Below are 72,089 nucleotides of genomic sequence, written 5' to 3'. Positions count from 1 at the left end.
TGTCCCTGACTATTTTTGGATTGTCCGCTGAAAATGGACATGTATCCAGTTGGACTATCCCGGTCAACAAATGTAATGTAAATAACTGTAAATTTGTCCCTGATTGAGTGACAGCTATGTGAAAGCTATCTGTAAGATTGCGAAAGGTAGTGTTACACATTTTAGAGAAGGAAGCTTGAGGGTTATGCAAACAATTGACCATTCGCTTGTATCCAATAACTGTTTTGTGCCATTGCCTGTACTGGGGGAAACTGTTGGGTATAAAGAGATAAATGAACAAGCGCGTTTCAGGACATGAGTTACTTCATTAAGAGAGTATGGTTTACGTATTTTCACAACCACACACTCTCAGCATTCTTGGCAGCACGTTATTTCACTGAGAATGGAATGTTGCAGAGAATGCCTTGAATGCTGACAATGTCTGGTTGCGATAATACGTAAGTACCGAAAAATCTTTATAACATAAATGCTTCCTAAGGTTACGACAATTCCTGTATGAAAAGCTAGGTTTTGAGCAAATCATGGCTTTAAGCTCTGCCATACTCTCAAGAATGTCTCAATTTTTTGATATGATGTTTTTCACTCTATTTGTCCTCCTACTGTAAGTTGTAGTATACCTTAAATAATTTTGGCCTCTTCTCTGTGATGAAACATTAGAATATATATTCCCCTCCACCAAAATAAGGTATAGCTGAATTGTTCCTGTCTCTCATAACTTTTAACTTTATCCCTTCAAAGAATTTGCTATCATAGCCTCTTTCTTTAAATTCTTTGATCATTTCATCCATCTGTTTAATGCATATCTCATCACTGGTATGCAGTCTACTTACACTTAGCAACTGACTATACCTCTATATGTATGGGGGGGGGGGGGCATGCATACTACATTGACATGTAGACCTATTCATTTGGATGTCCTTCTTATATATAGATGTACTGAGATTCTCATTTAATTAACTAATTTCATATCCAGAAAGAAAATCTCAGTGGCGGAAAAGAAATATTTAAATTTAAGAAAGGTAGTGGTACTATCCTTATAGTCTATAAAGCTAGTCATCTCACATTCAGAACCCCTCCAGATAAAAAAAAAAATCTTCCACAATTCACTTATAAAAGGTGACCTTGGATCTGAACTGTTGTGGTTCATCAAACACAAGCTGTTTTCCCACAGATGTAAAGTAAGGTTTGCATAGGTGTTCACAACTGATGTACCCATTGTTACACCACAGATTTGGAGGTATAACTGTTTGTTAAATATGAACAAATTGTTAGTCAATAATAGCTCTAGTAATTCACAAAGTGTTTCAACTTCTCTATTGGATAAGTCACTGCTATGATTTAAGAATGTACATATAGCATCTAAGCTATAGTCATTAGGGATTACTGTAAATAGAGAGTTGATGTCCAAAGTAACAATCAGGAAGACATCATTTTCTTCACAGATATGGCATTGATAGAATTTTGTTAAAAAATCTTTAGTATCTTGTATACAACTTTTTACTTTAACACAATATTTACTAGGCACAGACTGCAGGAAAGGAGATAGGGGTTCAGTAATCCATCCCCCACCAAAAACAATAGGGTGCATGGGGGGGGGGTCACACTCTTATGAATTTTAGGCAGACCACAGAGGACAAGAATTCCAGGACAGGGTGCAGTAAAAAATTGAATAAATCAATGGTTATATCATTCATAAGCTGTAAATCACAAATAGCCATGTTGATATTACTTATAAAAGTCACCACACTAGAAAATTCAATTGTCCCGGTCCCCTTCAATAAACACATTACACCGAATGACATTTGATGACCTTTATTAAAACTTCCATAACATAGTTTTGTTTACCAGCTTTATTATTTACAACTCAACATAATATCATTAATTCTAAACACAGCATAAACATCCTTGTGATGTTAATCAGAACAGCATACCTACTCACCCTTCCCCAGTAAGCAGCATTCATACCTCTGCTCACTTACTTTACATATAAAGTGCCAGCCTTGTAATGCTAAACAGGGCAGTGTACCTACTCACCCTTCCCCAGTAAGCAGCGTCCATACCTCTGCTCAGTTACTTTACATATAAAGTGCCAGCCTTGTAATGCTAAACAGGGCAGTGTACCTACTCACCCTGCCCCAGTAAGCAGCATCCATACCTCTGCTCACTTACTTTACATATAAAGTGCCAGCCTTGTAATGCTAAACAGGGCAGTGTACCTACTCACCCTGCCCCAGTAAGCAGCGTCCATACCTCTGCTCACTTACTTTACATATAAAGTGCCAGCCTTGTAATGCTAAACAGGGCAGTGTACCTACTCACCCTGCCCCAGTAAGCAGCATCTATACCTCTGCTCACTTACTTTACATATAAAGTGCCAGCCTTGTAATGCTAAACAGGGCAGTGTACCTACTCACCCTGCTCAGTAAGCAGGGTCCATATTGCTGCTCGTTTACTTTACTTATGAAGCAGCATCCCATCTCACTTCATACACCATTCATTGAATTACCTTCCACCAATTAAGCAGCAAACTTACCTCAGCTTACTTATCCATTCAGCAAACTTCCTCCAGCTGCTCATTTTCCTTTCCCCAGATCCTTGAAATGAACATCCAGACCCCAGAGGGGGAACAGAAGAGGGCAAGCCTATCCCTCTTCTCCACCTACCCCCACTGATAAACCCCATTCCCCCCAACCCCCCAACAAACAAGGGGAGGGTGGGAGCATAGCAAGTTCATGTCAAAATGTGATTGCTTACCCAACTACATTTATCTAAACCTCTTAAGCCCCTCCCTACCGTTATCTCATTTCCTCCCAATCCTCCCTGCCTCCACTTAACCCCTTCACTACCCCAACTCACCTAACACCCACTATCTATCTAACCCCTCATGAAGATGCCCCGGGGCAACTTGGTTTGTTGCCAAACTTCATTTGTCTTAAATGTTCTCTCATCTGCTAAGAACTCTTACATGAAAGATATATAGTCATTCTTATCAAGAATGACAACAGCAACCCCTTATTGGCCTGTTTAATGATGATGTTTGTGTTATTCTCTAACTTAATAAGAGCTTCATATTCATCATGTGTCAAGTTGTACAATCTGTTTTTGGAGCCTTGTTCATACAGTTCACGTAACTCTTTTTCAAACACATTGGAGAAAGCATTAATTGCTGGACAGTTTGTTGGTATAAAAGTACTTGATTTTTTACATCTTTGAGGATCCAGACCTGAGGAATCCCTAAAGATATACTTAAAACTTAAATTTCTCACAAATAGTCTTAAATCAGTAAGTGCTTCTACTATCATATCCACATATTCTTTAAGGAGAACTGCAATTTCCAATGTAGACAGTCTCTCATTGGACAAATTTATAACAGCATTATCTTCAAGTGTACTGAGCAGCTGTGAGTTTGTGGAGCGTTGTAATTTGGTCTTACTCAGCCACCCCCTCTCTTTTTCGATTGACCCCTCAGACTATCTTTGTTACCTGTCTCTATACATTCTGATAAATGAGATAGTAATTGTAGAGCTTATTGTCGAAAATTCTCTAAAGTGTTAGGATTTTCATTTGCTAGTAAGGCATGAGAGATTCGAATATTATTAAGTATTGGGGTCACATTGGAATCAGTGCAAGCAGAAGTTTGCATTACAGAAGTCCCAGCACTAAGCAATTGCACTGAAATATTTTTATCAGCCCTGTAGGATTCAGCAACAGTAAACGAGTCTAAGCCATAAACTGACTCCTTCTGCAAGGGGGTTTCTTTCTTATCCAGTGAAAGCTTGGGCCATGAAAAAAATGTTACCTGTTTTCAAATCATTAATGTCCCTAAGAAGCTTATGCTTCTTTGTTAGTTGCAAAGTTGTTCATAACTCACTAGTCTATGAACCATTAAGTTGTATACAGGTAAATGTTCTTTAAAATCTGGAAGTCCGGTAATTTCACATTCCAACTTCATAATTTCCTCCTGCAATTCATTCTCAACATTTGCAAAAATTGGTTCAGAAGAACCATATACTCAGTACTTACTTTTAAGTTCAGTTCCTGCAACTTCTTTAAAAGCTCAGGATAAATATTTCTAAAAGCAGCATTTTTAAGATCCTGAGATCAAGAGGAATGAATCCAATTCCTAAATAAACTATAAAGCTGAAATGTTGCCACTGGACTAATATTCCCCCAGAGTCAGGCAGATATTATGATTTTCTTAAACCAGAAATCTCTACTTCTACACCATTCCTATCTATTTTGTCTGTTTTGGAGGATGCATTAAAAGCTGCCAGCAATGCTCCTGATTCTCTCCCATCAGTTCCTAGAAAATCAGATTAATTGTAAAGAGTTTAATATGTAAATACATTTCTCTATTCTCATCTTACAGCCAATCCTGCTGCAATCATACCTACAGCTCAAGCAATGAAAAAGCACCTTGTCTCCTCCAACCCTATTCTGGGAGAGAACACGGGAGGTAGTTGGACATATAGGGCAAGACCCTTTTTTCTTTTGCCACATTAGCCTTCAGAATTCTGAGCTACCAGATCTACTTGTGCAAGTTCATTTTGAAGTGTGCTAAAAGCCTGGGAAAATGTTCTTCTTCCTTGACCCCTGAAGGAAGGTCTTGTTGAATCAGATTGTGTCTATCTTGTCTCAGATTTCTAAACATGCCTTAACTCATTCCGTTCAATGAGGCTCTGGAAGTTTGGACCATAGTTTCCAATGGGAGGAGCCCAAGCTTTTTGACAGAATCAAATTATATGTTCTTCTTATTGATCACTACTGTGGTAGCCATAGCTATATGGGATATATGCCAAGGATATAACAGAATGCCAGCTTCCAAAGCTACAGGGCACCTTCCATGCAGCACCCAAACTCTCAAGCAGCTCAAGATGAGCTAACTAAAAGACAAGTTTAGGTATGAAGCGCTTCAGAGCTTTCCTGCCAGCAGAGAGAGGGAGGCTGAACCCAGAAAGAACCATGCTAGAAATAACAAAAACTAAATGTCCACATCCTGCCACAAAAAGCACACCAAAAAAACAAGGGGGATGTCAGGAGGGAGTGCCTAAAGCAGCAGTGATCATTTGAACATGGATGGTTATTGTAAGTTCAGCTTAAACAACTGCATCATGCTCTTTGTATTTATCACTGCTGCAGTAGCCTTAGCTATATGGATAGACTACCATAGCTGACTATATTTGGGAAGAGGAAGGAGAAGGGTCCAGGAGTCCCTGCAGAATGGTCCTAGCAAGACTTGATTTATACCTAGAGAAGGAATCAAGCTTATAGTGCTTTGTAAAAGTATTTACAGAGGACCACGTAGCAGCTTCTGGAATATTTGCAGAATCCAACCCTTTCCAAAAAGCTATAGATGAAGCCATGTCCCTATAAGAGTGTGGGCCTTAACCCTGCCTGGAATATTCTTCTCATGGTGAATATAACAAAAAGTAATAGCCTTAGACAACTATTTGTAAATAGCCCATTTTGACACAGGTTGTCCCTTCTTACTTTCACAAGAAATGAACAATTGATCTGAAGATCAGAAATATTTGGTTCTGTCAAGATAATACCTGAGTTGTCTGTGAACATCTAAGTTATGAAGTATCCTTTCTCCCTCATCTTTAGGCTCAGGAAAGAAAATGGATACTTTGGCTTAAAGTAAACTTGGGTAACACATATAAAAGAGGGATTTGTTCTCAAATAAACCCTTCCCCTGTGGAAAATGAGGTAGAGTTTACTCACCATAAGAACTTGCAACTCAGATACCCTTCATGAAGAGGTCAGAGCAATCAGTAAAAATGTTTTGCATTTTAAGAACCTCAAGTCAGATAGATTAGCTGGTTCAAATGGAGCAAGTGTTAGCTTCTCTAACACAAAATTAAGATCCCAAGGAGGGGGCACATGTTTACTTGGAGGCCTCTTGTGCAAAACCCATTTCAAGAACATTTTGACATGGGACTGCAGAGGATCCATGGGCAGACATGATGAAATGGCCAATAGATGAACCTCAAAAGAGGAATAAAAAATGCCATAGGATAGTAACTCACACAAATATTGTAAAACAAATAAAACAATTCACCATGAATTAATGCTGGTTATGTTGTTGGCACCAACTAGAAAACATTTTTGGTTTGATAACATAGGATTTCTAGTAGCAGGCTTTCTTGCCTCACTTAGTTCCTGCTGCATATCCTCAGAAAGCAGGTGCCTAAAAGGAATTAAGACCCTATCATCCAGATAGTCAGCTGACAATGATTCATGTTGGGGCATATCAAACCCCCTGTTCTAGTGTAAGTTGTTCCAATTTCTGAGGAAACTTGTGGTAATTACCCCTGTCCATTTCCAAAAGAAGAGAGGACCATGGTTGCCCTGGCCATAAGGGAGTCACCCAATGATCTTGGGGGATTCCTACTAAATCTTCAGAAGTACCCAGTATGTGAATGGAAAAGGTTGAAAGGTATACAGGAACATTCCTCTCCAAAGAAAAGAAAAAGCATCTGTCTTCCAGGCTTTCTTGCTTGGAGTCGTGGAACAGTATTTTGCCAGTTGATTGTTCAGAGGAAGCATGAGGTGTGAGGAATTTCCCACAGTTGGATCAGATCTTGGAATACCCCTGATCTACTTTCCATTTGTGAGGGTCTGCCCTGATCCTGCTCAGCTTGTCTGACACACAATTTTTCTCTGACAGAATATAGGATAATTTGGAAAAGGAGGGCTGAATAATCTTAGAGATTCTTTGGGTCAGCTTGCCCTCTTCATCACACTTTTTTGATCACTTTGGCAGCACAGGAGCCAGACACTAAATCTCTACCTAAGGGAGAATTTAAAATCTAGTTTTTCCATCATCTGGAAGGTTCTGAGAATGCAGCCATAAAACAGTACAAGTGGCCATAGCTCTGAAAGAAGTGTCAACAGGGTCATACACACACACTGCAAACAATGAGTAGTGACTCGTGCAATAGAAGAAACAAAGTTATTTAAAGCATTTTTTTCTTCACAAGAAGAAAATATAGAACAAGCATTCCTCATACTTTCACAATATGTTAGAACAAACTTTAACATATGAAGCCTGACAATTTAAAATTCTGAAAATCAAAGTCGCAGAAGTATACACTTTCTTCCATAGGTATCAATATTTTTCCCATACTTATTACAAAGAATAGGATTGGAATTAAGTACTTAGCAGTAGTGGAGTCAAATAAGGCTGTAGCTGCTGGGTCAGGTTTATTAATAATGTATACAAATTTAATAGACTGAGGAACTTTATACATCCTATTTGCCTTTTTAGGGACAGCTGGCTGACTATCGGGAAAATTGCAGACAGTAAGACATGCATAATCAAAAGCAGACAGAACAGGAGGAATAGGTGCAGGTTCTGGAAAATCCTTCAATAACAACTCATAGTATTTTTCTGATGGACTGAGAAACCTCAGTGTTCTCCCACTAAAAACACTGGGACATTCCAGCAATAGTCTCAGAGAAAGAGAACTCCCACAGGATGAGTCAGAAACTGAGCTGTCCTCTGGATCTGATTCAGAAATCTGAGGACAAAACCGTACATTTGCCCCAGCATCTTCCTGTTCAGTTTCAGAATCCTGAATTTCTTCAGGAAAAGAGGCATCCCTATTCCCTTTACCAGAAACTACTCTACAAGAAGGATCAATAGCCTGAATCAAAGCCTGAGCCAATCCCAGTAAACTACTCCTTTCCAAAGAAATTTGAGGAGGTGTAGATACACCTTTGGTTTTCTGTTTCTTTTTGACAAGAAAAATTGGGCCAGCTATTACTAATGGCAGCCACTGCTTCCCCAGGGATGGGAATAGCATTTTGACACAACAGAGAAACCTTCCCTGTTCCCCCCTCCCAGAATTAACAAGAGTATCTCTCCCTTGCCCACTGAGGGAACTTTAACAGCCACAGAGGACGTGGCTAAATCTCAGTCCATAGCAGCTGTAGGTGCAACACTAGAGGGATTCAGGGAAAAGATGAGTGTTCTGAGGTACAACAAATGGTCATAGCAGACACCCACATGTGGCAAACAGACAAAGATGACCCCTAAAGAGCCAATTCATATCTGTAGTAATGAAAAGGTAAGTGTGGAACCTGTAAAGAAAAAATAAAGTTATGTAAATGATTAGTCTTATATGGAAATATGTATAGTCTGCTGAGCAGAGCTTTTGTCTGAGATGTACAGTTATATTAGTAACATCTCTTAAATCAGATTTTTGCTCTGTACGGTGATGTATTAGAACCAATAGTGTGCATCAAGCATTTCAGTTGACCACCATCTATAAAACATGGAATAGGTCAATTATACCCATATTTACACAATGATACCAAGATGCAAGACTGAAGTATCTAACGCTTCCACTGCTTTAATGACAATACTAACTGAAATACAGTGAAGTTCAACAATTATAGAACCAATCATTCACAAATCATTGGGAACAAGAAATCAAAACATTTTCTTCTGCAATGCATATTTATAAATGCAAGCATGTGACTATGTGAATAAGCAAGCATTAGCTATTCACTGTGTGCATCAGACATCTATGCAACCCTAAGTCACAAAGACATGTTCAAAGTGCAGGGCATAGTAAGCATGTTGCAGGGGGAGGGGCAAGGCTACACCAAAGAAGAGAATATGTGTAAGTAAGAAACACATGTATGTGTCAGAGTATACAGTATTTGGGCTAGTAAAAGCAGATGTACAGAACTCAACAGTACTGTTTAGGTAGCTTGAATGTGTGTGAATTGGTATGGGCAAGTGAGTTTTTTTCAATGTATATGTGTCTACATGAACACAATCAAACACTGTGCCAGCACTATATCTTGGCATCCTGGACAGATGTGGGCCATGCATGGTAGTGTAGTCAGTTCAGCGTCATTACTACTAACCACGAGAACCACCTCTGCCAGGAGTTGCACTGCTACTTCCATGGCCCTGGCTAGAAGTTGGGGTGCTACCTGAACATGAGCGATGTCCGGTGGATGAGTTCTTCTAATGACTATGTCCTGGACCATGACTCTGTGGCCTTCCATGTCTGGGTGTGGACACCACAACCCCTGATGAAGTAGTGGATGTAGTGTCACTATGGGAATGGGATCTTGCATGGCCATGTATGCTAACACCAGAAGATGTAGTGCTTTTCTAGCCAATGGATGCCCACCCTTCCCAAGCAGATGTTCCATCATAGACACTGCCTGATCCAGTGTGTCATTCATCCTGTCCAAGGATTTGCCCATGTGGTTTAGAGAGTCATGCATGTCAGAATGCACAATGTTTAGTAATCACAATAGCTCTTCTGAGGCCCTGGTGAATATGTGCCTGTGCCTCTGCTATGGAGCTACACATATGTTTGGTGGCACCTAATTACATGACACCATCAGTAGGAGGGTGGAAGGCAGACCTACTCTAAGCACTCCTACCAACCCTGCTGTGTGGCCCCTCCCCCTCTTGATGGCTATGGGGAGAAGCATCCAGCTCTGCAAACAGAATAACCACACTACTCTGATCAGTTGTGTCACCCTTGACCTGTCCGATATCAGAGATCTCCATGCCATGGGTATGCATATGCATACTGACTGTGTCCGAAATATGGGCAGGAAATGTGGGAGCCACAACCTCAGTGTCAGACTGACACTTTGTACCCCCAGACTGTGCCTGTTCACTACCACAACCATCATCATTAGAGGCTACCAATACTTTGATGTCAGGTGGCAGGAATTCCACAGTGACACTATCATGATGACTTATGATATCAAGTAATAAACACAAAAAACAGAGAAAAAAAAAGCTGAGTAAAATTGATCACATATTTTCCTTATATGAAAGATATGTTAAACTACATGTGAGGGCTAAAGCAACATACATTTTAATTTTATATATACCTGAATCTACCATCTAAACAGTAATAATGGCAATCCAATGTGTGTTCGTTATTTGTATAGGGCTGGCAGCCTGCAATCCAGATGTCCTTGTATGTGAAGGATGGAAAGGAAAGAATGCTGATAAGTACCACAATGCAAATGAAACAAAAAAAAAAACAAGAGGACAATTCTTCATATGTGCAGATAAAAATGTTCTCATACACAAATGTAGTGAATAGTTGGAGCTCCCCATCAAAAAACAGCCTCCTCTATTTCTCTATGACTATGTCATCTGATTCACACTTATTGCTGGCTTTATATATGTATTAGACATCAAAGATATATGCATATAAAGATATAACAATGGCACTTGCAGTTTGCATTCCTGAAGGTCTGCTTGTGACACTGGATCTGTCATCTACATCAGCACCATCAAGAAGCATCTGTGGGAATCTTCTGCCAAGCTATCTGAATCTCTGACAGTGAGCAGGAGCTCCTCTGTTTCTGCTAGTGGTGGTTCAATAGCAGGATCACCTTCCATAGCCACTTCTTCCCAGGCAGTTGCAGCGACCCTGTGGTGAGCAGAGATTGTCATACTACTTGGTCAGTGTTGTATCTGGGATTAAGTTCTCACATGCCCTCCGACAATATGACCACCTGTTGGCAGATTGGTCACCTATACCTCTCCCTAACAGAAAAGCTCCATGATGATGTAAGGCATGGATTATAACCTCATTTTCTCCATCAGTGTAAGGTTGCTTGCAGGGTACAGATTTCTTTTTTAGTGTCATATCCCTGTATGAGATGAAACAGAAAACAGACACACAATTAAGTATATAACACACAAGTAGGATGGCTGTGAACTCAGTTATGTGTGAATACATGCATACATCATACACACAACAATTTAAAGGTTATTGCTCCCTATGACTACTCACAAGTTAGGACAACCCCCAACCCCCCAAAAATATTCTTTATGAAATATAACCAACAATCTATAACAGTTCTGTAATGCAAATAACACAGGTTTAAATGTGTAATACATAGCAACATTAACAATAAAAATTTAAAATGTAATATTAGAAATGTAAGACAAGTATTAAAAGTTACATCTTCACTGCTGTGGAGGGCAGTCAGGTAGAAATCCACAAATGTAACACATGTTCTTTCTGTTAACACAAATAAACATGCTAGACTTTCCTACAAAGTTGTAATACACTCATCTTTAATAACTCACAAAATCAACCAGGTCTAGTGCCCAAAGAGTTCTTGAAGACTAAGCAACAAAATATCCAAGAAAAAACAGCAGGAGCTCAATGCCAAACACTACTTTAATGAGTAAAATAATAAAACACAGCAAAGCTTTTGAGTTACAAAACTTTCTCAGTGCAAATACACATCTCATTATCTTCACAGTGTTTAAATATTTACAACAGCCAATCATACATATTCTCACTATCACATGGGTTGTTGAATAGCTAAATGCAGTTAACATAAAACAGCATAGTAAAAGGAACACACATACATATATAAAAACAAGCCTAGGACCAAATAAAAATAAACTTGTAATAGTATCCAAATATAAATAAAGAATATATTATATATTATAAGTATTATTATACTAAATATTATGATGAAAATAAAAACAAATACTATTTATATACATATTGATGTCTATTTTTCAATATGGGCTTAATACTATTGGTACTATTCAATACTGCCATTTTATTAGCGCTAAAATAATTAATCCAATTATATTCAATCGTCTCTGTTTTATTCACTAGGTCACCTCCTCTTACATTGCGATAGAAAACTTGTAAATCCCTAAACTTAATTTATGATTATGATGGCCCACAGATAAAATGTGTTTGCTCAGTACATTTGTCTCAACTTTTCTTCAAATTTCTGAAACATGAGACCATAACCTTTCTTTTAATTTCTTATTAGTTTTACCAATGTGAAAGCACTCTTAGGAAGTACAGTTAGCAAGATAAGTCACATTATGAGTATTACATGTAGCAAAAACATGAAATACAACTTCCTTCACTGTGATGGGATGCTTAAAAGAAGAGTCAGTATCAATATTTATGCAATATCTACAATTGTGATAGGGAACTGTCCCTTTCTTATTCACTAACTGTCTTTCAGCTTTTATATTACTCAAATCTGCATAAAATAAATATTTTTGAAGATTTCTTTCTCTCTTATGAATAAACATAGGTTCTTTACTCACAACTTTTTTAACATCCTCATTTGATTGTAATATGGTCCAATTATTACGTATCATATTTTAATCATACTATGTCTATTATATTTCATAATATTCCCTAAATTATACCCAAAATTATTGCTAACCGAATGTTGTCTAATCAATTGTCTAAAAAAGTATGATGCACTTAAGTTACTCTGTTCATTTATCACAGCATCCTTCATATCTTCCAACAACGTAATATTATAGCCCCTAGAGCAAAAGTCATTAGCCATATAATCAATATCTTGCATAAAATGTTCAGTTCTAGTGTTAAGCCTACTAGCTCTAAGAAATTGACTTTGACTATTCCTTTATACATATGCCTAGGGTGCATACTTTTAGAGTAAACATACCTTAAAGATTGCACATCTTTCCTAAAAATGATAGTATTAAACTTGTTTTCATTATAATCTACTGTAATACCTAAAAATTATTTTTTTTATCTGGACCATTTAACATCAAATGAAAAAACTCAGCTGTATAATGTAAATTCAATACAAATGCACATAACCCATCAATATCGCCCATCCACAGCAAAAAAATATCATCCACAAAGTGCTTAATAAAGGACAAATCTTGATTTTTAAACAGTGCTAATTTGTTATTATTAAAAACATTAATCTCTTCCCACATTAATAAAGTAATATTAGCATAAGTATTTGCAACCAAGGTGCCCATAATCATCCCAAGTTGCTGATGATAAGCTTTATCATTAAACAGAAAAATATTATTCTCCAACACTATGTCCAATATTAAACATAACATTTCTATCTTAAAAGCTATAAACATGATATGTTCACATAAATACTCTCTAACACACTGTACTCCCCAGCCATTAGGTATCACAGTAAATAAGGACTTAACATCCATCATAACAAGTAAAATATCTATGCCTTCATTTTACATGGCCCAACAGCTGAGTGTAGAAAGAAAATCATTAGTGTCTTGAATAAAAATTTTACTGAAACTTAATAATGGGTGTAAGTGTTAGACAAGGGTGTGGTAATCCTGGAGCTCCCAAAGACTATAGGCCTAATGGGTGGTACTAATAATTTTTTATGGATTTTTTGCAATCCATAAATAAATAGAATAATATGATGCAAGGCATAAAGATAATTATATACTTAAGAATGTAATCAAATTTTCCATGAGTAAATCATATAAAAAGTTCTTAACTTGATGCATTATTTTATCAACAAGTTTTCTATCTACTTTTTAAAACTACCTAAATCAGATACAAAAGTCATGCATCCTGTTATTATAAAACTCCATGTGCATTGCAACAACCTTGTCCCCCTTATCAGCCTGTTTGATAAACACATTATGATTCATGCATAATTTACTAAATGGTTCTCTTTCTTAGGGTTTTAAGTTATAATATTTATCACAATGCTTTTTTTTTTAAAAATGATTCATAAATTTTTTGTTCAAACATTTCCTGGAATGCTTTCACTACTGGAGTATTGTTTGGTACAAAAGTGCTTGGTCACCTTAAACAATCATACCTTATACTATTACTTCCATACAATAGCTTTAAATCTATATTTCTAACGAATACCATGAGTTCAGTTAATAAGGTGTTAATATTAGCTTCTTTAGTAGGGACAAAAGTAAGTCCCTTATCTAAAAGCATTAGCTCAGCATCACTAAATAATCATTTAGATAAATTAACCACTGTAGGATTAACAAAAAATAAGTCTTTGCACATTTGCTCTTTACTGTTGGTCCTACCTTCATGAAAGCTTGTTTTCTTATCTGATGCTGGATGGTTGGTTCTATCCTGTCCTGACTCCTCTTCCTGCTCTTGCTTCTTCATCTGAGTGGTTCTTTGATTTGAATGAACAGCTGTAACAAAAAGTGATTTGAGGCTAAAAAAACTATCATCCCCTTTGCTCTTTTCTTTTACTCTTTCAGAATTACTAGTTACAGTTGCATTCTTGTCAATGGTACTCACAGAATGACTCAAAACAGCACAATTTTGTTGATCTGTTGTTTCAGGATTTCCATTCTCAGCTGTATTATTGAAATTCTTAATCTCAGACACAAAATTGCTTGCTGCAGTCTCTGTTTGAATCAGAGTGAAGCTATCTAAATTCATGACTGCTCCACTACATCTAGTAGCATCAACTTCAGTTTCACTAGTCATCTTTAGTAACTCTGCAAAAAAATTAAATACAATCTAAAAATATTGGTCATGTAGCATACTTTCTTTAATGCGGACATGGCTATGCCAAAAGAAAGGCATAACATCCCTCCCCCCATTAAGATAAACAAATTCTATTGAGAAGCCAGTGCAATTCCCTTTTTATCTTACACTAAAAGCATTATGTAAGAAATAGCAACATACCTTGACAATACAGCAGTGTAAAAAGTAAATAACTCTCTGAATGTTGTGTTCATGTAGCAGTATTAAACTCTCTGGATCTATACAGCCCCCCCTGTATGATACAAGGGCATTAGCTATATGATTACCTTTATACTGGGCAGAATTAGCCCTATGAGCACTGAGTATGTAAATGAGGTGTTAAATCATTAGCATTCCTAAAAAAAACACAATCTGCAGTAAGTGTGGGGAATGTAAACATGGTGTAAGGGATTACATGATTGCAGGTACATGCTCTAGCACTGTAAGGAAGAGCATTGAGCAGTGGTACCTACTAATGACTTGCAGGTATATATGATTACTGTCACTGCAGGAACAATCAGTCATTTCACTGTCTTCCACCTTTAATGTATACTTACTGAGGGTGATAGAAGAGATATCCCCAAAAGCCTGAAAGTAGAGTTTCTGATTTAGGAGAGCAACATTCCTAACATTCAAATTTTGGCTGTAATGAAAACAGTCATTGACCCTTAGTAAAAAATAATGTTCATATTCAAGGGAGTACTTTAAGCAGTAATACAAATAACATATGCAATAAAACAGAGTTAGAATTGCTATGAAGAAAGCATAGATAAGGAAATGAGGCACTATAAAGAAACAAAGGAATATGCCTGCAGTGTTTGCGGTCATTGTTTAATCTTGTGTGAATATGTAGGTAGCCTAACTGTTGGTAATATCACAGTCATCCAGATTTTTACTGTCAAATGACAAAGGACAACTTCTATAACTTGTTTCTGTTGTGCTTTCAATGTGATATGATACAATGTCACATTATCAGTACACCTAAACACTTTTTCTCCTTGCAGGTATATGTCATTGCTATTCGCAAATATGGGAAATATTCTTCAATGATTGTTATTTACCTTGTTTGGGGGTTCAAATCCACGCAGGTTCCTGTTGCAAGATAGAAAAGTTGATTAAACATCTGAAATGTATATTTAAAGTATTTGATTCCAATTTTTTTTTCCTTTATCCTTTGCGCACCATTTGGCATTGTGCTCCATTGATGGGCACTGGTCAGTAGCAGTGAATGGCATTTAACTGCCCAAGGTATAAACTGATAAACTATATTGTGACTGCCATCAATAGCACAATTAAGACTGGCACTGTTGCACTTTCCTTAGCAGTCTGGACAGTACTGAGTGAAGAAATTCAAGTTGTCACACTCTTATCTCTGTGGAATAATGTGTAAATATATTGACCTTAGAGAAATAGTGCAGGTGATGCAGGGTTTGAAACCTGCTCACAGATAATTTTACTGAGTGAGGTCATACTAGATCTTGACACTCATTCTGGTGTATGAATGTGTTGATGTAGAAAACTCAGGTAAGGTAATTTTTGACCAAAAGTGGCAGACAGATAAGTCATTTGAAAGTATGTCAATATTAATTGTGTGTGCTGTGTGTACAATGAAAGCATTTCTTCTGTTCCCTGTGCCCTTCTTCATTCCCATGGCATTAGCTGAAATCCTGATATTGTGAAACATACATGATATTACTGATGCATCAAGTAGATGGGACAAGGCTGAATGTATCAGTGTAATGTAGTAGTAACTCTGCTCATTGCTAGATATACGCTGTGATTCATTTCATGATTCTTCAAGTTGTTATTCCAAAATAATTGAGTGACTGCTTCTGATAAATACTGCCTTCTGCATCTGAGCACCACTTGGCACCAGGAAATGAACTTTCATAGCATCAGGGAAAAAAGTTATCCTACACAGATAGGCTAAAAGCCCTGTCCCACTACTCAGTCTCATACAGACTCCTCAGAGGTGACATCCGTCTGGCATACAAAATAATCTCAGACATCGTCTTGATGGGACTGCTGCATTTCTGCAAGTCTAGCTCCACTCAAGTAACCCGCACGCGTGACCTCAACCTGGACTATGACATCAATAGGACTTGTTGGCAGGACTGATTTGTGTCCCAGAGACTCCCCCTTTTATGGAATGGAGTCCCCTCCACATCAAAAGAGTACCTCATTATCCTTTTTTAAGTGCAACTTGGATAACTGGATGGGGAACAGAAAATACATCCCTGGGATTCCACCTGTTGGACAGGTGCATTAGGTGTTGACTTGTTGGAACATGAGCTAAATTCCTGGCTAGGCTTGTAAGAGACTCAGGGTCAATAGCCTAGTAACTTCCTATGATCTTATGAAAAATTTAGTTTAGGCTGCCTTATGTTGTGCAAACCAGCTCGGTGGTATGTGACTTTCAGCACCCCAGATAGTAGTCAGTGAATAAAGTACACGTTTCATCTAACTTTCTCTGTGGCATGAGGTGTAACTGAAGTGAATCGAGAGAAATAAAGCACATGATGCATTCTTCAAATTCTGTTTAGAGATCACATTGCAATTATTCAAAATATGTAATTTTTTTTTTTAATTTGCATTTGCTCTCCACTTGGCAGTGCAAAATACATGGTCCATACCTAAGGGAAAAAAGGGAAAATTTTAATTTAAGCTGCCTTATGTAACACAAACCAGCTTGGTGGCATTCCATGGTAGTTAGAACTCTGGACTGTACGCGATGAAGAAAATGCAATTGTCAGGTAACTTTCTCTGTGGCATAAGTTCTAAGTGAGTTGAGCTCTGAGAAAAAGGACAGTTGATGCATGATTTGATTACATTTAAATGATTTTTTACAGAGTGGTCTGAATACATATTTAATCACATTTTGTGATATCATTGTGTTGTTTAAAAATCAAATGAGCTGTTGTGTGTCCACTTTCACATTATTTGTTATTAACTACAAGTCTGATAATGTGTTCCACAAAGTGCATTTGTTATGTTGCAATGGGTTGTGAGAAGGATGAATGTTTCACTTGAATACACTTCCTGCTCTGTTCATTGCTACATATATCCATTGATTGTATGTAAATAACTGTCAGCTTTTCTCTCTATCATATATTTTCTTCTAATGCCTTTTCCATTTGCTCTCCACTCAGCAGCTTGCAAATACAGTTCGCTACCTGAGGAAAAAAGTGAAAAAATTAGTTTAGGCTGCCTTATATGCTGCTAATATGCCTGGCACTGGTGCACAGATGTCCATACCATGGATAATGCTTACTGCAAAGAAAGCTAGACAGTTGTCCAAGTCTATGGCACAATATATAAATTAAATGAATTATAGGAGGTATTGTTCAAGTCCTGCATTGAGATCACATTGCACTTATTCTCTATATGCAATTTATTCTTTAATTATTTTTAATCTGCATTTGCTCTCCACTTGGCAGAGCCCTAACACGGTTCACTTCCTAAGGAAAAAAGTGAAAAATTTAGTTTAGGCTGTCTTATGTAGCACAATCATGTCTGGCAATGGTGCACTTTCCTCAGCACTCTTGACAGTACTGAGTAATGAAATTCCACCTGTTCCATACCTTTCTCTGTGGCACAAGGTATGTGCAGTGAGCTTTGATAAAGAACACATCTGATTAAGGGTTCAAATCCAGCAAAAAGATCCTTTTGCAAAGGTGTAAGAATCTCATTTCTCACATTTTGATTGGGACTGTAACACTGAAGAAAAAAGGATAATGTTAAACATGTTTCTTGAAAGTAATTTATCGGTAATGCTTGCATAACAAAATTTTTCTATTTAGTGTATAGATTCATAGGTTCATAGCAGATTACTAGGCTAATGACTCAAGAGTCTTTATAAGTCTAGCAAACATAACCTGAATTTATCCAGTATATACCCCCTAGGGGCAGAAGGATGGCATGGGTTTGTGCCTATGCCTTAAGTATTTTGCATATTTTTACAGATTGCCCCTATCCATAAGGGACATAGGCACCATCCCAGGTGTGAATTTACAATTCCCCATCCACTGATCTAAATTGGTCTTGATGAGGGCCAGGGAAGAACTCTGCTTAATATGAACAAGAAAGCTTATTCAAAAGAATGGACAATCTCTGAGACACATATCTGTCTCTCCAGCATATTCTGTTTGATTCACTAAGTTTTGATGCCTAGAATGGGTGAGTCATACTGTTTGTATTGCAGATATGTAGTAGCTCCATCAGGGCTGGATTTGTGAGTGCCTTGTTGGTCAGGCATAGGTCTCCTCTTAATAGTCCATAGGAGAGAGTAAAGGGAAAGGGCTTTCAGTCTATCTGCATACGACATGTTGTTAACACCCTGCATTTTCTTACTGAGGAACCTTAAAGGTCTCTCCAGCTGTTGTAAGTGCCTCATCAAGTACATTCCAAATGGCACATTGTACTTAATTATTGGTCTAATGAGGGCTGTGTACAGAGCCTATATCATTAATGTTTCACGTATAACCTCAAGCTAATGTTTGTCCAAGTTCCTGTATATAACATTGATGATATATAATATAAAATTCACTTGTATATGCATGATGGGCATAATACTTTGTTATAATCATGATGACTCATCACATATCCCAGCTATGTGTTTAGGGAAGTTATTTCTTATATATATATATATATATATATATATATATATATATAGGTCCTAGTCTGAACATCGGAAGTATGTTTAAGCAAAATGTACTTGAGCTAATTCAGTTTAACGAAAGTGCATTTTATCAAAAATCCACTTTCGCAAAAAAAAAAATAAAATAAAATAAACATGCAGTGCATGTAGATTTAGTTGTACATCAACATGTAGTGTTGATTGTACAACTAAGCAAACTGTTGCTTAGATCATGGTACAGCGAGGATAAGGGAATATTCCCTTTTCCCCACTGTAGTGCTATCTTGGAGTGAGAATATTAAAGTAGGGGGGTGTTTTTGGCGTGTTTTCTTTTTCGAGAAAGTGCATTTTTGATAAAATGCACTTTCGCGAAAGTAAGTTCGCTCATGTACGTTTTGCTGAAACGTACTTTCGATGTTACAACATAGATCCATATATATCTATATCTATATATATATATATATATATATATATATATATATATATATGTATAAACGGTTCTACCTGACATAGTCGAAACCACACAACACCGACAACGACATCACCGACACCACATCATCGACAGTCCATAAACACGAAACCACACATAACCGACAACGAAATAACCGACGGTACACAAACACGAAACCCCATACACTGCACACACCACAATAACAACAATTAAAAACAAAACACATCCCCATTCCACAAACCACACACACAACACAAGCACACCAAAATCCTTACAAGCCCACACTAAACCTTACCCTAACCCTAAGGTCCGTCACTATCGCACACTTACCTACCCGCCTCCTAACCCTAACTCACTTAACCCGCCTTATCGCCCCTAACCCTAACTCACTTAACCCACCCCTATCGCTCCCTAACCCTAACTCACTTAACCCACCCCTATCGCCCCTAACCCTAACTCACTTAACCCACCCTATCGCCCTAACCCTAACTCACTTAACCCACCCTATCCCCACAGACCGTCAATCTCCACACTTACCTGCTCAAGCACCCTAACGTCGTCACTACCGCATACTCACACAGCCTTTTCCCATGTCGGCATCCTCGGCGTTGGTGTTGTCATCCGTCAGGTCGGTCTTCTGCATTGTCGATGTTCTGGCACTCGCGATTCAAGGCCGGTCTTCTTCATTGTCGATCTTCTGGAGCTCCGGATTCCGTTGTCGGTCTTCTGCGCTGTCGACGAAGTCAGGTAGAACCTTATAGACACACACACACACACACACACACACATATACATATATATGTATATATATATATATATATATATATATATGTATATATATATATATATATATATATATATATATATATATAAATATTTCTTTTCTTGTTTTAGTGTTACAGCTGCTGATGACCCAGCTGCAAACCATGAAGTACACCAGGAGAGATTAATTCACCCCAGAGAGGCATGAGATAAGTATGACTCAGGTACAAATTCAAACCAGAAATTTCTTTTCATTCTCTCAATCACTAGCATCTTGAGTAGGCATACCTCAATCTTCAACTCAAGCATGCATGTCTTCCCCAATAACTCTTGCCCTTTGCATTAGACAATGAGAACACCAGATTAACTGTGTGTGAGTTCAATACCCAATTCAGTTATGGTAATTGCAATATTACATTTGAATGCATATTGCCTATCCATCATAGGAAAATAAAGGTTGATCTTTGTTAGATTATAACAGTGAGATTTGTTTATTTTATGGCACATTGACATCTTTCCATTATATATGGATACAGCAAAAGTGTATACTAGTAAATTGTCATAATTTTTGATGTATTGCCAAACAATGTTTATTGAAAAATATTTATAATGGAAACCTCCCAACAATCCAATTCCCGACAAAAAGTAGATGCAAGTAAACCAATGTACCCAAGTAGAAAGGAGCCAAAACACCCACACTGAAAATGTTCATGCTTGCAATAAAGCGAAAATACTCTAATGAAGTACTGCCAGAGGCTTAAAAAGCTATAGCGTCAATACTCACAGAGTCGCATGCTAAGGAAACGTAAACACGACTCTAGTGTGACGAAAAAGTGAGCATCCACAGATATGCAATCTTCAAAATAGAATAATGTCCAAAACCATTAGGTCCTGGTAATAAATCCAAAGTTTATTGTAGCTTTCCACGGCATACACTCGCCTTCATCAGACAAACAGTTAATGACTGACAGCGAGGAGTTTAAATACAAAGTATCCTGCTCTCAGCCAATAATAATCAATTTAAAGAATAAAACGTGTTTCCTGTTAACCCTAAGAAGCCGCATTCTAGCTATAAACAACACTATCTTAATGAAACACTTTGACAAATATAATACTGTTGCTAAAGCTATGCATAAAAACGCATCTATTAAATTGATAGCCTGTGCATCTTAATAAAGACAAAAAACAAAAAACCTACTGAACTGATCCAAACTATTCTGTCCACTAACATGCGATACTTCCTACTTAAAAATACGAAACTGTTAACGATGTAAATACAAAAATAATAATAGTTAAATAACATGTTAATTAAAATACATGTATTTAATAAATTAAAAATATTAAAAATATTTTATATATTATATATTATGTATTAAAAACTGAGAGCTGATAAAGCGCACACATATGGAAGACTAAAAACCTTGCAAGTTACTACAAACCATTGCATGGAAATAAATATGCACATCTACATTGCTCTACATTTACTTGCTACAAAAATTTCTATCAATTGACACCTATAGCAGGTAGAAAGTGCATACGCTAAATGTACACAATGAAAAATTCTATGTGCTAACATTTGATATCTAAAGTTATTTACCCTAACGATGGATAATAATCCCTATTCAGTCTGCGTAATGGTCCCTAGTAAATGCATAAGTAAATATATCTTGACTATTGGAACTGGTTTGTAGATACCTAGATAACAACAATGACATGTGACGTACTAGTTCAATAAAACTTGCTAGAAATTAAACTGATCAACCGCAAGTACTAACAATAAAAGATGGAGGGAATGAACTAGATTACTAAGGGGCCTAAAAAGGAACAAAGAACGATAACCATGGCCCAGCTAACCAATTATATGATAATCATAAATAAGGACAAACTATTTGAGCCTTCTACCTTTAAGGTGAGGTTTGATGGATACAACCTCATTTAGTCCTTTACCTCTATGGGCAGCTAATCTACAAATCCAACCAAGTTCCGCTTGTTCTGTTAAAGTTGTAATATTGCCCCCTCTCAAACTTGTATCTAATACTTGTATGACCTGGTACATGAAGGTATGAGAATTCCCTGCATTGAGGGTATGTTTGGCCAACGCACTACAATCCTGTTGTCTTCTTAGACAATACTCATGATCACGTATACGTTCACGTAGGGTTCGGTTGTTTTCCCTACGTAAAAAGAAAAGCATTGTACACAGTGGGCTATATATACACCACATTTCTGGTTGCACAATCACAATCATAATTCAGGGTCCATAAATGGCCCGTGTCTGGATGACGAAAGTAGTGAGATTGATCAATGTGAATACATTGTGGACAGCTGCCACATTTATTGGTTCTTTCCAGACCAGTTCTTATTTTGGCAGGCCTTATCGAGGCCCCACAAAGATGTCGCTTAAGGTTGCACATGTTACTGTACGTAAAGGATGGAACATCGCCAATAAGGCTAGCCACCTTTGTATCCGCTATTAAAATATTCCAATTTCTCCTAATGATTTCCTGAACCATGGTTAATTTCTCACCAAAGGGTAAAACTATGCTAACTGGCCGGTCAGTTACATTATGAATAGAACTTGAATTGATTGAAAAAGATTGTGAAAAATAGGGCTTAGCCCTATTGGTTCTGAGTTCATCCATTCCCTTGTATACCCGATTTATTTCATAATGTGAGTAGCCTCTTATGGTTAACCCTTCACGTAAGGTTTCAAGCCCTATTGTGTAGTCTTCATGTAGAGTAGATAGACGTGAGACACGCATTGCTTGACCCTTTATTATATTCCTAAAGATGTGTGAACTATGCATGCTTTCACGATGGAGGAAAGCTGGCTTATAGCATGGTTTTCTGTGTATCTTAGTATTAATCTGATTGTGGACCCTGAAAACAGTAGTGTCCAAGAAATCTATACTTGTAGTGGAAAACTTCATTGTGAATTTCAGAAAATTGTTACAAGAGTTCACATAACTGAAAAACATCTCCAAATCACTTACTGACCCCCTCCAAAGAAAGAAGAGGTCATCCACGAACCTCTTATAGAAAACTATATGTGAATCATGGACAATGTGTTCTTCCTCGAAGGTCGCCATGACCAAATTGGCATAGCTGTTAGCACAGCTAGTGCCCATGGCGACCCCCTTAACCTGTTTATAACAGGTATCAGCATATAGAAAAACATTATTGTCTAGAACTAGCTCCATCAATGAAGCTATATAATCTATTCTAGATCTAGATAGATCCGAATGTTTATTCAAATACTTCTGTAAGTAACAGATCCCCTCAAAATTGGGTATACAAGTAAATAAGGAAGTCACATCCATGGTAACAAACATAAGGGTATCACTAATAGTGGTGGAATGAAGAGTCACATATACAAAGAGGTCCCTTAGAAAATGTTCAGAGTCCCGCAAAATGTAGGGTGATAGTGACACCAAGGATTTTAGCTCTTGATCTAAGAACATGGAAATGGGTTCAGTTAGCCAACCTGCACTGGCTACAATGGGTCTAAGTTCTGGTTGTAAAGGCTTCTTATGAATCTTGGGTAAACCTGAGATAGTCGGTATTATTGGATAGTCCACTGTCATATATCCAAGTGCTTCTCCAGACATAAGGCCTTCAGTTTCGCACTCCTTTAAAGTTCCATCAATGCTTTCTTTCATTGAATGAATAATGTCAATGGGAACTATCTTATAGGCTTCATCATTTAACAAACCCTTCATCTTGGCATGATAGTAGGTTACATCCAAGACTACTACAGGTCCTCCCTTATCAGCTGGCCGTATAACTATGCTGCTATTGTGTTTAAGATTAAAGAAGGCTTCAGTCTGGGCCTTGGTTAAATTGTAGTTTGGTGTAGGTCTATAAGATGTAAACTGGTTATACAGATCCTTCTCAACAGCTTGTATAAAAATTTCTACATTTGAATGCAGAGTTGGCACAAAACTGCTTCTTTTTCTAGCTAAAGGAATAACATCAGCTTTGCTGTCATTAAATAATAATTTTAAGCATAGGTTTCATGCAAACAATCTTACTGCTATTATAACTTGCCCCAAGTCCAAATTGGAGGTGGGAATAAAGGACATACCTTTGTTTAATAACTCAATCTCAGATTCAGTCAGAGGATGACTAGATAAATGAAACACAAGTGAGTTCAAGTCCAAAATTTTTGTAGGGTTTGTTGCTGCACGGGTTGCAGATCTTTCTTCTTGGCCCCCCGACTGCTGTCGCTTTCGATGGACCGTTTCCTGTTCAGCCGTATAGGAAAAGGGGCTTCGACAGGATTGTTTATTTCAATCCTATCAAGTTGGATTTTTCTTCGCACTGCTCCTGCCAAACTGATATTGGTAGTAGAAGGAACAGAGTTGACAATGTCAGTAATTGGCTGAATGCCCGCTCCTACATCAATTGGAGTAGTATAAACAGAGGGAGCGTTGTCATCTATGGGTGAAGTGACAGTATCGGATCTAATGTCCTTCACCCCTGGTTTGTTTTGTACGAGAACTGCTGACACTCCTGGGGTGGAATCATCCATTATAGGTGGTTGAAAACTGGAGGGTGGTCCACTGGTAACGGAACCTTCTTTGGTGCATGGTGGCAAACTAAAGGATGGTCCAGTCGTGAAACTCACCCTGTTGTTGGAATGATTTCCCCCTTGGTTCAAATTCCTACGTGTTTGATTATCTCTAGATTGAGAGAAGCGTCTCGAGCCCATGGGTCTCGTATTTCCACTGGCTAGAGAGTTCTTAGGCCAAACAAAAACATGCTGTTCAGAAAAATCTTTTATATCTCTGTTTATTTTTTTCTTCTTAATATTCAATAAATTATTCTCATATTGCCCGACTCGTTCTAATAAGTCATGCATAAAAAGTTCTGTTATAGCCTCTCCCTTGATGGTAGTTAACTTCTCCTGATTAGTGCAAATGTTTTCTTTACATTCCACTTCAATGGGAAGAAAAAAATCAATTAACAACTGGATATACGCTCGACTAGCATTTAAATTGATTTGTTGCCACTTCTGTAGTAAGGTCGGGTAGGTGTTCCCATACGTGGGCATGTTTAGGATGCGCAGGCTCCGCGGGACTATGCCCTTCACCAAACATGCTTCCATGTGATGCCTCTGAGCCTGCAGTCATTTAAATCTATAAAGTTCATTCTCAATGTCCCTTTGTAGGGACTTTACTATTGCTTCATTGACAGTGTTCTGTTCCGTGCTTTCATCAAGCGTTTCACCCTCGAAATTAATCAAGGGGTTCAGGTCACAATTAATTAACTCCTTAAGTCGTCTACTAAAGGAGTTAGAGTCATTGAGCACTATATTATTGGTCTCGGCTCCTTCCATGTTGATTATACAATGGAAACCTCCCAACAATCCAAGTTCCGACAAAAAGTAGATGCAAGTAAACCAGGTGCCCAAGTAAGAAGGAGCCAAAACACCCACACTGAAAATGTTCAAGCTTGCAATAAAGTGAAAATACTCTGATGAAGTACTTCCGGAGGCTTATAAAGCTGTAACGTCAATACTCACAGAGTCGCATGCTAAGGAAACGTAAAAACGACTCTAATGTGCCGAAAAAATAAGCATCCACAGTTATTCAATCTTCAAAATAGAATAATGTCCAAAAAACCATTCGGTCCTGGTAATAAATCCAAAATTTATTGTGAGCGCTTTCACGGCATATATTCGCCGCTTCATCAGACAAACAGCAAAAGACTGAGAGCAAGGAGTTTAAATACAAAGTATCTTGCTCTCAGCCAATAGTAATCATTTTAAAAAGAAGGCGTGTTTCCTGTTAACCCTAAGAAGCCGCATTCTAGCTATAAACAACACTATCTTAATGAAACACTTTGACAAATATAATACTGTTGCTAAAGCTATGCATAAAAACGCATCTATTAAATTGATAGCCTGTGCATCTTAATAAAGACAAAAAACAAAAAACCTACTGAACTGATCCAAACTATTCTGTCCACTAACATGCGATACTTCCTACTTAATTGATTATTATTGGCTGAGAGCAGGATACTTTGTATTTAAACTCCTTGCTCTCAGTCACTAACTGTTTGTCTGATGAAGCGGCGAGTGTATGCCGTGAAAGCGCTTACAATAAACTTTGGATTTATTACCAGGACCGAATGGTTTTTTGGACATTATTCTATTTTGAAGATTGAATAACTGTGGATGCTTATTTTTTCGGCACATTAGAGTCGTTTTTACGTTTCCTTAGCATGCAACTCTGTGAGTATTGACGTTACAGCTTTATAAGCCTCTGGAAGTACTTCATTAGAGTATTTTCACTTTATTGCAAGCGTGAACATTTTCAGTGTGGGTGTTTTGGCTCCTTCTTACTTGGGCACCTGGTTTACTTGATTCTACTTTTTGTCGGGACTTGGATTGCTGGGAGGTTTCTATTGCATAACGAATATGGAAGGAGCCGAGACCAACAATGCAGTGTTCAATGACTCTAACTCCTTTAGTAAACGACTTAAGGAGCTAATGAATCATGATCTGAACCCCTTGATTAATTTTGAGGGAGAAGTGCTCAATGATAGCACGGAACAGAACTCTGTTAATGAAGCATTAGTAAAGTCCCTACAAAGGGACATTGAGAACGAACTTTATAGATTTAAACGACTGCAGGCTCAGAGGCATCACATGGAAGCATGTTTGGTGAAAGGCATCGTTCCGCGTGGCCTGCGTATCCTAAACATGCCTACATATGGGAACACCTATCCGGCTCTGTTACAGAAGTGGCAACAAATTAATTTAAATGCCAGTCGAGCCTATATCCAGTTGTTAATTGATTTCTTTCTTCCTATTGAAGTGGAATGCAAAGAAAAGATTTGTACCAACCAGGAGAGGCTAATTACCATCAAAGGAGAGGCTACAACCGAACTCTTTATGCATGATTTATTAGAACGAGTTGGGCGATATGAGAATAATTTATTGAATATTAAGAAGAAAAAAATAAACAGAGATATAAAAGATTTTTCTGAACAGCATGTTTTTGTTTGGCCTAAGAACTCTCTAGCCAGTGGAAATACGAGACCCATGGGCTCGAGACGCTTCTCACAATCTAGAGATAATCAAACATGTAGGAATTTGAACCAAGGGGAAAATCATTCCAACAACAGGGTGAGTTTCACGAATGGACCATCCTTTAGTTTGCCACCATGCACCAAAGAAGGGTCCGTTACCAGTGGACCACCCTCCAGTTTTCAACCACCTATAATGGATGATTCCACCCCAGGAGTGTCAGCGGTTCTCGTACAAAACAAACCAGGGGTGAAGGACATTAGATCCGATACTGTCACTTCACCCATAGATGACAACGCTCCCTCTGTTTATACTACTCCAATTGATGTAGGAGCGGGCATTCAGCCAATTACTGACATTGTCAACTCTGTTCCTTCTACTACCAATATCGGTTTAGCAGGAGCAGTGCGAAGAAAAATCCAACTTGATAGGATTGAAATAAACAATCTTGTCGAAGCCCCTTTTCCTATATGGCTGAACAGGAAACGGTCCATCGAAAGCAACAGCAGTTGGGGGGCCAAGAAGAAAGATCTGCAACCCGTGCAGCAACAAACCCTACAAAAATTTTGGACTTGAACTCACTTGTGTTTAATTTATCTAGTCATCCTCTGACTGAATCTGAGATTGAGTTATTGAACAAAGGTATGTCCTTTATTCCCACCTCCAATTTGGACTTGGGACAAGTTATAATAGCAGTAAGATTGTTTGCATGAAACCTATGCTTAAAATTATTATTTAATGACAGCAAAGCTGATGTTATTCCTTTAGCTAGAAAAAGAAGCAGTTTTGTGCCAACTCTGCATTCAAATGTAGAAATTTTTATACAAGCTGTTGAGAAGGATCTGTATAACCAGTTTACATCTTATAGACCTACACCAAACTACAATTTAACCAAGGCCCAGACTGAAGCCTTCTTTAATCTTAAACACAATAGCAACATAGTTATATGGCCGGCTGATAAGGGAGGACCTGTAGTAGTCTTGGATGTAACCTACTATCATGCCAAGATGAAGGGTTTGTTAAATGATGAAGCCTATAAGATAGTTCCCATTGACATTATTCATTCAATGAAAGAAAGCATTGATAGAACTTTAAAGGAGTGCGAAACTGAAGGCCTTATGTCTGGAGAAGCACTTGGATATATGACAGTGGACTATCCAATAATACCGACTATCTCAGGTTTACCCAAGATTCATAAGAATCCTTTACAACCAGAACTTAGACCCATTGTAGCCAGTGCAGGTTGGCTAACTGAACCCCTTTCCATGTTCTTAGATCAAGAGCTAAAATCCTTGGTGTCACTATCACCCTACATTTTGCGGGACTCTGAACATTTTCTAAGGGACCTCTTTGCATATGTGACTCTTCATTCCACCACTATTAGTGATACCCTTATGTTTGTTACCATGGATGTGACTTCCTTATTTACTTGTATACCCAATTTTGAGGGGATCTGTTACTTACAGAAGTATTTGAATAAACATTCGGATTTATCTAGGTCTAGAATTGATTACATCGCTACATTGATGGAGCTAGTCCTGGAGAAAAACGTTTTCCTCTATGTTGATACTTGTTATAAACAAGTTAAGGGGGTCGCCATGGGCACTAGCTGTGCTAACAGCTATGCCAATTTAGTCATGGCGACCTTCGAGGAAGAACACATTGTCCATGATTCACATATAGTTTTCTATAAGAGGTTCGTGGATGACCTCTTCTTTCTTTGGAGGGGGTCAGTAAGTGATTTGGAGATGTTTTTCAGTTATGTGAACTCTTGTAACAATTTTCTGAAATTCACAATGAAGTTTTCCACTACAAGTATAGATTTCTTGGACACTTCTGTTTTCAGGGTCCACAATCAGATTAATACTAAGATACACAGAAAACCATGCTATAAGCCAGCTTTCCTCCATCGTGAAAGCATGCATAGTTCACACATCATTAGGAATATAATAAAGGGTCAAGCAATGCGTGTCTCACATCTATCTACTCTACATGAAGACTACACAATAGGGCTTGAAACCTTATGTGAAGGGTTAACCATAAGAGGCTACTCACATTATGAAATAAATCGGGTATACAAGGGAATGGATGAACTCAGAACCAATAGGGCTAAGCCCTATTTTTCACAATCTTTTTCAATCAATTCAAGTTCTATTCATAATGTAACTGACCAGCCAGTTAGCATAGTTTTACCCTTTGGTGAGAAATTAACCATGGTTCAGGAAATCATTAGGAGAAATTGGAATATTTTAATAGCGGATACAAAGGTGGCTAGCCTTATTGGCGATGTTCCATCCTTTACGTACAGTAACATGTGCAACCTTCAGCAACATCTTTGTGGGGCCTCGGTTAGGCCTGCCAAAATAAGAACTGGTCTGGAAAGAACCAATAAGTGTGGCAGTTGTCCACAATGTATTTACATTGATCAATCTCACTACTTTCGGCATCCAGACACGGGCCATTTATGGACCCTAAATTATGATTGTGATTGTGCAACCAGAAATGTGGTATATATAGTCCACTGTGTACAATGCTTTTCTTTTTACATAGGGAAAACCAACCGAACCCTACGTGAACGTATACGCGATCATGAGTATTGTCTAAGAAGACAACAGGACTGCAGTGCATTGGCCAAACATACCCTGAATGCAGGGGATTCTTACACTTTTTTGTATCAGGTCATACAAGTATTAGATACAAGTTTGAGAGGGGGCAATATTACAACTTTAACAGAACAAGCGGAACTTGGTTGGATTTGTAGATTAGCTGCCCATAGAGGTAAAGGACTAAATGAGGTTGTATCCATCAAACCTCACCTTAAAGGTAGAAGGCTCAAATAGTTTGTCCTTATTTATGATTATCATATAATTGGTTAGCTGGGCCATGGTTATCGTTCTTTGTTCCTTTTTAGGCCCCTTAGTAATCTAGTTCATTCCCTCCATCTTTTATTGTTAGTACTTGCGGTTGATCAGTTTAATTTCTAGCAAGTTTTATTGAACTAGTACGTCACATGTCATTGTTGTTATCTAGGTATCTACAAACCAGTTCCAATAGTCAAGATATATTTACTTATGCATTTACTAGGGACCATTACTCAGACTGAATAGGGATTATTATCCATCGTTAGGGTAAATAACTTTAGATATCAAATGTTAGCACATAGAATTTTTCATTGTGTACATTTAGCGTATGCACTTTCTACCTGCTATAGGTGTCAATTGATAGAAATTTTTGTAGCAAGTAAATGTAGAGCAATGTAGATGTGCATATTTATTTCCTTGCAATGGTTTGTAGTAACTTGCAAGGTTTTTAGTCTTCCATATGTGTGCGCTTTATCAGCTCTCAGTTTTTAATACATAATATATAATATATAAAATATTTTTAATATTTTTAATTTATTAAATACATGTATTTTAATTAACATGTTATTTAACTATTATTATTTTTGTATTTACATTGTTAACAGTTTCATATTTTTAAGTAGGAAGTATCGCATGTTAGTGGACAGAATAGTTTGGATCAGTTCAGTAGGTTTTTTGTTTTTGTCTTTATTAAGATGCACAGGCTATCAATTTAATAGATGCGTTTTTATGCATAGCTTTAGCAACAGTATTATATTTGTCAAAGTGTTTCATTAAGATAGTGTTGTTTATAGCTAGAATGCGGCTTCTTAGGGTTAACAGGAAACACGTTTTATTCTTTAAATTGATTATTATTGGCTGAGAGCAGGATACTTTGTATTTAAACTCCTTGCTCTCAGTCACTAACTGTTTGTCTGATGAAGCGGCGAGTGTATGCCGTGAAAGCGCTTACAATAAACTTTGGATTTATTACCAGGACCGAATGGTTTTTTGGACATTATTCTATTTTGAAGATTGAATAACTGTGGATGCTTATTTTTTCGGCACATTAGAGTCGTTTTTACGTTTCCTTAGCATGCGACTCTGTGAGTATTGACGTTACAGCTTTATAAGCCTCTGGAAGTACTTCATTAGAGTATTTTCACTTTATTGCAAGCGTGAACATTTTCAGTGTGGGTGTTTTGGCTCCTTCTTACTTGGGCACCTGGTTTACTTGCATATATATATATATATATATATATATATTTATAGACACACACACACACACACACACACACACACACACACACACACACACACACACACACACACACATATATATATATATATATATATATATATATTTCTTTTCTTGTTTTAGTGTTACAGCTGCTGATGACCCAGCTGCAAACCATGAAGTACACCAGGAGAGATTAATTCACCCCAGAGAGGCATGAGATAAGTATGACTCAGGTACAAATTCAAACCAGAAATTGATTTTCATTCTCTCAATCACTAGCATCTTGAGTAGGCATACCTCAATCTTCAACTCAAGCATGCATGTCTTCCCCAATAACTCTTGCTCTTTGCATTAGACAATGAGAACACCAGATTAACTGTGTGTGAGTTCAATACCCAATTCAGTTATGGTAATTGCAATATTACATTTGAATGCATATTGCCTATCCATCATAGGAAAATAAAGGTTGATCTTTGTTAGATTATAACAGTGAGATTTGTTTATTTTATGGCACATTGACACCTTTCCATTATATATGGATACAACAAAAATGTATACTAGTAAATTGTCATAATTTTTGATGTATTGCCAAACAATGTTTATTGAAAAAATACAGTAATGTGATATTCCTTGGATCTAATTATCTCTTTTTTGTCTCCCAACCACCGTATATCTCTCTCATTTTTATTTTTATTTTTAGAGGGGTTATAATTTATTAACATTCTGCTGTTTACATACTTTACTGCTGAAAAATAAATGACCAACAGCACAGAGAGGTAGACCAAACACTGCGGCTCAGCCTGCACAGATTGCAGCACAGACACCTAGCCCTTTGGGTTCCCAGCCTGTCATTGTTGACTCCACAACCCCTGCCCTACCTGCTACAACTGTGTCAGATAGCTCTGCCCTGACTGCTGGTGCTGTGGTATCCTCTGAGAGCAGCACCAGTGGAGGTGGTGATTTTATTAATCCACAGAATCTACCAGAACTAGTGGAGGATATCGTGGAGGGGGCCTTCATTGCATGTATCTCTATGGTTGAAAAGGTCCTGTTTTTGATTGCAAAGATGGTGCCATTTCTGGCACTGACACATGGAGCTGCTGCAGGAGGCAGTGATGATAGTTCTGACATTGAGGATTAGATTCTCACTGCTCTCAAGCTGGATATGGGTGCACCTCCAATGTCCCCTACCAATTCCCAATCATGGTATCCCCCAGTCTTTGTCTCCATTACCATCCCTGTCTGTCTTGTATGCCCTGTATATCTGCACCTGCTTCCTGATCTAGCCTACCAACCTGAACCTCTCCTTCCTAAACACCTTTGCCAACACCCCCCCCAAAAAGTAAATATATATATATATATATATATATATATATATATATATATATATATATATATATATATATATATATAAAAAAATAGGCACTTGTCCCACCCAAGAAAAAAAAAAAAACATGCCTCATGCATAGCTGTCCATTTCATGTATGTGTCATCATGACTCACTTAATTTGGTCCTATTGGTTATACAGCATTATTCTGTTGTTATCACCCACTACTGATGTGAATCTCCAAAGTCATGAAATTGTGTGTACAAATTGTACATTTATGTTGTGAAGAAGTTGATAGCTATTGCGTTCTACCATGAACCTCCTGCAAATTAGAGTATTCTTCTTCCTGTGTCCTAGCCTCTGCTTGCCAAGCCTATTTTTATCACTGTCCTATCCACCCCTTTTCACACATTTAATCTGCTCAAGAAAAAGATTCACACACAACACACATGGCCAGAAATGGTCCATAAAAAAAGCCTTCATTCTATGTCCTCAGCATTTGTGTGGAGATTAACATAGCGCAGCAATGCTGAGTGAGACAAAAACACTGTTTAACTTCTTATTGTAAAAGCTGAAGATTTCAATTTAATCTGCAGTGGTCTGGATATTTTTACAAAAATTTGTTTAAATCTGATGTGCTGTGAGAATACACAGTAAAGGCAGGCTAAAGGTCATACTTTGAAACAGCAGTCCTTAGGCTGCTGGATGTAATGAAATAGGAGTTCCTTTGTGGTTTACTGAGATAATTACCTTGTTTGTAAACTGATGTTCTTCCATAGTGTCATAGGTTTGGTTATAGCTGTCAGTCAATGTATTAATTCATAACATTTCACATTACTTTCATATATTTAACTTCAAATTTCTGTATTTCTCTCCATATACAGAATTTCATTACCATACCATTTGAAGAGTACAGCAATATACCTTTTGCCAGATCATTGCAGCATCACCACAGAAAGTTAACCAACCCCTCCTGCTTATGTCTTCATGTTTGTAGCGCTGTCCTGCTCCTTATTTCTACCTATAACAAGCATTTTATTATACAGACTGTGCCAGATTAATGTTAATTTAATAAGTAAGAGTAACACACCATCCAGATCTTCCTACATGTCCCACAAGATATATTGTGGTTATTTCTCTCTACATTTGTGCCTCTCTTTGTTCACCACTTCTGCTTCAGTAAGCTGTCATCGTGCTTCAGTTGTGTTATTTAAATATTGTGAAGTAGTAATCCCTGTGTGGCATGAGGATGTAATGCTCACATGTATAGATAGTTTTTTTTTTTTCTAGATTCTAATCTGTTACTGATTACTTTTGTACACTATTTGATGTCTAACTGTTGGTTAGATATTATGATCCATCATTATCCGTATTTTGTAATAAGCTAGTTTTTCCCTGCCTCCCTCTCACCCTATCAATGTACCTGCCCCCTTCTGTATCATTATTCTTCCACGTCTGCATTTGTACACTGGTTCTGGGCAACAAATGCAACTAAGGCTAAATGCAAGTACACAGGTTATGGAAATAGCTTGTGAGTTTATTGCCTTGAGCCACAGTACTCTGTTGGGCTTCACACCACTGTGCTTAACAATGTGTATTAAGTTAAATGTACTTTTCAACAAGCTGAAAAGTTTGATGTTTTGATTACAGGTCAGTTAGGGTAATGAAGATGAATACATACATTCCTATTTGCTGAAATCTGCTGTCAAATGTAAACTATTAGAAGTCTGACATCCTACGTAGTGTGCTTAGATAATACTCAGGTATAAAGGTTTTTCTTGCAGTGCTCTAAAGGTTCAAATCCTGATGGATGAAAAAATATTCAGAATTGTTTGTCTGTCTTCTGTGGCTGTTAATGTTAACTATATCTTTTCTTAACATGTCATTTTCCTGCTGCTATATTAATGTGCCTGCTCCCTAATGCGAAGCCTGTCTTGTACTGCTCTTTGAGAAAAAGTCAGCCCCAAGCAACACACAGTATGCTAATTCCCATTCTATGTTCAACACTTCAAGATGCGATTACACATGTGCTAATACTTTGCTATCAGCAGAGCAATTCAGTTTGGCAGTGCTGTGCTCAAAGTGTAACATAAAAAAAAAATAAAATCACAATTATTGTTTTAGGTTGCGCAATATTTGTGTCTGTATTAATTTTATTAACAGGTAATCTTTATTTTAGAATGATGTTGACTCAATTCAGTCATTTCATGTATGTCTGCTCTAAAGTGTTTACACTTGCATACAATTGTGTTACAAGTTTGGTTAACCTATTCTCACAGAACCCATCTCTGTCATTCTGTAGTCCACTGTTCTGTGTATGACTTGCATTTTTGTCTTGTCAATACACATAGTACAAGTATGAGACAATACAAGGGTGAAATTATCCCAACTTGAACTTTCAGGAAAGTTTCTCCAATTACTTTGCAAAACAACCAGATATAGTATCCAAGTGTGTCTTCCATAATAAAAATGAAATCTAAAAACCACAAGGAGAGACACAGCCACTCAGAAAACAAAGTTTTAATGTTCTTAAAGCTTTTGACCCTTTTTTGGTGTGTAAGCCTCTCACCACTAGGTATCAACAAATCTGACCTAATACTACTTAATATTAACCTATGAAGCATTTACAATAAACTCCAAGAATTCCTTGCAGCCCTCACATTCTACTCCCCAGATATAGTCATAGTTACTGAAACTTAGCTAAAACTACACGTAAAAGCCAGTGAAATACTACCCCCAGGATATAACATTTTCAACCTTGACAGACAAAACAAACGAGATGGAGGAATAGCAAGCATATACAAAAGTTCCCTAGAACTTAACCTCTACCCACACCCTCTACCCATACCTAATGCAGAATACCTAATAACAATTCTCAAACTTATTAACAAAATTAAACATCTGGATCACTGGACTGTACATCCCACCTGGACAAAACATAAGCACTGTAGAACACCTACTGCAATAGCTATCAGACAAAACAATCATAATGGGTGACCTCAGGATAAACTGGGATCCAAATCATACAACCACCCCCATTAATGAATCTCTTTGGTGTCTCTCAATTAATAAATGAGACTAAGACTACAAGAGTACAAAAACGCACAAATAAAGAATCTACTTTAGACTGGATCCTCTCAAATAAGCCAAATAAAATAAGCTCCTCTGGCTGCTTAGCTGACAGTATGAGTGACCACCTACCTGCATATGCTGTCAGAAGCCATCTAATCATATACAAATAGGTAACATATAAACAAGTATGCAATATAAAGAAATTTAATGTAAACAACTTCATATCCACTCTCAAACTCTACAGTTGGAGTATCCTAAAAACCATGCCACTACATGATGCAATAATTATTTTCAATAGTTTATTTATTTAACATTTGTTGACTGGGAAAGTCAGGCAAATGTTCCAGACAGATGTCTTTGTAATGTGGAAAGAAATCAGAGTATCCAGAGGAAACCTGCGCAAATGCAGGGAGGACATGGAGACTCCACACAGAAGGCACCCCAGCTGAGAATCAAACTGGAGAACTTCTTGCTGTGAGGCAGTAATGTTAACCAATGCATCACTGCACTACCTGAAATACTTTCCTAAACATCCTAAACTTCCACCCACCACTCAAAACAAAGAGAGTCAGGTCAAACCTAGTAGCCTGGTTCACAAAAGAAACAAGGCAGACACTCCTTCAAAGAGATAAAACTTGGAAATTGTGGTCCAAAACCAAATTGCAATCTAACTATTGATACTTAATAAGAAATGTTTACATTGAAATTAATAACCAATGACAAAAATCCTATTTCTCCAACATCCAAATTTCATACCAAAACAATCCTGAACTATTCTGGTCTTGTGTTAACAAACTTCTTCACCCTAGCCAAACAATAACTCCTTCACCAACAACTAATAACATAGACAATATAACAACCTAGTTCTATTCCCACTAAATAAACACTATAGTCTCCTTACTAAACAGAAGCCTTCCACATTCCTCCTTACTCTCCCAGTGTCATCTAGCACCACAATACCTTTCTATTTCCACCCAATCCCAACTGCTACTATAAAAACACTTACTAAACCTTAAACCAAGTTCAGTAGCTGCTGTCCTGCCAACCAAATACCTAAAGCTTGCTGATGATGTTCTAGCCTTCCCTGCCTCAGTACTACTTAACTGATCAATAACAGTCAGCCACATCCCAACTACCTGGAAAAAGTCATTCATAATACCAATACATAAAGGAGGAAATTGAACAGACTGTCTAATTATAGATCTTTAGCTATATTGCCAGCACTATCAAAAATTCTAGAAAAATGTATCTACTCTCAACTCCTCAAACATCTTAGAGACAACAATCTTCTGTCCACAACCCAACATGGTTTTGGCTCCAGTCCATAGCACAATGATTGCTCTTCTTAGCTTCACCAATATTATCAACCAAAATAGAAATAGCAATAATCTAGTATTGTTACTCTTCTTGAATCTGTCAAGGGGCTTTGACACCATATTCCATCAAACACTTCTCAACAAACTCTTATATCTAGGTCTTAATCAGTCTACTCTCTTCTGATTTCATAGCTATTTCACAAATAGACAACAATCAGTAAAATGGAAACATGAGTTCCCATCCTTCCTTCCTCCCAGTCACAGTTGGATTTCCACAAGGCTCAGTTTTGGGACCACTACTATTTAACATATTCATTAACAACTTCCATACTTCCACCAAACTAGTAGTAATAGTGCAGATGATTATGCAACCATAATCTGCTCTGCCCCAAAACCACCCAAGAGTCCTTCTCCTCTGTAGAATCCTGGCTAAGCATTGCAGACCTATTCTTAAATGTTAAAAAAAGATGACACTCATGCTCCTTATGCCAAAGCAATCTAATGATCAGAAAATAAGTTCCACATTGTCTCATCTGACAATACAAAAAAGAAACCTTGACAGGAGCCAAACTATTTATAGTAATCATAGGTGATAAACTCAAGTATGACAAGCATATTCATCAAGCTATCAAAAAACAAACAAAACTAGGGGCTCTATATAGAGCAAAGCAATATCTTAAGAAGATGTATAACATCCACTTACCTACTCCCAACGTTTTTGTATGCATCCCCCATTTTCACAAATCTTAACAGTACCATCAGTCTCAAACTTGAAACATGCTATAATAAAGTAGTTAAATTTGCTACATGCTCACTCACCCAAATCCATCACCGCACAGTCCTGAAGGAACTAAACTGCCTGGAACTGTCAGACCAGCTAACTTACTCTCATATCACTACAGCCCACAAACTTATCCAAAAACCCAGATAGCTGCCCCTCTTTAAAAAACATACTGCAACCATATAGTAGTAGCAGAACACTATGTTCCAGTAAGAAATCACTCCTAGCTGTAAATAATCAAAAACGCTCTGCAGGAAATTCACTGTACTCCTACTATGTTACAAAACTATGGAACTCCATTCCAGTACAGCTAAAACTAACATAAAATGACAAATGCTTTAAACGCTTACTAAAATAGCACCTACAAAACTCCTGGCACTGCTCCGTGCTCTTCACCTGGTTAATATCTAACAAAGCAACTTATTAAGCTACTGTACCCCCCACAAAACTATGCCTCAGCCTTCCTAAGTCATCAAATATGGAACCCAGCATGATGAGCTTAGTACAAGCTTCATTTTTCTTTCCTACTGTAAACAATCAATATTTCTCTCTTGTTTTTTCCTTTATTCTCTGAGACTAGTTTATTTTTTCTTTCTCATTTTTACCTCCACTTTCTAGCTATATCTAACTAAATGTAAATGAATGCGTTTTCCTTTTGTTTTACTGTTTTTCTTTCTATACATAGCATTTTTCTAAACAAGTATCATGCTTACTTGCACTCTATAGTTATCCAAGACACAGTACTATCTACAATGTAAATTAATGTAATAAAAATATCTGTGTATTGTAAACTTTATAACTATGAATGCAAATGTGGAACTTGTCTTCCTAGGCCTCCGCTGAAAAAGGACATTTCTATCCCAGTTTGACTTTCCTGGTCAACAAAGACAAATAAATAAATAACAAATAAATAATCCACTGGTTTACAATATCAAATGTCTGTGACATCCCATAATGTGAAAATGTCAATGTCTCCGACAGTAATGCAATGTACATAAGGGACAGTATCTAAATTTTAATAAAGTATGTAATTACATATGGTTGGGTGGGAGTTCGAAAGACATGCGTAAATGGGCGTGCCTTTGTTGAAAGTTGAACATCGATCTGGTACCTCAGCATTTGTGAAAATCTACTGCCAATCATTAGCAGACCGGAGTTCTGTGACAATCCCTAACCGGGAAAAGCCACAAGACAATAACAACATGTAATTACATATGACAGTCATAGTGATGTTACATTGTCCTGTGTACACATATGCATTTGCTGCACAACCTGTGATACACAGTAACATCTGTTCCAAACAATGGATTTTCAAAAAGTACAAATGTGCTATTTCACATTGTTAAAATCACTTTTCTCCTGTGGTGGTAGTGACTAACACATTGTGCCCTAGATCATGTAACTAGATAAGTAGGAGGTTTTATGCTCCACATGGTAAACTTTTGTGTATGTGTAACACAACCTGCTCTATCCACATACCCTCAGAGAAGAATACATTTAACTCTTCAGGCAACTCCCTTATCCCACTTTTTACTGAAACATCCTTGCCGAAACACACTGATGAGGTGATCCTGACAAAAGTGCACTCTCTCCACTTAGTAGTCAGCATTCTCCTGTGGTGCTTGTGACTAATACAGTGCTCTTTAGATTGGTAGGAGGTTCAGTGCTCAACAAGGGGAACATGTGTGTGTGTGTGTGTGTGTGTGTGTGTGTGTGTGTGTGTGTGTGTGTGTGTGTGTGTGTGTGTATGTGTGTGTACCCGTGTATATGTATGAGTGTGTGTAATACGTGGCACTGCATCCACTTAGCATGAGAAGAACACATTTTACACTTCACACAGCTTCCTTATCCCACTTTTCACTGAAACATCCTCTGTGAAAGACAATGATGAGGTCATCCTGACAAAAGTGCAGTTTCTCATACTTCTCCTATGGCACTTGAAAATAATACAGTGGTCTTCAAATTGTGTAACTAGATATGTAAAAGGTTTGATGCTCAACATGAGAAACTTGTACATAGGTAGGAGGTTCAAATGCAGGTGTCCTTCTACAGATGTTTGTGTGTGTGACTGTAAATGCATTCAGGATTGGTTTACACATTTTTGCAGTGGCAACTGTTACAACTCCTGATAGCTGTAACAGTCATTTTACCAGACACATCTCCTTGGCAATACACTGCTGATGCCAAACATTCATAGATACTGTATGCCTCACTTGTACTCAGTATTCTCCTGTGGAACTGGCTTCAGATAATGCGCTGTATAGATGGTATAACTTGATTGGTGGTTCACATTAATCCCTGCTTAGTGTGACAGTGATTACTGTCATATATTGTTGGCCACCTCATAACTACCTATATATGCTTCCACTTAAGAGATGGATTTACAGTGGTACAGTGTTATACTTGCAAATTCTAGTATCCCCAGGGGAAAAAAAAAACTTTTGGGCCACATAAGGATAACATAACATTATGATGGCTGCAGTATCTCATAGTTAGAGTGCAAATTCTCCCATGATGCGTGACTTTGATAGTGTGCTTTATAAATTGTGTAACTAAATGTGTCAGATGTTTAAGGCCAGCTATGAATGTGTCTTTCACACTCATACTGTGTAAATTACTCCTTAAATACATATATGATGTGTAGCTGTACAGTGTTATTGAGTACTCTGACCACTTCTTAGCATAAACATCCAGATAATAAACAGTGGTGATGTAATATATTTAACTGTGCACTGTCTCAGTTGTACCTCAACATGTCATGTGCTACCTGTGATTCAAGCACTAATTCAAAGCTTGTGATCTTAGGTAGTTAGTTCAAATCCAGCCATTACTGCTTAGACTATATTGTGTCAGTCTTATTGTGGTAGTACATGTCGCCAACACTGTTGTCCAACGCATCTGCTGTGTACACGTATAGATGTTGATGCCTCATACAAAAATATATGATCATTTCTCACATCGCAATGGTTTTATTCAGAATAATAATGACATGTGATTACAATTTCCTTACATAACATTTGTAGCATGTGTTCCCCTCTGGTATGAGGGAAAGAGACAACATTCTGTATGTTGTTGCCTCAGTGCAGCAATTACAGGCACACATATCCCTTACAGCAATAACATGATGTCATGCCTTGACATACTGACATATCTCACAAATGTAGTTGTGGTGCATTCATCCTGTACATTATCATTAATTTTCTGTTGCCAAATGCTCATGTGTTCAATAACCACATTCAGTGCCTGTTAGTATTGTTGGGCCTTATATTGTAGTGTATGAATGACATCCACCACAGTTATGTGTCCATTTACAGAGGGAGAAGTATCCACCAGACCTTTTATCTCAAAGAGATTGTTTATGACACATATATCTGATGTAATAAGATAATATAGGTAGAGTGTCACAGTTGTGTTAAGACTTCCATTGTGGTGCTTGTGGTTCATCTACACATGCCATCAGTCGGTAGAGTCACATAGCTTGCTCTTCAGTTCCTGAAAGGGTTGTTGTTGTGTCTTTCGGCTTTTCTCGGTTAGGGGTTGCCACAGTGGAACTCCGGTCCGCTAATGATTGGTAGTTGATTTTTATGTGCCGAGTTACCAGCCCTGATGCACAACCTTCAACGAAGGTATGGCCATTCACGCATGTCTCCACTCAGAAGACGCTATAGCTGAGAATCGAACCGGACAGCGTCTTACTGTGAGGTGACAACGCTACCGCAACATTATATAAACACCATTATATCTGGTTATTCTTATTCACCTTTATCTTGGACAATGAAACATCATCACAGGTTGTGATTGAATGGCAGTGAAATGGTTATTCGGGCCATGTCATGCGGTGTGTGCTCCTGTGGCATGGGAATTGAGTAATGACTTGTTTAGCAGACCTACACAGATAGGCTGTGGTTCAATTCTGGGACAGTGTGTGTCCTACATGATGGAAACAGCTTCCTTGTCAAAGAAGCATTGCTGCTATATTGCTCACTGGTGTGTGGACAGTAACATGTATAGCTCCTTTCCAGCATTCTGAGTAAATCCAATTGTTTATATTATATTTGTAATTCCTTTCTAAATACACTCATTCAATTCAGTTATTTGTGGCAGACTCCATTGCTGTCTGATATGGTACATGCAGTCAATACAGAAATCTGGACAGCCTAATATAATAGGCAGGGAGGGATTTGACTCTGGTAACATCTGTCTTCAGACAGCAGTGGTTTACACACAGTCATTAGTTATGGCACAGTCATAGAGCCACATTTTTCAGACCTTGTCCTACATGGTAGGGCATCTATACCCCTTATGATAGGAAAGTGCTGTAAGCCCTTCAAGGGTGTTCTTCATGATATAACCTATAGGAAAGTGCTGTAAGCCATTCAAGGATGTTCTTCATGACATAACTGATATGCATAGTTCAATGGCATCCATGATTGCTATGCATTTGTCTGATATCTGTCCTGGCATGTGTTCAGAAATTACATGATGCAAATGTTTATTATGTCATTCATTGCTCAGAGGCATTACCTATTCCCCAAAAATTATGCTGTGTATTGCATATCTTAATCCAGACATTTCTTTATTACTGGCATTATTTTCAACTATACAGTTTAATGGCAGATGAGGGTTTCCATAAACATGTCTTACTGTGTGGCATGCAGCCAGACCATCAAAAACTGATTGGACCTGTGTTACAACACTTTCTTCTGTGTTGGTGCTGTTGAATTGCTGTTATGTTACTGTTCCCTATAATTCTATGTGAGCATGCCCAGTATAATGATGTCTGAGATATTTTCAAATTAACAATGTAAAACGTGATATCATGAAATATCATGCAATCTGTGTGGTTATTTGTCAGTTATGTATGTTGCATGTTATACTATGATTTAACATTTACATGAGTACAGAACACTTGCTTATCTATTACATGTTTTTAGGTGATCAACCCCTTTCCTATGGGTACCACTTACATTTCTTTGTCTTGTCCATTTCATGTTAATAAAATGGTGAGTCAAGGTGGCAATTAGCAAGGACAAAAGATGAATTATGGGACAAATGTACAGACTGCAGTTGCTGCATATGAGATGCATATACAGGGAATGTATGTATGCAAGCTGGCACCACAGCTGTAAGCTCCATTTGTTGCTGTGTATACATGCTGAAGTGTAGAATACAACTGTGGTGCTGTCTTGCATACATAAATTCCCTGTGTATACATCTCCTATACAATAACTGCAGTCTCTACATTCATCCATTAATGTATCTTCTGCCCTTGCTGTTACCTTGACTTACCATTTTATTAACATGTTTATCACATTTTAACTCATCTTTGTAACACTGCATCTTCATAACCCCATCACATCCTTTGTTAGCATGTTTGTTTTTATTTATGTGCATAACACCGGTGTCAAAATCTGAAAGTCTGCCAGCCCACCTAGATAGAATTTTGTAGATAATTCTATATCATTGTAAATATTAATATAATCCAGAGGCTGTTTTACAAATGTAAGAAAACTAAATGTAAGAAAAACTGTGTTATATGTTCTGAACTTCAAAAATGTAACCACAATGCACCCTGCTGGAAGAAAGCTGATAAAGTAAAGCATTTTATGACTGTTTGATTTCAAAGCTTGGAGACAGGATATCTGGATGAAGGAATTCTTTCTATTGTCTTAGGACAAGAGTTAATTGCTAGATTTTACATGTATATGTAGTAAGCCGCGGTGGTACAGCGGTAGCATTGTTGCCTCACAGCAATAGGTTTTCCTGTTTGATTCTCGGCTGGAGTACCTCCTGTGTGGAGTCTGCATGTCCTCCCCGCAGTTGAGTGGCCTCTGAAAGACATGCGTAAATGGGAGTGCTTTCGTTGAAGGTTGGGTGTTGGGCTGGCAACTTGGCACCATAAAAATCAACTGCCAATCATTAGCGGACCGGAGTTCAGCTGTGGTGACCCCTAACCGGGAAAAGACAAACAAACAAGTGTCTTTTATTGTTGTAGCTTCTTGACCAGGTGCAAGCTTACTAGGAAATGTAAATTTAGAGTTTCTGGAAGCCTGGGAACCAGAGAAGTGTCAAGAAAGATGTAATCTAAAATGAGACAGCAGTGGTGTATTATCAATTTAAGAGATCTCAGAGAGAAAGCGATAGCATTTGGCATTTGTCTTCAGAACTGACATCAGCAGCACTTGCTCTGTATTCCAGTAGGATCTTAGACTTTAGTATTTCTCTTAGAAATAGGTAGAAAATAGTAAGATTAGACTAGCTGTTTTCTATATTTATGTCAGACTGTCCTACAGTATTGTTTTAAAGTTCCCGTGTCTGAACTCTTGACTAGCACTGTGTTAAATTGAGAAGATTTGTCTTGTGTTTTTGTTATTTATTATTAAATATTTTAAATCTTTCAACTGAGGCTGTTTTGTGTAGAGATAATTTAAGCTCTTAGAGTGCATTGCATGCATTTGGTGATACTGTACAAAACCCTCCAATAGCCTTAAAAGTTCTGGTCGCACTTACTAATTGGATAACAGTATTATTACACAGTGAAATTGGTCACACTTTGGGAAGGGCCTTATAGTAGCTGATAAGTAGGGGTTCTGGTGGCAGTGGATTACTACCTTATAGCCTGGGTAGAAGGGGCATGCCCAGTGAACCTGTGCCAGCCTTCCCCAGGAGTGTCTGTGTGTTTGTATATAAATTATATCTCAAAGTGTGTTTGTGTCAGACATAAAGCACTGGTTGGACAGAGGGAGTGCTGGGAGGACTTGGCTTGGAACCCTGGCGAAGGACTCCACTCTATAGCTGTGCCAGTGGGGAGTCTTATTGGGGATCTGGAAAGAAAGGCAGAAACCAGCCCCAGACTGACTGTGATCTCTGTGTGCTCTTAAGGGAAATTGTACTTTACTGTGTGTGTACTTGTTATCCTTCCCAATGTGCATGCCCATCACTGCTAGTGGTGAGGATTGGGGCTCCTTGATTACTGGGCCAGTGCATGGGTGTCACAACCGGTATTGCCATTGACGTTTTAAGTATCATTACATGAATATTGCAGGATTTAGGTTAGGAATGTTTGACACTTGAGCACATTTGCCTGTGCTATATGATTACACTACCCATTTCCCCTTCCCCCTTATTATGCACTACTAATCATTATTCTTTGTGTTCAGTTTCCCCATTTCACTTCTCCTTTTCCAGTATTCTTTCACTTTATTTACCCTTAATATTTCAGGGCTACAGCACATGCTTGTATCTTAGCTTTACCTATAAAAGAGCCATTTTGTTTGCTTACTATGCTGGGGCATGCAAGCACCTTTTCATGGCTGCAAACACTATTGCTGGCCATTAAAAGGTGCTTGCAAATTTGTAGGTATGATGAGCAGCATGCATATTTGATTAGCACTGCTGCTCTTCACTCTAACATGCTTACATTGTGTAGGCTAAGCATGCTGGCTACACTATTGTTAAAGAATCTCAATGTTTATCTACATTTTCTGCTGAAAATTGGTGTGCAAAATTCATCACAGTTATAACCCTGGCTTCACCATCTATACTAAATGTTTTTGCATTTTGGACAATTCATTCTGTCTGACCCTCTTATACACATTTTTTAATTTTGCTTTAAAAGCACAAATAATTCCTTCATGTTACATTCATTGACCCTACCTCTGTCAAAAGTTCCACATCCGAACTCAGCAAAACAATTATTAGCCCATAGCAAATACTTGCACATACCGGACTACATCCCCAAATGTAGTCTAATTTGGTATAATGATTAAGGTGGTTATGTCCCAGATTCAAAGTACTTGATTTGAGTCTCACCTGTGAAAGGGAAATTGACTATTCTTGAAATTACCCACAAGGGCAGCTAGTATAGTACTTACCTATGAACCTAAAGTTGATGTACTAATTCACAAACATCATGGTTTTAGAACAAAGTAAAGTACCATCACTGCATAACTCTGCTTAACAGATTCAATCTATTGTATGGAAAATTGTTTTACCAGGAGATATTCTTTAGTGTTTAGTTACTAGATAAAGTAAAAAAAAGTAGTTTTGCAGTTAAGGAGTTACAGTTTAACAGTTCCCTAATGAATAGGACTTTGATAGTACATGCTAAAAATACCTACACATTTGTATGCTATGGATAAGTATGGGGTCTACTGTTATGGCTCTCTCTTTTTTATTATTGAATTGTTATCTAATATTCATAGTATCAAAAATTCTAACAGTTTTGTAACTTTTTAGAACTTTTCTTCCTGACTTTCTAGTGAAAAAAAGTCTTATTCCAGTCGGACTTTCTCAGTAAACAAAGTTAAATAAAATATTGACTGTATTCTATACAAAATATGACTTACTACTGCTACTAAAAGCACTAAATTCCCCACTCAGCTAAACACACGATCATGGGATCATAGGAGGTTACTAGGCTATCAACCCAAAGGTCATTTCAAGCCTAGCCATTTTATCCCAATGTAATAGCATAGATAGACTTGTCAATACTCAGGATTGTATTTAGTAATGACTGTCCATGTCCAGGAGGATTGTGGGCACTATCCCCAGTAAGAATATATGGTGCCTCCGCCACTTATCCAGGTTCTTTTTGAACAGTGTCATAGAAGTGCTCTGCTTCACATGAATTGGCAGTCTATGCCAAATATGTGGCAGTCACTAGCCACTTGGAGACAAATCTGTCTCTCCAACATGTCCTATGCAAGTTGCAGGCCATATTTAAGTCCCTGGAATGGGTAACTCTAATCCCATTTGATTTACAGATGTGCAGCAAATTTATTAGGTTTGGGTCAGAGATTGCTCTGTATCCAGGCATAAGTCTCCCCTAAGAAGTCTATACAATACTGAGTATAGTGAGAGGGATTTTAGTCGGTCTGTGTAAGGCACATGCTTGAGTCCCTTGATCTTCTTAGTTAGAAACCTCTGTGGTCTCTCCAATTGTTGTAGGTGCCTTGTACGGTACATGCAGAAAGGGCCATTATACTCAATTATGTGCCTGACTAGTGACGACTATAGAGGGATTGTAACATTCTTTGCTCTAGAGGTGATGCCTTTGCTAATCAAGTGTGCTACACAGAAAGCATTTCTTACTACAGTAGACACATGGTGGTCAAAGTTAACTCATTACAGCTGAGTGTGCCTCCAGGCATTTCTGCAGTTTACCTCTACTGATGCCTTTAGGTGTCAAATATTGCTTTTTCATATTTGCTTTAATAATTCCAAAACCATGTTACACACAAGATATCAGAAGATTTCATCTTAAAGCATATGTGATGGCAAATACAATTGTATTGATATTTGACCTCTGTCTAATGCAGCTAAAGAGATATTGAATATTATTTGTATACTGTTTATTTGTGTTGTGTGCAGTGTTCCAAAGACCAAATTACCACTTTAACAGCTACAAACAAATGCGATCTCAGGGTCATGCTGCTCAACGCTAAAAGTCTAAATCACAAAATGCACTCGCTCAAAGCACTCCTTAAAATGGAGAACATCAACATTTATGCCGTAACAGAGACCTGGTTCAAGGCAGCAGAAAGCACCCCTGCACTACCAGGCTATAACTCATTCCACACCTTTCAGCCGCAGAACTTGGACTGAAGCTCCAAAGGTGTTGGTGTTTCCATATTTATAAAGGATGCGCACAGCTCCAGACTAGTAGCCCACTATAACTCATCTGATATACTTCAGGTGCAGGTAGCATTGGGTAAGACAGTGATTTAGGTTGTAGCCTGCTATAGGTCCACAACCATGTCCCAAGACTCACACGCCATGTTCCTATGCACCCTGGAGAATATTAAGGTCCAACACTCTCATACTGGGCGAATTCAACTACCCCTCCATTAACTGGGAAAACTACTCATGTACCAATACACTTGCCCAATGCTTCCTGGAATTCATTAATTCCAATGCCCTGGACCAGCTCGTTCATATCCCCACTAGAGGTAGCAACATCCTTGGCCTGGTCATTACTAACATGGGTGACCATTGCTCTACACCAATAGTCAACTCCTCCCTGGTTATATCCTACCACAAACTAATCACCTAATCACCTTGGAAATCCACATCCCTCCCACCCCCACCCTGCAAAGGTAACCACCATGAAAAACTTCTCCAAAGCTAATTTTGGGCTCCTAAAAACAGAGGTGGCTAACTTCACGGCACCCATGCAAATGAAGATCAGTTGCATGACCACCAAATCATACACCAATGCATTGTACAAACACATTCACAAATGCATGGATCTCACCATACCCAGCAAAACCAAGATGCTGTTCTCCAAAAAAAGGAAGCCAATCTGGTGGTCCCCTGCCATAAACAAACTCTACAACAGAAGGAGGAAACTGATGCAGAATAAGGTGAAGTCTCAAGAATGTAAAAACTCCCTTATCAGCCTCAACAAAAAGTTGAGATCCCTCATCATATCCTCTAAAGCTAGCTATGAAAACAAATTGCAGCAAATAGTAAAGACAACCACAAGGCCTTCTATAGTTATGTAAAGAATCTCCACGGCAATACACAGATTTGCTCTGAGCTACTGCACAATGGTACCTCCTATACCGAGCCAACAGATATTGCCAATATACTGGCTAACAGATTCACTTCCAATGTTACCCCCCCCAAAGGACCTGTCACATTAACAGGAGATTGTCAGGCACCCAGTATTACTGCTGCACAGGTTAAAACAGCACTGTCCAAGGCCAAGAATACAGCTTCTATGGGACCTGACAATATCCCTGGCTGTGTTCTACATGAACTACCGAGTGATCTGGCAACTCACCTGTGTGCCCTGTTCAATCACAGTCTCACCTCAGGCTTTGTCCCTACCAAATGGTGCACTGCTACAGTCATCCCTTTCCACAAAGGAGGACCGACTACAGCCCCTGGGAACTACCACCCCATTAGCCTGACGAGTCTGATATGAAAAGCTATGGAACGCATCATCATGGACCTAATAAACAAGGATATAGGGAATCTCAAAACTCTGGATCCCACACAGTTTGGTTTTGTGAAGGGTAGATCATGCCTGCTCAACTTGGTCAATTTCTTTGAGTCAGTCACCAGAGCAGGGATGAAGTCAAGGTGGTTCATACAGCCTACCTTGATCTGGCCAAGGCATTTGATACTATTCCCCACTCAGGAATCATAGAAAAACTCACTAAGCTTGGCATCAACCCCTATATCACTATATGGGTTGCAAACTGGCTCACAGGTAGAACCCGGAGTATGAAAGTAGTTGACTCCAAGTTAGACTGCAGGCCAGTCATGACTGGAGTCCCACATGGTTTGGTCCTGGATCCTCTCCTGTTTGGTATCTACTTCTCTGAAGTCCAAGCCAACATGAAAGGACTCTGGCTGACAAAGTTCACAGATGATTGCAAGTTGGGAGCTATTATTAACTCCCCGAGTGATGCTGACAACTGACAGAAAGGCCTCACTGAGACCAATGACTGGTGTCAGAACCATGGCCTTAAGCTCAATGCCACAAAAATGTGTCGTCATTCCCTTTGGGAAAAACTCGGTTCCCATGAATTACTACACCAATGGTAGTCACTGAACACAAAAGGCGTTATAAGAGATCTGGGAACAGAGGTTGACAGCAGCCTCTCTTTTGACCACCACATTGCTACTGTGGTCAGAAAGTCCTTCTATGTGGCACATCTCATTACTAAAGGTTTTGCATCCAGGAAGAAAGAGGTCATTGTCTCCCTCTACTCTTCCCTCATTAGACCAATCATTGAGTACAATACCACATTTAGCATGTACCTCACTAAACACCTGCAACAACTGGAGAGGCTGCAAAAGTACCTCACAAAGAGGATCCTAGGATTTAAACATTTGTCCTATATGGACAGACTAAAAAAAAATCCAACTATTCTGTCTCATATCACCTACTTAGAGGTTATCGCTGCTTGACTTACAAAGCCATGTCTGACCCAGCACTGTTAGAAATGCTACATCTAAAGAAATCCCAATCCCTCCGCACCACATGCTCCAGAGACCTCAATCTCATTCCCACAATCAACAGAACATGCTGGAGGGACAGGTTCATAACCCAGAGACTGCCAATGCTCTGCAATAGACTTTCCATACATGTCAAGCAGAGCACCTCACTGGCCATCTTCTAGAGAAATCTTGATGAGTTGATGGGAAATAGAAAATTCACCCCAGGGATCACTCCAGTGGCTTTACCCGACAGAGGCATTGAGAACTAAGGTTGGGTGACATGATGCCAGGATAATCCTATGGGCTAGGATTGTAAAGGCTCCAAGGCCATTAGTCTAGTACACACCTATGAATTTATGAACCTATGAATAATTTTCATATTTTTCTATATACCTCAATATTCAGATAACACAGACAGAACTACATAGCCTCATATGAAAACTCAGAGATGTATGAAGCAAATTCTGTTCACCATATCTGTCTTGCTTGAAAAGTTATCATAAGCTGTTTATACAACATTATAAAATTAGTATTTACTGCCTTTATTCTGGCTTATACAATCTAGTTTAAAGCATCTAACTGAATGGATGCCACCAATGTAAAGATTAATTTATCCTGAATAGTTTGTCATTTACAGTTTTTGGTTCCAGAGATATGAATATTTGTTTGAACTGTAAGGTGATAGCTTAATTTTTAAAGGCTCAAGCCACACCCACTGGGAGGTAAAGGTACACACTCAAAAGAGCTGTACTGGAGGGAATGAGTTAAGGTCACAGTCTGCTTGGTGATCCCAGATCTCTTACCATCTTGTAGGTACATAGGATAGTGTTGTTAATTTGATAGTGTGTAGGGACATTGTTTTACCAAAGGACACATTTCTTTGCATTCAGTTTGAGACCATGACTAAGACACCAGTCATTGGTCTGTATAAGAACATCCCGAAGTATACTGACATCATTTGAGGAGTTAATAATTGAACCCAGTTTACAGTCATCCCAAACGTGGTTAGCCACAGCCGCCTTGTTTTGGCCTGAACTTCTGAGAAGTATATTCCAAACAGTAGGGGCCCAGCACTGACCCTTGTGGCACCCCGCTGGTGACAGGTCTGCTGGTTGATGTGGGGTTACCCACTTTGATAGCATGTGACTGGTTTGTGAGCCAGTGGGCAACCCATCTTACAACAAAGGGGTTTATATTCAGTTTGCCAAGTTTATCAGTAATGCCTGAGTGTAGGATTGTGTCAAAGGCCTTTTCCAAGCTGAGGTGTGCACAGATTTGTCCTTGTCAATGGCCCTGGTCACATTTTTGAAGAAACCCACCAGGTTTAACAGGCAGGATCTGCCCTTGGCAAAGCTAAATTGGGTAGGATCCAGGGTTTGGAGGTCACCTATGTCTTTATTTATGAGGTCCATCATGATAAGTTCCACGGCTTTACAGATGAAGCAAGTCAGACTTATGGGTTTATAATTCATTGGGTCTGTTTTTAAGCCACCTTTGTAGAGGGGAATAACTGTTGCTGTTCTCCATTCTGCAGGAAAAAGCCTATGGTTAGGCTGTGATTGAATAGGGTACTTAATGGTGATGCTAGTTCATGTTTTAGATTGTTTAGAAGACAGCCTAGAATGCTGTCTAGTCCCATAGAAACTGTATTTTTTGCCTTAAACAAGTCTTTAATGACCTACCCTTTGAATATGTAGGGTGGGGGAGGGGTTGGGGGAAAGGTTTGTGATAAGTTTGGAGGGGATAAGGGAGTGAAATGTTTGTCAAATATGTCCACTAGCAGGTTTGCTATCACTGTGAGATCTGTGTGTGTGATACTGTTAGTCACTAGTTCGCCGCATAGTTGGGTCATACTTTTTAAGCTATGTATGTAGATGTAAAAAGCCTTATGGTTATCCTTAACTGTGACTGATAAATTTTTCTCAAAGTTACCCTTAGAGGATTTGCCATGTTGTCTTATTTGCCTGTTGAGGCTGATGAGGATGCTTTTCCATTGTTGGGACCTGACCCTAATTTGCTTAGACAGCAACTTTTTGCATTTGTTAATGATGGATGTCCACCAAGGCAGCTTGTTTTTACTTGGGTCTCTGGCTTTGATTCTCTGTGGAACAGCCAAGCCTATACACTTATACAAGTGATTGTACAGGGCTTTAGTGTAAGCTTTGGTGTAATTACCACTTCCAGCTGGGGGTGGGGCTTGGAAGGCATTTATACCATCCCCTAGGAGGATATAGCTTGCTTTGGTGAAGTTTTTTTGTGCCAGCTCAAAGGTGACTGATTTGTGATCTGATTTGACTAATGATGGTCCAACAGTTGCAGTGGTACATCTGTTTGTCATGTTAGTGAGGACCAGATATAGTATTTTTGTTCCTCTTGGGGGTTGAACAATGTGTTCCAGGGCATTTCAGTTAACAAAGTCAAGGAACTTTTGTGCTAGTGAGTTAGGGCTTAACTAGGTTTCCCAGTTGATGGCGGGATAATTGAAATCCCCTATGACCAGAGTGTTTGGCAATATTTGGATTGACTCCAGTTTGGTCAAATAGGCCTTGTGTGCATCATGATCCATGGAGGAGGATCTATAACTAGTTATGAATTGAATGGGGGTCTTACCGACAGTAATCTGAATGTGAAGTAACTCCATGGACTTATCCAATATAACTAGTCAGGAGGTGAATTTATCCCTAATATAAGTAGAAACACAGTCTCCTTTGGTTCTCACACATTCGTTTTGCAGTCTGAAGGTGTGGAAATCATTGTAGCCTTGCATGGCCATAGTACTCTCTAAGGCCTTGAACCAGGTTTCTGTGACTGCACAGACATCTACATCCTCCAGTGATAGAAGTGATTCCAGGCTGTGCAGTTTTTGGTTAAAGCTCCTAGCATTTAGCAGCATTACCCTTATTTGGTTATGGTTGGCAATTTTCGCATCAGCAATTTTGTTTTTGAGACCTTGCCTAAAAAGGCACTGTGGGGAAGGCAAGAGCCTTTGCCAGCAGCTGAAAGCCTAGTGGTGTCAGGTGCAAACTGTCTCTGGCAAAGTAGCGAGGTTTGTCGACCATGACATCCCAGGCTGACAAAAACTGGATCCTCTTTGAATGACACCAAAAACTAAGCCAATTATTGAACTTGATCATTTTTTGTTTATACTGTGGCGTCTTTCTAGGTGAGGGTAATATCCTGCTCAAGGCTAGGGACATACCTGCTTGGGACACATACTGAGAGAGCTCAATCATATCTCTCTTCATATAGTCCAGTGAAGTATGACTCAGGTCATTCACTCCAACAAGAGCTATGACAGAATCATAATGGTACTTGTTGTCAAGTGACCTGAGTGCATCCATGATCTGGCAAATCCTGGCACCAGACAGGAAGCTGACAGTGACTTTCTCCTTATCTATCCTGGTGAGTGGGACAGTCATGTGTCTCACTATGGAGTTGCCAATGCAAGAAAATTTGTTTTTTTTGAGTTTTACACCTTAAGGACTTGGTAGGCAAGACACTAGTGTTGCTATGTGTCTTGGGTGCTGTGGGAACTGTGATAGTTGTAGCAGTCTTTTGTTTTGGAGGTCTCTGGTATTTCAGTCATTTTTTTGAGAGAACCTCCACATATGTTGATTTATGTGTTTGGTGCATGCTATGTGTATGAATAGTGGTAGTAAGTGCATTAGTACTGGTGGGTGAGTTGACAATCTTACCCATGTTAATGTTTCAAGTGCGAGAGAGCAGGGATTCAAGATTCTTGGTATAGCTACATTTCTCGCAATCTGTACTAGAATGAGTTATTAGTACAGGGCTGTCAGAGTACATGAGCCAGTTGCTACACTGCCTCAGGAGACCCAAGTCAACAAGGCCGGTAGGAGAAAAAGGGTAGTCCAACTGTCCATAATGCTAGGTTTGAAGAACTGTAATCACAAAGGGGTGCTGTCAGGACTGATCTAGGAGGGTGCACTGTAGATGGGTATTTCTGACAGGGTTTTTGGCTGGTGGTTTAATAGGTCACAGCTCACTAGCAATACTTCTTAGACCACAAATGCATTAAAGATGAGGACTACACTAATGTACTACAGCTGTATCTAAAGGAAAATTTGTTGAAATCATCTGTCCGGCTATGCCACACAATTGTGCGGCAGTGAGTGGTGCTGCATAATGTGCAAACGAACAGAAACCTTCTCCAGTGTGGGGCTTAAACTTCAGAAGCTAAAAACTTAAAAAAAAACTTTAAAACAATTCAAAAGATGAGGGTGCTTACTCCAAACCCTAGCCCAATCACCTTTCACCAGACAGCTCCAATCAGCACACTTCTCTCACAAGGGTGTAGAAGAGCCCCTTCCAATCAAAGAATGCTTGGCAAATGTGCTCAGAATTTAACAGCCACTACAAACATACCCAGATGCAGCAAACATGTATCTGGACTATGTCACAGCTACCATCTAAACTAATTTAGGCAGGAAACACTAACTAATGTTTTAAACAGCAGTGAGATACTAAAAATGTTTTAAACTGTAGAAAAACAGCAAGAAGACACTAAAAAATGTTTAAGCAGCAAGCAAATCAGTTACTTAAGACACTGCTTGGCAGGAAAATAGAACAAATCAAACAGATCCTTTGCAAACAGTGAAAAGTAACTTTACAAACAGTTAAACTGCAAAAAAGCTTTGCAAATAGTGAAAACAGAAACAGAGTATGATTTAACAGACACAGCAATGCAGACAAATGCAGTACTAACAGTGCAGTGTAGTTTATAGTATTAAAACAGTATTAAATAAGCAGAACACAATCAAAAGTACAGTAAATAGTGTAATCAAGCAAAAAAAAAAAAAAATCAGGCAACTTATAGTTTTTGGGAAGCTCAGAAGCCTCTAGTAATCTGTTATCTCAGCTCAGAGTTGTGACTGGTAGCCCACCTCATTTCAGTTTGGATTAAACAAGCAGAAGCTCTCTCAAATGTGGGGCTTAAATTCCAGAAGCTAAAAACTTAAAAAAAAAGAAAAAAAACTTTAACAAACTCAAAAGAACCAATTAGGGTGCTTACTCCAAGCCCTAGACCAATCGTCATTCACCAGACAAGTTTTCATCAGCACACTTCTCTCACAAGGGTACAGAAGGGCCCCTTCTAATCAAAGATGGCTTGGAAATGTGCTCAGAATACAGCAGCCACTACAAACAGACCTAGATGCAGAAAACATGTTTCTGGATTATGCTACAGCTACTTCTTTGTGTCTTTCGGCTTTTCCCAGTTAGGGGTCGCCACAGTGGAACTCCGGTCCGCTAATGATTGGCAGTTGATTTTTATGTACCAGCTTGCCAGGCCTGACGCACAACCTTCAACGAAGGTACACCCATTCACGCATGTCTCCATGCAGCAGACGCTCTAGAGAATTGAACCGGACAGCGTCTTACTGTGAGGCGACAACGCTACCGCAGCACTATGCTACAGCTACTAGCTATACTAATTTGGGTGGGAAACAATAAAAAATTTTTTAAACATCAGAAAACAGCAATGAGACACTAAAAATATTTAAATAGTAGAAAAACAGCAAGGAGACACTAAGGAATGTTTTAAATAGCAAAAAAGGAGTTATTTAAGACACTGCTTGATGGGATAATGGAACAAACCCAAATGATGCTTTGCAGACAGTGAAAAGTAGCAACAATTACTTTCAAAACAGTGAAAATAGCAAAAACATATTTGCAAACAGTGAAAACAGCAACAAAATATGATTTAACAGGCACATTAAGGCAGACAAATGCAGCACAAACAGTGCAGTTTAGTTTACAATATTCAAATACAGTATTAAATAAGCAGAACACAATAAAATGTGTAGTAAATAGTACAATCAAGCAAAAAAAAAAAAAAAAAAAAGACAACTTATAGTTTTTGGGAAGCTCAGAAGCTTCTAGTCATCTGGTAACTCAGCTCAGAGTTGTGGCTGGTAGTCCACCTCAGTTCATCTTGGATTAAATGTAGCACTACACCACTATAAAAAAATTTCTGTCTAATGTTGAACTGGGTTTGTAAAAATAAACTCTCCATTACCACTTAAAAATGCACATTTGGTGTTTGTTACTCATAAAATCCTATCCATCTCCAATTCACTGTCAATCAATGGCACATAAAATATAGCTATTCTCTTTGCCATCCATCAAAATTATCTTAGTGCTGCATTCAGTCAAACTTTCTGTTTTATAAGCTGAAAGAGTATTAGATAGATGAAGTAATTAAAGAAATGAAAAGTGTAATATAAGATTTCCCATCTTTTAACCATAGAAGCCAAGAATCCCACTAAATGTGCTTTTGGCCATATTTGAATATGCCCTGCCCATTATGACATTACAGTCGGTACATAATATAAATCAATTGCAAATTGCTGAGAATAAAATATTAAGATTTAGCCAGCTACCTAATAATTGGCAACATCATTGTGTGACCCTGCAAAAAGCTTACAAAAAGCCACATGGTTAGTCATCAAAGCCATATCAAAATTTTTACTTAGTAGCTTAACTTTAAGCTACTAAATGACAATTACCTCCTACTTCTTAGAAATAAAATTCTCATAAGACACTCCAGTTATAACCCTAAGCAATTACGATGGCCTCAGACACAAAGAGCGTCTTGTATTCTAGTAGTAATCAGGAAAGCCTCCTACAAAAACACCCCTAGTCCCTGAAATCCCATCCCACAAAAAATAAAAGCGCGATACTCTATCAGCCTTCAGAAAACACCTAAAATCTCACTTGATAGAAAGATATGTGTAAATGTCCAAGGGTTATGGGGTGAGCCAGTTTCTTTACTAAAAAGTTGTCATACTTATGCTGAGTCTGACATTTATTTCCTATTAAAATTTCTTATCTGGCATTATTTATTACTACTTTTAGGCTAAATTATGGTTCCATGAACATACTAGGAACCTAGGCATATTGTAACCTCTGAATCTCAGATATTTGCTTTGCACACAAGTAATATGGATTTTTTTTTACTTATGATTATCTCAATTAGTATACTTTTTCAGTTTTTGGAATATATATTATTGCTGCAGAAATCTACTACTCATGATACCATATACATTACAAGCTATTTTTTTATATTGTGTTGCACATTATGGTTTTCTATGGTTTACGTAATACGCTGTGTTCCTTTTGGCTATGTTTTTGCATTATGCCCTAGGTGATGGCTGTAAATAATCCAGATATAGACCAGTTGGCATACCTAGTTAACAAAGGAAATAAATAAAAACCTTTGCTATCCTGATGATGCCAACTTACTGGCTGAAAATGAAAATGATCTGTAATATCTGTTTAGAAAGATTAAGCAACATAGATTCATAATGGGTTTTAATTTTAAAATTAAGAAGAAAAAGACCCTGGTAACTTGCAAAAATCAATATAGTTTTATCGAAGGAGAAAAAATAGAAATAGTTGACAACTTCATCCTGCTTGGATCACAAATCAATAAGAAATGACAAGCAGCCTAGAAATCTGGCATCAGACTGTTCTTGGCAGAGTGACCATGAAGGATTTTGAGATGTAACATTTTGTATGAAGTTTTGACTTGTCCATGCAGTGGTAATTTCATATGGATGGAAAAGTTAAACCATGAAAAAACATTACAGGAGCATTATTTATGCCTTTGAATTAATGGTGTTAATGAATAATTATGCATATATCATGGACTTCACAAAAAAACAAATCAGTCTGTACTGGGCGAGGAAGTAAAACCCAAGTATTCCATGGGATCTCAAATAGCAAGACTTTAACTTTGATAATTTGAACATGCCTTATGATGAGAAAAGATCATTAGAAAAAGGCATCATAATTGGCAAAGTTGAGGATAGTGGGATTAAGGTCCTGAACTGTTAACTAGTTGCTTCCTGCACTCAAGTTACAAGTTTTGAGTCTTTCCACCTTAAGGCCACTTAGCAACATATTAATTCATCATATCGCAATTAGATGGTTGTTTTTTTCATTCTTTGCCTAGTCAGAAATAAATGTATCATTTTATTATGAAACATATGTGCTATAAAGTATAAATGTACAGTCAGTTTTCCACATATTGTACAAAGATAAACATTCATGCATGTGTGCATTTGTTTAGGTGCAGCAATATTCTCACCACACACTTATCATGTTGTATATCATTGAGTTAACTATACACTGCCCAAAACAGATGGGTAATCACAAGTAACCAACTGAATAGTCATGAGCTGCTTACAGCTAGGTATATGGACAACAACCTCTTTCGAAATAGGTTTACAAATAATTTTAATGTCCATTCTTGTGCAAGACCAATAAGTCAGCTTTTCTTTGCTTCTGTGATGACTCACGCTTATAGCAGATCACATGCTGTGCAGTCACAATGATTGATTCAAAAGGAACATGTCCTTTTCTCTGAGCAAGTAGAACTACATTTTGCCTCTGTTAGAGCATAAAAGGTTAGAGAGACAGATGCTTTGCACTTTTTACAGAAGCTGATTTATTTACTGGTCCACACGTCATGCATTCCAGATATTATCATACATTGTACCCCCTTAGAATGAATAGGAAAGCAGCAGGGAATTAATGTCAGAATTAATTCTAATGCCACCTAGGTATAGTACTTCTATCCATCTCAGTGCCTTATTTGAAATAATTCTATTCTGCCCTAATTATTCTGATTTCCTTCTGCTATAAACACACACACACACACACACACACACACACACACACACACACACACACACACACACACACACACACACACTCACAAATGTACACACCAAAATTGCTGGTGTCATACATCTGTTTCAAGTTTTGTCTCAGCTTAAGATTTATTGTTTATCCCTCCTTACTTTGTCATTTTTTACTGCTTTTCCTCTCAGTTTACAACCTGGAAGCTCCTGCACTTGAATTTTATAAAGAACAACAGTTAAGTCATTTAACAGATTAGTGACTAGATTTCTAACATACAAGGTAAAGCTAGGAAAAAGTTTGGAAAAGCACTCACACATCTTACCACACTATTAACTGAGATACCACTATCTCTCGACTGTACAGATTTTCGCAGAATGTCCAGATTTTTGCCTCATATTTTTATTTATTATTTATTTATTTATTTTATTCTATTTTACATTTGTTGACCAGGCTAGTCTAACTGGATATATGTCCATTTTCAGTAGAGGCCCGGGGAGATAAGCTCCAAGACAAACTGTTAACATAAAAAATTACAAAGAAATATAAAAAATGAAATTATAGTAATATATACACTGACAAATCAGGTTAATAAGAAATCATTTGAAGAAGAAATATTTTTGGTCTGCTTTTCATAAAATTGTGGTTTTCTGGTGAATTAGTGGCAAATCTTTAAAGATTGAAGTTAGAAAATAATGGCATAGATTTGAGTTTCATACTCTACCTCTTCAAAAATTCATGCTAATGCAAAACATCTTATTCTATCAACTTTCTAAGTTTGTAAGAGCAATATTTAAAAATTGCCCCAATTTTGGGGCCTTTGTTCTACTTTTATTTATGGCTTTGTCCAGATTTCTTGCTCCAAGAGGTTGAGAGGTATTATAGCAACATTTCACATTTTGAGCACAGTCTGTGCAGCAGACATTTCCCTCCATCAACGTAATTTAATGTACATAAGCTAAAAAGTTAAGTTACAGCCTCAAGCTTCTCATTTAGACACACTCAGTTACACGAAACAAAAAAGCTTCAGGTTTCTTTTGGTTTGAAGACAGCTGATCTAAATCAACTAGTGCCTGATTTGCTTTGCAAAGGAAGAATTTTACAAAATGTGTTGCTTTGCTAGCTATATTAATGCTAAAAAGTCTATCTACTTACTTTTGCTTTCTGAAATATTTTTTTTTCTGTCCAGTAGGATTGTACTTAGCACTTCACTGCATTCACAAGAGCTCTCAAGATGTCATTTTAAAATGTTTACACAACTAACTGCACACCTCTTTTAAGAACATCTGTTACCCTTAAATGAAGAACAGATATGCTGGTGGTCTGCCATTACTATAAAGAATGATGGTTTTGGGGAAATGCTTTTCTTCTCTTGCTCATTAGCTTTGCATTAGACAAACACGTTACTTATTTCAGCATAATGCAGATCATACTATTAATTTTGCAAGGCCCACAGACAAACTGTATGGAAGCCACATGCCTTTTCTATCTTAGGTCCAGCAATCTGAGAAAAACTGGGCACACGTACAAAAGTTTCAAGATCTACACACCTTTACTCCCTTAAGTAAACAAGTCAACACTTTTGGATTGCTCTAGCCATCTATAGTACTGCAAGAGTTGTATCTATAAGTTAGACCCAGAATCATCTTAATGAAAGGTTGCCTGTGCATGTCCATGTCTTAGTATTACCAAAGAAGAACCTTTATTGATTCCCAGCTTGAAACAAGGAAGGAGCAGCTGTTTTACTGTTTTCCCTTTTATTTTTTTTACTGGAGAATAGGGTTGCCAGGTTTCTTTGCGGCTAAAACCGGACTAAAGTCATGCCCCTCGCATCACACATAACTCCACCCATTCCCACCCCCTCTCCCGCCCATGCCCCACCTATTTTGTGACATCACAGTGACATCAGCTGATGGGACCACCCACTTTGATGACTTAAGCCATACTTAAAGGGGAGAAAAGAACATAGGCGGCACTAATTGCACTGCTAGGCTGCTGCAGATGTAAGTACCAGTATTGATGAAAAGTGTCAATATGGTGCATTTTTCTCCAGTTATTTATTTTCTATGTTCCTAAACCTAATTATGGATGATCCATGGAGATAAAAGGTCAAGAGCTAGCAGCCTGTGCACATGGTGGTAAATCTGATTTAAAAAAATCCAAAAAAAAGCAAGCAGTTATCTTTGCTATTAAAAAATTGTAAGTTTTGATTTACCCCATAAGATTGTTTAAGTCAATAACATCACTTTACTGCTCATTCAGAAATGATGATCTTAACATTCCCTTGCATTTTGAAAGTTCTGTCAAATACTGTTTGTACTGGGGCGTGGGACAGGTACTCAGTTGTTAAGATGCAACATATTTTCCGTTTCGTACTTCGGATTAGGAAGTTTCAGTCCTTGGCTGCGCCTGTATTGGGTGGGGGTCAATTGAGCTAAGTGTTACTGCCCCTAGTGTGATATTTCAGATGCTAGTACTTAAGATCTTGTACTGGGTCTGACTGACCTCCCACTCTTTTTCTTTACATGTCACATATGCAAAAAATGGGATAAAGGGGTTGTGGATGAATGGATTTCTAACAGGTGACTTATGTTTTATGTTACTTTCAAAGTATACATCATAATCTCAGAAAAGCACACATACTTTAAAGAGTTTCATTAATGTTTTTCTATATCACGCCAAAGTTGCGGGTTAAAACAGGTAACTTCCTACAACAATGCGCTCTAATACAAGTTTACGAAGATGCAGACTGGACCGCCGCTATGCAGTTGTAAAATGGCAATAAGACTGAATGAAAGATGGCTCAAGCCTCTAGATCTAAGAAAGATGCATGTAGGAAAAGAAATCACATGCAGCTAGCACACTTGCCATTTTCTGAACATGGCAAAGAGGTAGTTTTATTTTTCAATGTGGTCCCTTGCGACAGAATCAAGTAAAAGCAAAACAATGTTGGGTAACTGCAAGTGCCCAAAAAGCAAGATGCACAATTTGTTTCATGGAATACGGTTCAACATAGTAGATGAGGATAATACAAATCAGGGCGTGTTAATTGCTAGCAGTATTACACTGCATGGTGAAGTTCTAAAATCAGTCTGAGTGTACTACAATGCAACACTGGGCAATGTTGGCAGAGTGCTTAAGCATTTTAAATCTTGCTATAAGATTTCTTTTGTCACTGCTTGGTAGTTGGTAGGATAATGATAGCTAAAAAAATACCGTTTTCCCACCGTGGAGTACTGCCTTCCAGTGATATCTCTACAATCCGTATAGCAGAAAATAAAATTTGTCCATTTGTATTACATCACTGCCACTTAAATTAATGTATGTACTGTCTAAACTATGTAGCTACCAGGGATACTGAAGTTAAGAGCATTTCATTGTTGTGTAGTAGCTAGTAGTGTATCGTACCGCTCCCGTTTGAGCTGGATACATTTACTTTCTCCTCTCCTCTGGTGGCACAAAAAAAAATGGACTTCATGGTTTTGATGAAATTTTTTAACTGGACAATTTGTCTGAAAACCGGACAGTTCGGTCAAAAACTGGACAGCTGGCAACCCTACTGGAGAAGTGTAAATACTTTATTATAACATATATTCATTGTGATATATTAATGATTTTAGCTTAATTTGTTTCCTATTTGATTACCTTATTCAGTTTACTGAAATAATATATATTATATAATAGGGTCATTAGTGTTCAGAAATGTGCATGCTAAGTGGACAGCCCTATCAGCATGCGTATTGAGAATAGAGCATATATATAAAAAAAGAAAGAAGTCCAGCTGCTAAAGTATTAAAGCAGCTAAACTTTCTTTTGAGATATGCTTGATAACATCATCCATAACATATTTTTTGGTGGACAGTGTGAAATATTAGAAAAATCAAGGATTTTCTGCAAAATTCTGGATAGTTGTGAGGTCTGGTTGCTGGCAGTCCAGTTGATCACACTTCTAATAGCCATACTTCTCAACTATCAAATGTTTTGCAGAATGTTACTGATTTTCCTCATATATTTTTCCTCATATATTTGCCCTATATGTCAAAACAGTTTTGATTTTCTGGTAAACTATTGAAGATTTAATTTGGGTAATAATGACAAACATTAGAGTTTCATACTTCCTGTTATTCACTGAATGAACACTGATGCCAAAAACCTGTTGTTCTTTTAACGTTTCTAGAAATTCACAGTAATATTTAAAAATATACCTGATTCTGCCTTTTGTCCCTTCCATTATCTTCACTTTTGATATAAGCCAAGATATAACCCAGCAAAAAATAAATAAATGAATAAATAAAAGAGAGTGTAACTACTATGGAAATGCTCTCTTTTCAGTAGCTTCTCTTGTACTGTTGTACTATGTAAGTGTGTGGATGTAGATACCATACACATGCATGGTATATCAGCACATAGTGGAATAGGGGGAAGAACACTGCCTTATTATATGAAATCATTTAAGAAAGGTCAGCAAATTCGTTTTTAAATAATAGCACTGTATAATAACAATAATCATATCCTAGGTAGGGCTATCACAGGATTTACCCCTGGTTGAGTTTGTTAATCACACAGACTTTGGTTTGTGATCCGACCATGCTAGCCATGGGTAAATTCTATGATATCTACACCCAGTCATGAATTATTGCTAAAACAGAAGATGTACAACCCAGACATGGCTGAGAGTGATTCTTTTGAGATCAATTAATGATCCTGATTAACAAACATTAAAGAAACAAATTAACTAAAAATCTTACTGAAATGTTTTTTGTTGGGGTCTAAAACTGTCTATGGTTGCAGCTCAGTTTACTTGTCTAATTGAAAATATAACACATTTCTGAATGCATGTAAGAATAATACATTCCTTTTACTGTTTTTCTTATTCATGATAATGAATATTGCTTGGGCCTGGGGCTTATTTGCCCATATAGTTCAGCTCTATTTTTCTTTCAGTGTAAATGACAATAAGCTAATATGCTACTTCTGCCTCAGCATGAAAGGTAGTTTTAAGTTCTAATCCTATTAAGATAAAGAAATTAATATTAATTCAAGTGTCCTGTGTGGCCAGGAAAGGACTGCAGCTGCAGGAAATTATCACCGTATTCCGATTAGTTGACAAAAGTACATGATTTCATGACAGGTCATGTGGTTCAGCAGTTTATGGGGGTTGCTGTGTTCTTACAAAAAGACCTTTTTCTTTGGAAATTGACTCCATTGATTAAGCAATTCCTAAATAAAACAAGCCCTAATCCATGGAATTAATTACTGAGGCAGGAGCCTTAAAGTCAAGGAAGAGCAGGATATTATTTTTTAGCATTCATGGCAAACATATTATTTCAGAACACATTTCTCATCAAACTCAACATTATAATTTAATGAGTTAAGGTAAAGGACTACATTGAAAGAAATACTTTTCATTCCATTGAGAACTGAAATCTTCTTGTGTTTTTAAAGTAGGATACTTTCTACAGAAGGTCATATTTCATGTCCCTATAATTTGCAACTTAGTCACTCAGTGACAGACAGATTCTCATTATAACCTATATGCCCTGTCATCGGCAAGCAACTCCAGTCATCTCCATATTCCAGGACATTGATTATAGTTTACTTTTTGAAGCCTGATTCAACAGACTCCTGTTTGTTCCCATGCAGTCAGATAATCACCAGCTAGATGCATATCACTTAGCCAGCAGATGGTCTCCTCACAAAGGCCATTCAGTTTTTCTTCTACTGCAGTATGCAGTTTCAATTGAAGTCATTACTGGGGAGGAGGGACTCACAGCAGGTACAAATTTTACTTCCACTATAACAGTAGCTTGAAAGAGTATATTTTAGTTTCAATTACAAGTTAGGGGAACATAAAATCATACATTCTACCCTGCAGCAATGAAACCTGAAACTAAGTCTAGAGACTTAAAGTTTGCAATACTGCACTTAATTCAAATTTACCTAAGGCATATCAGATACAATAGGTTGTTTAGCTATAAAGAATGCAATGTACTTTTCCTGAGTAGACTTTATGACCTACCACTGAACTTGCCAAAGTGTTGTAACCCTCTGATTTAGTAATGCCAGTGGTTTTTGGAAAGGATGCAGTTGTGCTGGGTATATGAACGAGCTTTTTAAAGAAAATTGAAATGTAATGTGTTATACACAATATACAACATAGGCAAGATCAAGAGATATGCCATGTTGCAATGTACTTTAGATGAACAGGGAAGCTAGAATGACTTTGTGACTATATTCTGAGTAAAGAGGGATTGGCAGCTATGTGTTCTTTTTTCTCTGGGGGATTATCCGAGCAAAGATAACCTATGTCAAGGTTCATGCTTTGGCTAGTGATTGGAATGCAAATGGCTAAAACTCTTGAGTTATCCAGCCCTGAACTGTCTGCACTAAAATTTAAGAAAAGAGGTTCCACTGTCTGTCATTTATTTACCCAGTGGCAACACTAATGGATTGCAGCAATGCAGTTTAATACTTCAGTCTATCATTCTCAGGTAAAAATATACAGCAGTTTCCTACTTGAAAGTCATTACTTGAATGCTCTAAATATTCAGGAGGCATGTTTATAATGTCTTTTTAGATGAATAATTATAATATGAGAATAACAGGCACTGGTGGATGAAATGCAATCTCTCAATACATTTTTAATATCATGTTATGTTTTCACAACTTGCAGAAAAACAAACCCAATTTTTTATTTTAGCAAGTCAGACTCAATCTAATAGTGTAAAGCATTAAGGCTATGAGCAGCTCCCTCTAGTCCATGGTTTGATTCCCTTCACTTACATTTGATTATTCTATGACTAACCGATTCACTTAGCCAGACGATGTTCTGGGGAAATTGAAATGTGTTCTTCAATGGTTTTCTGGACCACATGCATAGTAACTATCTATGAACAATGGGATCCTAGTGCCAAAAACTCTAGATATTCCTTCCTTTGCTAAGTCATGTTTAAATTACAATGTTAATAGTACAAATTGGTATCTGTTTTCTTCTGAGTTGAAAAGTTGCAATACTTGGTAACCCAATATATAAATACAATTAAATTATTCAATATTTTTGGTATGACACCTATCTTCTAACCTTACATACATGCCTTCTCCCAATTCTTATAGCTCCTTCCTCCCCTAAATTACTTTCTTCTAATAGTACTTTCTCAGCTCCCCTCAATTACTTTCTACTAATAGTAATTCTCCACAGCTTACCATCTAACAGATATTGTTAATATGTCTTCCTGAACCTAAGGTTATACATTGTTATGCGCAATCCCAGTTTATTTCTGTAAGTCCACATATAGTTTTAATACCTTCAACTTTAGTATCCTACCAGCTAGTATGATCTGTATGTTATTTGTGTCACATATATTGCCTGTATACTGTTTTTATCAATTCTTGTATTATATCTTACTGATGTAATTAATTGTTTTTCTGTGGAGCTTTTCTCCCCGGGCCTCTGTGGAGAAAGAGCTCTGGCTCAGTCGGACTATCCCGGTTAACAAATGTCAAATAAAATAAAATAATGTATACACAAAAAAAAGGTATGTACAGACAGTCTCAGGTACAGTGATAGTCGAATAATCAACACTGACACTATTTTACAGTGCAGCTTTCAGTTATTCTGTCCCATTATCATCTCTCAAGAGTGGTTCTTAGTCCTTTTCCATTGATATGGGTATATTGCTCTTCCACGTTTTGTATGTGCTAATTATCTTCTGCATTGTCTTCCTGCCTGACATCTGATTTACAGAATATTTGTTCTTGCCATTGATCTCAGGCATTGCCAGGAATGTTGCCATCCACTGGGATGAAGACAGATTTTATTTTGAGACATGGACTGAACATGCTCATTTTACTTCTGATTGGATTGTTGTAATGCTATTTGTGCATTAGTTCAGGGAAGGGTGTACAGTCAGTTTACATGAGTGGGATAAAAAGCAGCTTTGATGAAATAACTGGCAAATCTATTACAAGTCACTCAGTACCTTGCAGAAAAATGACTGTCTAGATGTCAGAAGCTTTGTTTTGTATATAAAATGAGCAAGCCTTTGTTCTACGCCTTTTGCAACACGAGAAACTGTCTTGTCTCTAAATATGCACATTTATTTATTTCAGTAACAGGCATAGATAAAATGGTGAAATAAATGCAACTACCAGGCCTATGACACTAACAGTAGGCTTTGTAGACATGGTACTCTGGGCATAGAGCCAATGTCCTGGCAAACTCATGCAAAAAGTCTTTACAAGGTCCACAGACAAAAATACTGGTGCTGCATAGGATGTATGTTGACATATGCTGTGCCTGCCTATGGTATACAGACCATATGCAGATGAACAGGGAAGCACAAAAAAACATAGCTAATCCATTTCAAAGACAGCTACACCTTGTATCAAGGCTATCACCCAGCATGGCAGTGTGTCTTTTTTTCCCAGGATGTATGACATCATCATATGTCCCCAACCTGTGGTTGTAGGAAGTTAATGTCCACCAGTGGCAGGGTATAATTACATTAAATACAGAGCATACCCAAAACATCTAGAGATCTCCATAAGTTCATCTACCCTCAGGACATATAAGTATAGGTTTAAAAATATTGATAGGTATACTGGGATGAGACTCACACACACACACACACACACACACACACACACACACACACACACACACACACACACACACACACACACACACACACACACACACACACTGCTCATGTCCTTCCCAGATCACAGCATGTTTATTTCAGCTCTTCCTGGTCCTACTCATACTCCCTTTTAGACTAGATTTCCTGCCTACCATGCTGTGTAACTTTCCTTTTAGTGTTGTGGTTGACCCAGTGTTTCCAATGCTTAGGACATGTAGAATCTGCAGGCTGCTAGGATGTCTCCCTTTGCCATAATGTGTCCTGCTGCAGGAGTGCTTATAGTGCTACCTATCTATAATGTTGCATACTGCAGCCCACTGTGTGTCAACTGACATATACAGGTAAGGTTTCACAAACTGCCCTGGTTTGTTACCTTTTCTTTGATTGTCCCAATGATGGCCAACATATTTGGACACAAAATGCATAGACTGCTTTGTTGTGTGCCCCAAGTTACATGTTCCACCCCCAATGTGTAGAGTTCAGGCTGTGGCACTCACCAAATTGCAAAGGAGCAGTGCACAGGTACACCATGAATATCCTTCTGTACTGCATTCAGTATGCACTGATGGGCAAGTGATTGTAGCTTTAGATCATGTAGTTATTAGATCATGAAATAAATAATCTTAGAAATACTTCTGATATATATTGTTGAGGGTGATTATGAGTTTAACTAATGGATTATATTGCTATAGATCTCTTGGGTGCCACCATTACATTACAAATATCCTATGTATATACTAACATTTTACAGATGTCTTATGTCCATTGTCAGCATTCAGATCAATCTCATTAAGCTAATTACAAATAAAACAATCAGTGCGGTATGCAGGGGTACTGTGTAGTAATTACAATAAGCATCCCTAGGATTCAAAAAGACTTACTTTCAGCCTAAATGAGTTACTCAGGTATGCCTGTGGAGAGAACAAAATTACACTGAAATAACTCATTTGCACTATGTATCAGACTCTAAAAGATTGGGAGAACAAAGCATAGTCCTGCTCACTGTGATGGAACTGTCATCCCATTCTGCCAAAGTCTCAAAATACATGAATGGCACAGAGTGCAGAGTCAAAGCTAATCATGCATGAAACACCAAAAGTGCTGTAGTTGTGCTTTTATTAGCAGATAACACACACTGCTGATGTTCAAAGCATTACAGTCATTGCTGCACAGAAGCAAGATGTGCAAAAGGATCATATTATGTACGCAGGACATCTTATGGTGAAAATTCTGCCTTATGGGAACAATGGGCTCGAGTACCAATGCTAGCACAAGGGTTATGGAGTCCAAGTTATGTGGTCAAGTAATTAAGTGAGGACATTTTACAATAGGTAGGGATGGGAAATTACACATAGCAGGGACATTGGGGAATTACATTGTAACCCAGTGTTGTCATAATATATGTGGCCACTTGTTGTGAAATTATAGGCATTCCATATATCTGAAAATGATTTGTAAACAGTGGCAATGTCCATAGGTGAGAGATACACATAGGAAGTTTATGTAGATACTTGATATGAATGTATTTAAGTACAGCTGTACAGCTATTAGGACATGAGGATATGGTCTTCTTAGGCAAAGACTAAGTTTTGTTTCTTTACGTGTGAAGTGAATGGCTCATATGATGGCTGCCTTAAAGTACAGTACCCCTTATAGGTTATGAGGTTCATAGGTTAGTACTAGGATAGCTGCCATTGTGGGCCATTTTAAGCCTAACCGATTTCCCTTTCAAAGGTGAGACTCAAACCCTGTACCTTGTGTCTAAGTAAATACCTTAACCATTATACCAACTACCTAACACCAATTATGTATTGTATTATGAAAAAACAGATACCATTTGATGCCCGCCTGGAGATCTGTAAAGTACATGCTTTGACAAATCAGATTGTCTTCTCATGGCTTAATATTCATTTTGTATCACACTTTGATTTGTTTCACTCTAACACAGCCTGTTTTCATTCATGATTTGAGTTGCAAAGCTCCAACACACAGAACTGACACAGTATAAACAACTGAGAGCAACATTAAACTGATCAGCAAAATATTTCCTGGTATCATTTGTGAGATACATTTTTGAAATCAAGATGCTGTAGTACGTAGCAGGCTTCAGCATTTACCATGCTTAATTTACAGATCCAAGCATAACAAGAAACATAAAAAGATGCATGCAGCTTCATCGTGTAGTGGGAAGGCCTTGCAACCATCCTCCTCTGCAGAGTCCAGGTTTCAAGAATTCATCAAGTCTAGTACACTTCAATTAAAGAATTCAAAACAGAGGAGGACCAAAAAAAATGTGTGGCTGATGAAATCAAGGCAAAGTTGGACTTTTATCAGACACTGACATTATACTGAAGACAGAAAATAATTAAAAAGTGTTATTCTCTAAGTAGCTCTGATATATGGTGACATCACTTTTCTAAATTCAAATTATCTAATTACCTTAATCAGAGCTACATACAGATCCTTTTTTTATTTTATTTTAAATTGGTTAATTGGATAGTCCTGTTGAGACATGACCTAGTTTCAGGTGAAATCAAAATAGTTAAAGTCTCAATGCAGAGCAAGTATGAAGACAATGAAGTACCAACAGAACCGTTTTTAGCAATTATAACTAAAATGACCAACTGCTGAAAGGAGACTTTACTTGTAGCTGTGCATGGGAAACTTGTCAGTGAAATGAATTTTCATGCGGTAGAGCTACAGGGACTGAGATAGTGTATAACAAAGAACAGTGTAGCTATGTGAATAAATAAACTCTCTCTTTAGCAGTCATTAGGTCCCACTGTAAGTCATTTTTGCTAGTTGTATGTTCTTTGCAGTTTGCAATTCAGTACACATTGTAGAATGTCATTGGAGGTTTTTTATGTGCAAACATTTGGTTTCTTTCCCATGATCTAAAGTATGTGCAGGCTTTAGTCCCACATTCCTTCTTACTGCTCACTAGGATAGTAAAAATGACTTGTGATTTCAAATTTGTCATAGCTCAATTACCATGTAATATGGGACTGTCTTTCAGTCACTTTATACTTATCTAGACCCTATTTGTAGATAAATAATTGGCTTATTACTTACTGTCTATGAATATTTTGTGTAGGCTATATTATTTATTTATTTGTTTGTTTGTTCATTTATTTTTTCATTTTGATAACAAGGTAACTGGGCTGGTTTGGAGACCCTTTTCAGGATTGTCTCATCAATGAGCTATCACAAGAGTGAACAAAAAAACGGATCTTTTTAGAAGAAATCTAAAAAGATAAAAACATAAAAAGGTAAAAAAAAAAAAAAAGTATGACTATATTCCATGATAATTATATATATACCAAGTGCAAGATCATACAACAGCGGGGTTAAGGCCAATTCCCATACCCCACTGTTTCGCAATCGTACATGCAAGGCAGCCAAAAGGCTAAAAAAAAAACCCGTAAGAGTGCACTTTTGAACACTCACTCTTACAGACTCCAACCCTTTTCAGTTGTGACCTAGGCTGTAGGGCAACAAAGTAAGAGTACATGTAAGTGCAAAGGTGGACCTGCATACAAAAAGTACACAGATACAACAGTACATACAATTATTTAAATTAGACAGCAAATATATAGCATGCAGCACACCATCAGCATATAATCACACTCAGTGTATACATGAGTCAAAACATTAAAAACCTATTGTGCAATGCAATGTGGGCAGTGTGGCTGATGCAACCATCGGAAGCTGAGTTGACCTATTCATTGCCTTGGAATCAGTTACAGACTGCCTCAGAGACCAGGTGTTCTTTAAGCTTCTGTCTGAAATCCCATAGACTATTTTTTGATTTATTTATTTGTTTTATTGACCAGGGTGGTCTGTGGCAGCCTCTTTTCAATAGAGACCTGGAGAAAAAGCTCAGGTAACAAAACTAGCAATTTAATACAAGTGCAAACCAAGGAAAGCTTAGAACTAAAGTATGGATGGACAATAACTGAAAGGCAGCTATACTAGAAAAAAATCTGCAATCAGTAAAATACAGAGTTATTGCATATTAATTCAAGACAATTTACTTATAGTGTGGTTTAAAATGTTAAATGACAATTCTCAACTTACGGATAGGAGAAATGAGATGTGATGTGGTAGATATGAGTAGAAAGTAAAATGAGGATATGAAAGTAGTACACATAGAGTAGCTGAAGAAAGGTGAAAGATGTGTAGATTTGTAAGGTGATAATAGAGAAAAAGAAAGTTTTAGTGAAGTTGAGGTGAATGTAGAAAGTCAAGAGTATGAGCTGTCAGGTGTTAAGTAGGGGAAAAAACGTTGCTTGAAAAAAAAAGTGCTGCCTGATTTCAAGTGGGAGGTAGTTTCAGACAGCTTGGCTAAGTTTGGAGAAGGTCCTTTCCCCAACTGTAGTTTTAAAATGTGGTCTACCCAAGTATAGGGTGTTTTACTGACTGTCTCTGATTGTATTGTTTTGCTCGCTAAAGTGAAGTTTAGACTTAAGAGGTAGACATTGACCCTGTGTGGTCATTTTGAACAGCTGACTGGCTTTGCTATTTATAAACTGCCAGTTGAGCCCTTTAAGGAAGTTACAGTGGTAGGTTTTGGGACCAGTGATAAGAATGAGTCTGCATAATTTATCAACTTCAGTATGGATAGCATGGGTGTTTGGACTGAAGTGAAAAGTGAGAAGAGGGAGATCATACTCTATTTTAGGTGTAGACCTCACTATAGAAATACATCCCAATGGCAAAGAGCATTTTTTCTTTGATTCCTAAAAAGACCAACCAGATGATTTAATAAAATCCATGAAGGAATAGTGTAAGTCCTACACGGAAGGTACTGTGGCTGTGTCTGTGGCTCATCCTTGGCAGCACACCTTGCATATTAATGAAGGCATGCTACTGAGGGAGAGCCATGTAACACCTTATAAAATCAGTGTAGCGGGACTGTTACAGTGTCCAGAGATGAGTAACACACCCCTTACACTGTCAAAGTGCAGAATAGTTAGTGCATGGATCTGAAAATAAAATTTAAAAAGTTTAATTTTTGTTTGCGCTGCACATTATTTAGCAATGGACACGTGCCAGACATCTAAAAATAGAAACTGGATGGATTCAAT

Source organism: Protopterus annectens, chromosome 2.part1 (genome assembly GCF_019279795.1).
Source record: "Protopterus annectens isolate FY-2018-M chromosome 2.part1, PAN1.0, whole genome shotgun sequence".
In the NCBI taxonomy this organism is placed as follows: Eukaryota; Metazoa; Chordata; order Ceratodontiformes; family Protopteridae; genus Protopterus; species Protopterus annectens.
The sequence above is the reverse complement of the archived record's forward strand: the minus strand, read 5'-3'. Positions refer to the sequence as shown.